This window comes from Apium graveolens, chromosome 4, assembly GCF_009905375.1.
Source record: "Apium graveolens cultivar Ventura chromosome 4, ASM990537v1, whole genome shotgun sequence".
Lineage (NCBI taxonomy): Eukaryota > Viridiplantae > Streptophyta > Magnoliopsida > Apiales > Apiaceae > Apium > Apium graveolens.
This window is the reverse complement of record NC_133650.1, coordinates 181,216,917-181,289,005: the sequence shown is the minus strand read 5'-3', so window position 1 is coordinate 181,289,005 and position 72,089 is coordinate 181,216,917. Positions and strand designations below refer to the sequence as shown.

Sequence of the window (72,089 nt, the reverse complement as noted above, 5' to 3'; positions counted from 1 at the left end):
GTCAGCACGTCTACTGCTCTGGTAGCTGATGAACAACAACAACAACAACCACTATATCAACAACAATCTCAACAGTCAGATAGAATGGTACAGTCTTCCAAGGTTGAAGATAATGTGATAGTAGCAGAATTTGATTCACCTACTACAAATCAATCAGGAGATGATTATTATTCCTTGGAAGAACTGGAGCAATTGGAGGATGAGTCAATGGCCCTGATTGTCAAGAGATTCTCAAATGTCAGATTCAAAAGGAATCCCAAGTTCAAGTACAAGTCCAACTACAACAGATTCCAGAAAGGTGGATCTTCATCCTCTAACACCAGCAGTGGTGGGTATAAAACAGGGATGGTTGATCGAAGCACCATTCGATGCTTCAACTGTAATGAGTTGGGACACTTTGCCACAGAATGCAGGAAGCCAAAACAAGCAAGGAAGAACTCTTACAATTCTAATCAGAAGAGTAAATCTGAAAGGGCGTACCTGGCAAAGGGAAGAAGCTGGGATGATACTGACAGTGAAGATGAAGAAGTTGGGAATCTTGCTCTCATGGCTAGTGATGCAAGCACCTCATCGTCAAGAAAAGAGGTAAAACTTTCTGATGCTGAAATGGTTTATCATCTAAGAGGTAACTTAGATTGTGCTCGTCGTGATAATGAATTGTTAAATCAACAAATCAAAGACCTTGAGAAAGAGGTCAATGAATTAAGACTTGTGCACATTAATCAAGATAAACTTAAAGACCAAGTATCTTTTCTAGAGAATAGAGTTGACTGTTATAGACAACTCGAAACTATTCTCAAAGACAAGATCACCGGTCTTGAGGCTAAGGTTAAAGCTTACTTTAATTCTTGTTCGAAGTCCAAAGAGTTTTACAATAAGCAAGCTGTTAATCAAACACATGGAATAGGTTATGATTACAATGCTGCTATTGGAAAATTAGGCATAAACTCCCCTCCTCATGTATGTGCTAAAGGCAGGGAAGTACCACATGTGCTTAAGGGTGTTGATGAACCCCTCTATAAGGAATCAATTGCTGAACCATTTGATGAGACCTCTTTTATTATTCAAGAAGAAATCCGTGCTGAAGATAATGCTAATGGGAAAGCTGTCTCCAAGTCAAGTGTGTCAAAAGTTCCAGTCAAGGCTGTGAAAGCAACTGAGACTAACTCAGACACACATGAGTTGGATAGCACAAATGCCATGTCTACCATGCATAAGTTGCCTATTGTTAATCCTTCTCATAAAGCATGTGGTGTTCCTGATTGTATGTCTTGTGCTTTTAATCTGTTGTTTGCTTATTTTAATGGTAAGCATGCTTCTAATGATAAGACTACTCCTCGTCAGCATGTGAATAATAGAAAGCATGATAGGTCTAAGACTGCTAGTCCTCCTAAAGCTAGAAAGGAGACATTTGTGCCTAAGCCTAAACATAAATCTGATAAGGCTATTTTAAAGGTCAAATGTTCAGTCATTGAGAATGTTGAGAATAGTGAAATTAAGAATGTTGTTTTGCCTGATAAGGGCCAATTTTACAAGTATGCCGGACCCAGCCAAGCTTGGGTTCCGAAGAAGTTCTAATCCATTTGTATTGCAGGGCATTAAACAGGTACAACCGGTAGTGTGGATTCTTGACAGTGGATCGTCAAGACATATGACCGGAGATAGAGCCCTGCTATCAAATGTGGTTGAGAAAGCTGGCCCAGTAGTTACCTTTGGAGATAACAGCAAAGGTTTAACGGAGGGATATGGCTGTTTGCAAGCTGGAAATGTTATCATTGAAAATGTATATCTTGTGCAAGGACTTGAACACAATCTGCTTAGCATTAGTCAGTTCTGTGACAACGGCTACAATGTTTTATTCGACAAGCTGAAGTGTCAGATTCTGTACAAGAAAAGTGAAAAACCCTCCTTAATGGGAATACGGAAAGGAAATCTGTTCGTAGCTGACATGAACTCTGGAAGCAATCTTGAAGTCAATTGTTTCTATGCAAAAGCATCGTCAAATGAGAGTTGGCTATGGCACAAGAGACTTTCCCATCTCAATTTCAAGACAATGAATTCTCTTGTCAAAAGAGAATTGGTAAGAGGTCTGCCTCAGCTGGAATTCTCTCCAGAAGGACTATGTGAGGCTTGCCAGAAAGGAAAGTCAAAGAAAGCAAGTCACAAAGGCACTGACACATCTTCCATAACTGGTGTTCTGTAATTATTGCACATGGATTTATTTGGTCCAGTTAATATCCTTTCTATGTCAAAGAAGTGTTACTGTCTTGTGATAGTTGATGACTATTCCAAGTATACGTGGGTTTTATTTCTTCACTCTAAGGATGAAACACCACAAGTTGTGATTGATCATATCAAGATGATTGAGTTAGATTCTAACGTCCCTGTTAGAGCAATAAGGTCAGATAATGGAACAGAATTCAAGAATGCACTTCTAAATGGATTTTGTACAGACAAAGGGATTACCAGACAATTTTCAGCTCCTAGAACCCCTCAGCAAAATGGAGTGGTAGAAAGGAAGAATCGTACATTGATTGAAGCTGCAAGAACGATGTTAAATGAATCAGGTCTTCCAATGTACTTTTGGGCTGAAGCTGTCAATACTGCATGTTATACTCAGAATCGAACTCTAATCAACAAAGACTTCATGAAAACTCCTTATGAGATTTTGAATGAACAGAAACCTTCTATCAAATACTTTCATGTATTTGGTGCCAGATGCTTCGTGCTCAAGGATGGAGATGATCGTCGTGGTAAGTTCGAGGCAAAGGCATATGAGGGTATTTTTGTTGGATATGGAAGAAGATCATATAGAGTGTATATCATTGATCAACACAAAGTAACTGAAAGTGTCAATGTTACATTTGATGACACTAAACTCCCTAGTATCCAAACTGAAGATCCTTCTGAGAAACTGAAGTTTGATGATACGTCAGATTCAGAGTCAGAACATGGTCAAGAACCTGAGGTTGTTACTGTTGAAGAACCTGTTAATCCTGATAATACTCAAGGTAATAGTGATGGAAACTCTGGAAACAATGGAGATACCACTGCTACTGACGGAGAATCTTCAAGTCAACATGGCAACAACTCAGGGGGAGATGCTGAAGGATCATCTAGTAGGACACAACATCACAATGAATTTCAAGGCGAATCATCAAGATCAAATCTTCCAAGACAGACTGTCTGGAATAAAGCTCACCCTTTTGAGTTGATTATTGGTGATCCAGATGTTGGAGTCAGAACTAGACGTGCTACTCAAAATGAGTGTCTGTTCTCAGGATTTCTTTCTGAGATGGAACCTAAGAAAATTGAAGAAGCACTAACTGATCCAGATTGGGTGATTGCTATGCAAGATGAACTCAATCAGTTTGAAAGTCAACAAGTCTGGAAACTGGTACCTAGGCCTGTACACAAGAAAGCTGTTGGTACAAGGTGGGTATTCAGGAATAAACTAGATGAAGATGGTGTGGTTACAAGAAACAAGGCAAGACTGGTAGCTAAAGGGTATTCTCAAGCTGAAGGTATTGATTATGATGAAACCTATGCTCCAGTGGCTAGACTTGAGGCCATCAGGATATTTCTGGCATTCGCAGCATTTTCAAACTTTAAAGTTTATCAAATGGATGTCAAGAGCGCCTTTCTGAATGGAAAGCTGGATGAAGAGGTATATGTAGAGCAACCTCCTGGTTTTGAAGATCCAGATCATATGGATTTTGTCTTCTTTCTTTTCAAGGCTATCTATGGGCTAAAACAGTCACCAAGAAAATGGTATGACACTCTCTCTGAATTTCTTATTGAAAATAGCTTTATTAGAGGTGTCATAGACAAAACTCTCTTTTCTAAAAAACATAAGAATGATACTATATTAGTCCAAGTCTATGTGGATGATATAATATTTGGGTCTACTAATGATAATCTCTGTAAGAGATTTGCTAAGTTAATGCACAGCAAGTTTGAAATGAGCATGATAGGAGAGCTGAAGTTCTTTCTTGGATTACAAGTAAATCAAAGGTTAGATGGAACATTTATTTGTCAATCCAAGTATCTCAAGGAACTCCTCAAAAAATACAATCTAGAGGATTCTGCATCAGCAAGGACTCCATCAACTACAGCTGTCAAGCTTGGACCATGTGAAAACTCTATTAAGGTAGATGTCACAAGCTACAGAGGTATGATTGGCTCGTTACTCTATCTTACTGCAAGTAGACCAGATATTATGTATGCTACATGCCTATGTGCAAGGTTCCAAGCGGATCCTAGAGATATTCATCTCGTTGCTGTTAAACGAATCTTAAGATATCTTAAGGGAACACCAAATCTAGGTATTTGGTACCCTAAAGAATCTGGTTTTAACCTTATCGGATATACAGATTCAGATTATGCAGGAAGTGTTGTTGATAGGAAAAGCACCTCAGGAAGTTGTCAATTCTTAGGAAGCAGGCTAGTCTCATGGTACAGCAAGAAACAGCAAACAGTTTCCAACTCAACGGCCGAGGCTGAATATATTGCTGCTGGAAGCTGCTGTGCTCAGATCTTGTGGATTAGGAACCAACTACGAGACTATGGCTCTGTATTGAACAAGATTCCTATTTTATGTGACAACACAAGTGCAATAGCCATCATCAACAACCCTGTGCAGCACTCGAGGACAAAGCACATTGACATCAGGTATCATTTTATTAGAGAGCACGTCATGAATGGTACTGTTGAACTATTTTTTGTTCCAACAGAAGAACAAATAGCAGATATTTTCACTAAACCACTTGACGAATCCACATTTACCAGATTAGTTGGTAAATTGGGCATGTTAAATAGTTTTTGTGATTAATTTAATTAATATCTGGAATCTGTTCTTGAATGAATTTACAAATGAATTTTTCATAAATGAAAAATTCATTTGCAAATTTATTTTATCATTTTATCATATTTCTTGCTTATTTCTATGTAATATACATTATCTTATCTATGTTATTTACTCTACTTGTTAATTTAAAATATCTCAGAATATTTTATTTCCTCTAAAAATATTTTTCTATGAATTTTATTTGCTAAAATTCAACAGAAATCTATTTTTGGAATAAAAATAATTAATTCTGAAATATTGTCTTTATTTTCTGTAAAAATTATAAGTTTTTATTTCAGTTTTACTATTTTGAAATGAAGTTTCAGTACATTAATAGTTGTCTGTACATATTCATTTTGTTTTTCTACTGCAAAGACAATCGGCAAGACAATTAAAATTGTCTTGCTGAAAATCATTTCAGTAAACATGAAAATATAAATCTGTTATGCTTATTTTATCTTATTCTAGAAAGACAATCGGCAAGACAATTGAAATTGTCTTGCTGAAAGTCATTTTAGTAAATAATGACTGCTTATTTTAAAATCAGATTAATTTTATAACTGGCAAGACAATCGGTATGACTATTGATTGTCATGCCAGTAATAAAATTAATATCAGAATTATATTGTTTTATTTTGTACTGGTATGACAATCGGTATGACTATCAGATTGTCATATCAGTTATAATGTTAATACTCATTCAGTTATTTATTTTTATTTGTATTTGTTTTATTTTCCTTCTTTTGCCTGGTATGACAATCGGTATGACAATCCCGGATTGTCATACCAGCTGTTATATAAGGCTTTTGCTGTGTTGTGTTAAATCATTTTCATCATAACAGTTCATTTTCAAGAATTTTGAACAGTTTTTCACTCTCTTTTTTTTCTCTCTTCTCTCTCCTCGAACAAGAACCAAACCAAAAACCTGCTATTTCCTTGCTCGAGTTTTTACTCAGCAAACTTAATCATCATTTTAGTGATATATACATATAAGTATATACATAAAGAAGTGCTGTTGAATTTTCTGAAAAATAAAAGTTATTATAAAAAACGCAAAAATCAAATTAAAATCAGTTTGCCCCTTCAAATTCCTTTTTAATTTTAATTTCTTATTTGTGTCTTTTGGTGTGTCAAAACTGTGTTAGTGAATTAAGAATTTTAACGAGATACATTTCTGTCTAAATTTTTCGATTATAATTAATTTAATTCGAATTATTAAATTAATTTAATTAATTCGAATTTTCTTAATATTATTCTTAAAATTCTGAAAAGCTTGTGTCTTATTATTATTTTATAAAAAAAATGGCTCTCCATTTCCAAATTGTCGCGCATAATCAAGTTGGTTATTTCAATCCGGAAAAATGTGATGTTGAAAAATTTAAGCCTTGGATTAGATTTTTAAATGATCATTCGATTGTTAGCTCTGCTATTAAATCAAATGTGATTTTAAACGTCGATCTACTTAGACTGATTTGCACAACCTCTACTGTGGCTGATGATTCAAAATCTTTTTCATTCACCGTGGCAAACACACAGTATGTAGTTGATGAAACAGTCGTCAATCGTGCGCTAAATTTTCCACTTGACAATTTCTGTAATTTACCCTCTGAAAATGATATCACAAATTTTTTCAATGCTATTCACTATCAGGGGGTGATCAATTTAACCAAACTTTCTAAATCAAATTTGGTGTCTGAATGGGATATATTCTTCGATACACTTTCCAAAGTATTTGCCAACTGCACAAAATCTAATTTTCATAACATTACTTCCACCCTGCAGTATATTGGTCTTGCGGTTGTTTTCAATCAAAGAATCAATTTTGGCAAACTACTTTTTCCCATTCTCTTGAGACGTCTAACTTCTGCTTTACGTGATCATTCTACAAATCGTAGGGTATCATGTTACTATGCTCGTTTTCTTATGCTTATAGCAGATCATCTACTCACCCCTGAACACAAAGCACTTTTTGCTAACTCTGCTGTAACCGAACCCCCACCAGTTAGCAAAAAGATTTACACTCGCCAAGACACAACCTTCAAATTTATGCAAGTACCAGTACTTGTATCTGCTTTCATGGCCAATTATATTCCCTTACCTATTTTTAATCTTCCCGGCCATGAACAGCAACCTCAACCTCCAGTGGTTCAAGCCACCCAGGCTCTTCCATTACAGGTAGTAACTCCTCACTCTCACTCTCTTCCTACTTCTGTTAACAGACCCTCAGTGGTTGATAGGGCTGACCATGAAGTTGTAGAACCACAGCTTCAATCCCAGGTCATAGAGCCAAACACAGAGTCTCATTCTATCTCACCCTCTCCCCCACTGTCTAAAATGTTACCCAGAAGATTACTAGGAAGTAGTGTTGGGTTCCGAAGGCATAAAACGCAGCGGATAAACGTAAATAAAACAAAAATTCGAAACCCAAAAACAGGATCCATGTATAATTATGGGCAGATTATGGAGATAACGAATCATACCTTTCAAGAGATTAACTTTTACGAACTCAACGGAGATCCTAGCTATCACGCTTTGTGTCTACCTCTCGGAGAAACACCTCTATGGTATCCACACGAGCACCTTCAAGAACGTCTCACGAACTTGACTACGGAATGGATGTACTAGCCTCCTTCTTGATGATCTGAATTGCCTCTGCCTCTCTTTGCTGCTAGGGTTTTCTTAAAAAAACGTTCAAGCCTCTTTAACCTCTCATTATCTATTTATAATGACTGATTAAAAAGGCCCATAATAGCAAAGCCCAACCCTAGTAGGTATTGGATTAAATAATAAAAACGAATTTCTATTATTTAATTAATAACTAAGTCATACTTAATTATTATGGGCAAAAACATTCCTTTTAATTCGAATTTATATTATCTCAATTAAGTCTTACTTAATTATAATAAAATTCAAATAATCATCAATTAATTTAAATCCATAATTTAAATTAACTATTCCATTAAGTGCTCTATTTGTGCGACCCTATAGGCTATTATTTAATTGGCAATAATTTTATTCTCTAATAAAATTATAAACAATGAGCGGTATCTAGTAATACATCATTGTTACCCAATTAAACAATAATTAAATCGTGATTAGATAAAACCTTTCGTGATTAATGTTTTTCCGTGTAATATAATCCCTTTAACCATACATATTATAGATTAAACTCGAGGCATGTATTTAGTCATCCTCTTCAACATTTAATCTGGGTTTACTTGATGCATGAGTAGATTATTGAAACAAATCATTATTTGAGCATGGCCATGCTTTTATAATCTCACTCAATCAAGAGGCCAATAATATCTCTCCTAATTATAGGAGGGTTAAATCCTTTATCTATCATTCATATTTCTCATACGACTCATGATATACCCGATGTCCACTTTTATCATCACCCGATCAAAAGTAACTTTTAATGTAGTCAAAGTATATTAATCCTCGTATAGAAATATAATGATTTCAAGTCAAAGGATCGTTACACCATTATCACTGTGAGTCTTTCTTATGACTTTATTAAACATGAAGAATCTCACTGTGGGTCTGTCCAGTACCATGTACTCTCACATGTACCTATGTATTGACTTCAGTATCCCCATACTTATAACCAATGAGATGTGGTTATCTTGTCAAACAACATACTAGTCTATCTATGTATTATTATTGTCCTATATAATAATACTCGACTAGGGACCTTTAAGAATATGATATATTATATAATCTCAAGTTCAAGTCATGTACTTAAACTATACAATTTGTATCATGATTCTAAGGACATTTATTATGCTAACAAAATATCGCAGTAATTAAGGTCATAATAAATACATTTATTGAATGATCAACTGACATAAAGATAAAAGAATAATGTATTGCCTCTAGGGCACCTACACTAACAATCTCCCACTTGCACTAGAGCCAATCACCCATATATCTAATACCCATGGAACTAGTGTGACCATCGTGCTTCTGCTGCGACAAGCCTTTGGTCAGTGGGTCTGCAATGTTATCATTTGTGTGCACTTTACATATGTGTATATCACCCCTTTCATTAATCTCTCGAATAAGGTGAAATCTCCTGAGTATATGTTTAGCCCGGGAGTGTGATCTAGGTTCTTTAGCCTGTGCAATGGCTCCATTATTATCGCAGTATAGATCAATGGGATCTGCGATCGATGGAACCACTCCCAAAACAGAAATGAACTTTCGAATCCAAACGGCCTCCTTAGCTGCTTCACAAGCTGCAATGTACTCAGCCTCCATTGTAGAATCAGCTACTGTTTCTTGCTTTGAACTCTTCCAGCTTACAGCACCTCCGTTTAGACAAAACACAAAACCAGACTGTGATACAGTATCATCTCTGTCTGTTTGGAAACTTGCATCGGTGTAACCTTTTACAACGAGTTTCTCTTCTCCTCCATACACCAAGAATGAATCTTTAGTTCTTTTCAGGTACTTAAGAATATTCTTAACTGCCGTCCAGTGACCTTCACCCGGATTAGACTGGTATCTGCTCGTCATGCTCAAAGCATACGAGACATCTGGGCGAGTACATACCATTGCATACATGATAGATCCAATTGCTGAAGCATATGGAACTTTATTCATGTGGTCCTTCTCATCCAATGATTTCGGACATTGGTCCTTAGAGATCGTTATCCCTTGAGACACAGGGACATATCCCCTTTTTGCATTTTGCATTCCAAAACGATGCAAAACCTTATCAATGTATGTGCTCTGACTTAGACCGATCATCCTTCTAGATCTTTCTCTATAGATCCTCATTCCTAGAATGTAGGATGCCTCTCCTAAGTCTTTAATGGAGAAATTGCTCCCTAACCACGTCTTAACAGCCTTTAGAGAAGGTATGTCATTCCCCATTAGTAGTATATCATCAACATATAGTACTATGAATGCCACATAGCTCCCATTAACCTTCTTGTAAACACACGGTTCATCTTCGTTTTGAACAAAGCCATACTCTATGACTATTTCATCAAAACGGATATTCCATCTCCTAGAGGATTGCTTCAATCCATAAATGGATCGACGCAATTTACATACCTTGCCAGCATTCCTTGGATCGACAAAACCCTCAGGTTGTGTCATGTACACATCCTCTTCAAGGCTTCCATTAAGGAAGGCTGTTTTGACATCCATTTGCCAGATTTCATAATCATGGAATGCTGCAATGGCAAGTAAAATCCTTATAGACTTGACCATAGCCACTGGTGAGAAAGTTTCATCATAGTCAATACCATGAATTTGTTTGAAACCTTTTGCAACCAGCCTAGCTTTATAGGTCTGAACATTTCCATCCATGCCCTTTTTCTTCTTAAAAACCCATTTGCACCCTATGGGTTTTACCCCTTCAGGTGGATCAACCAAAGTCCATACTTGGTTTTCGTACATGGAATCTATCTCGGATTTCATGGCTTCAAGCCATCTCTTAGAGTCTGGACTGTTCATAGCATCTTGGTATGTGAGAGGCTCATCTTCATCTATGAGCATCAAATCACCACACTGAGTCATGAGAAATCCATATCTCTCTGGCTCATGGCGAAATCTACCAGATCTACGAACAACCTGTGTTTGTTGAGCATTATCATTATTCTGCTCTTGTTCCACTTCAGGTTCAATGCTATTTTGCGGTTCTCGATCTTCATCGAGATCTATAGTTCTCCCACTGTTTCTTTTGGAAACAAAATCTCTTTCCATGAAGACAGCATCTCGAGCAATAAACACTTTCTGCTCAGAAGGACTATAAAAATAATACGCCTTTGTTTCATTAGGGTATCCTACAAAAATGCACTCTTCGGATTTAGGTCCAAGCTTGTCAGATTCTTGACGTTTCACAAATGCCTTACATCCCCAAACTTTCATAAAGTTCATGCCTGACCGTTTCTCTTTCCATATCTCATATGGAGTCTTTTGAACCTTCTTAGTAGGAACACGGTTAAGTGTGAAAGCCGCTGTTTCTAGAGCGTAACCCCAGAAACTAATTGGAAGATCTGCATGACTCATCATCAATCGCACCATGTCCAACAAGGTGCGATTTCTCCTCTCTGAAACTCCATTCCATTGAGGTGTTCCTGGCGGAGTGAGTTGCGATACAATACCACACTCTTTCAAATACTCTCTAAATTCGGTGCTTAAGTATTCACCCCCACGATCGGATCGTAAGATCTTAATACTTGCATCTCCGCCAATTTGCTTCTCTACTTCAACCTTGTATTCTTTAAATTTTTCAAAAGAATCGGATTTGTTCTTCATAAGATATACATATCCATATCTACTGAAATCATCAGTAAATGTTATGAAGTAGTAGTAGCCTCCTCTAGCCATTACACGCATTGGGCCACATACATCACTATGTATTAGCTCCAGACGTTTAGTGGCCCTTTGACCCTTACCAGTGAAAGGGGCTTTAGTCATCTTACCAAGCAAACAAGATTCGCATTCTTGGTATGATTCAAAATCAAACTTATCCAAGTATCCATCCTTATGTAATTTGGATATGCGTTTCTCATTTATGTGGCCTAGACGACAATGCCAGAGGTATGTTTGATTTGAGTCATTTATTTTAAGTCGTTTGTTTTCTATATTACAGACAGGGTTATCTAAATCAAGAACATATAAACCATTAAATAAACGCGCAACACCATAGGTTAAATCATTCAAAGCAAAAGAGCAACTGTTGTTCTTTATTGTAAACGAAAAACCTTTCTTGTCCAAACAAGAAACAGAAATAATGTTTCTGCGAATCGCAGGCACGTAAAAACAGTCTTCTAGTTCTAAAACAAGCCCAGAGGGCATAGATAAATAATAAGTCCCTACAGCTAAAGCAGCAACTTTTGCTCCATTGCCTACTCTTAGGTCCACTTCTCCCTTAGCCAGAGTTCTACTTCTCTGCAGGCCCTGCACATTTATACAAATGTGAGAAGCACATCCAGTATCAAATACCCAGGATGTAGAAATAGACAAATTGACTTCTATAACATAAATACCTGATCCAGAAATCTGAACTGCTTTCTTTTTCTTCAGATCCTCCAAGTAAATTGGACAGTTTCTCTTCCAGTGACCATCTTTCTTACAGTAGTGACATTCACCCTTGGCCACACCACCTTTAGGCTTTAAAGCCTGTTTGGGACCTGACTTTGGCTTGGTTGTAGAATCAGATCCAATCTTCTTCTTACCCTTCCATTTTCCCTTCCCTTTGGCCTTACCTTTATTTCCCACCATCAGTATGGGAGCAGGTTCAGCTGTCTTCATGTTGGTCTCATATGTTCTCAACATATGCAACAATTCAGTAGGTGTTTTGTCAAATTCATTCATATTGTAGTTCACAACAAACTGAGTGAATTTGTTGTTCAAAGAATTCATGATTAGGTCAATACCAGTTTCCGGACCAATCGGGAAACCCAAAGTTTCAAGGTACTCAATGTAACCAATCATCTTCAGAACATGTGGGCCAACTGGTTCACTCGCCCCTTGTTTGCAATTAAAAAGTGACTTACTCGTGTTGAACCTTTCTTGACGAGTTTGGCTTGCAAACATGCTTTGCAAGTGCTCATTGATAGTATATGCATCCATATGCACATGTTGTCTTTGAAGCTCAGCACTCATAGTTGCCAACATAAGACATGCAACATCATTTGCATCATTCTCATCCTTTGTGCGTGCTGCTCGTTCATCAGCAGTAGCACCCTCAGGAAGGGGGCCTGGAGGAGGAATATCAATGACATGAAGCTTGCGCTCCTGCCTGAGGACAATCCTCAAATTCCTCTGCCAGTCTAGGAAGTTGTTTCCTCCTGTCAGCTTGTCCTTCTCAAGGACTGAACGTACGGATAGTGTGTTTGTGTTGTTTGCCATTACTCAGTATCTACAATAATAAAAGCGCAAAATAAACATTAGATTGTCTGAGTTAAAATTTTATGTTCATATGATTATGATATATTCGTAATATATCTCCCACTATTTTTTTTATCAAATTAATAGCCCTAACTATTAATTCGGAAAGTATATCCCATAAATCTTTCTAGTGAGCCAAGATCCATATTTCGTCATGTTCTAAGTCAACCACTGGTATCCTTAAAACATGATTATTTAGGTAGACAACAGTTGTCAATTATATCATATATAATTCTTGGATAATTTGGTGAACAACAATTGATCTTATCTATCTAATAGATTTTTAACCAAACTCTATGCTTCTAAGTTCATAATAGTTGAATATAACCGTTTATATTCACCTTATTATGATGACTCAGTTAAGTTAGACCCAATGATACAACGTCCGAATATAACCGTTTATATTCGTCGCATTTCACCATGATAGATAGGAGTCCCCTGCCACTGACAGCCCTTCCCCTTATCGATCTAGGATTTAATGAGTGTTCATTCATTGGAAAGCATCTGATTAAAACTTAATATTTTTACTTAGGGATTTTAATTTAGAACGATCATGATCCCATCATAAAGAGATTCCCAATTTTTCCTTGAATAAAATACTTCAAATCAATACTCGTCAATGGTTTGATTTCCAGGTAGTGGAGGAGTCACATCGGTCTCGCTTAAAACCCACAGCCTTACAAGTTCTATGAACCCGTTGTTGACAAAATCGCCCCATGTCAGAAATAAAGAAAATTCGTATTTTATTCCGTGTTTCATAAACACGAGAATCTCATGATCGTTTGTTAATTTTAAATCTTGAGTCGTTACAGATTTTATCTTGTTTAAAGGCATGGCATGGGTGATGTATCTAATACATACATACATCATTAATCTAATTAAAACATGCATTTTTCTACTCTACACATACTATTTATACATCATATGAAAAGTACGTAAAGTAAACGTGCAATAGTTATGGCCCAATCCTATGTGATCTTTTCAGGCTAATGAAAAGATCAAGGTCAATCTATGGTGTAAAAATAACTATTACATATGTCTTCTCTATTGCTTCCATTGTCTCCTTGGCCTCCATAGGATGCCTCCTCTTTCCCTTGTCCTTCTAGGATGTTACATTAAGAATTATACTAATGAACTTACAAAAGAACTCGAGTTACATTCGAGATAAAACAACTACAAATAGAAAACGACATGCAAGTCGTATTTATTACAAACCAAAAGAATAAACCATTACAACTAAGGTCTTAAGGCCATAACTATGCACCATGCTCAGTAACCATTAAAGAACATGATAGATCATATAAAGATGACATACTATTTATCACTTATCATGATCCAATCAAGAATAATAAATAAGTAAAGCATATGTCATAAGCACAAATTAAAAACGAAACCCTAACCACGCGGTTCGACCTCCGCGGTGAGGTCGCTGGGGGGGTTCGGGGGGGCAGCGAGCCCCCCGATGGCGGAAATTTTTGCAAAATCAAGTATCAGAATACTAGAAAAACATGTATCAGAATACTATTCCAGAAGCATGTATCAGTATACACACGATCCATATCCCAGTTACCAAAAACGTGTATCAGTATACATATTTTAAGAGATCGCATACATATGAGTTATGGCAGATCTTAAACATACTAGTATCATCATATAGATCATTAACAGATTCATCATATCATTCATATAACATAACTGTTATCATGGCAGACTCATATAACATAACTGTTATCATGGCAGACTCATCACACATGCATACTTGTAAAAATACAGTAAACACGTAACCAAATCAGCCCCTTATACACGTAGCTCTGATGCCATTGTTGGGTTCCGAAGGCATAAAACGCAGCGGATAAACGTAAATAAAACAAAAATTCGAAACCCAAAAACAGGATCCATGTATAATTATGGGCAGATTATGGAGATAACGAATCATACCTTTCAAGAGATTAACTTTTACGAACTCAACGGAGATCCTAGCTATCACGCTTTGTGTCTACCTCTCGGAGAAACACCTCTATGGTATCCACACGAGCACCTTCAAGAACGTCTCACGAACTTGACTACGGAATGGATGTACTAGCCTCCTTCTTGACGATCTGAATTGCCTCTGCCTCTCTTTGCTGCTAGGGTTTTCTTAAAAAAACGTTCAAGCCTCTTTAACCTCTCATTATCTATTTATAATGACTGATTAAAAAGGCCCATAATAGCAAAGCCCAACCCTAGTAGGTATTGGATTAAATAATAAAAACGAATTTCTATTATTTAATTAATAACTAAGTCATACTTAATTATTATGGGCAAAAACATTCCTTTTAATTCGAATTTATATTATCTCAATTAAGTCTTACTTAATTATAATAAAATTCAAATAATCATCAATTAATTTAAATCCATAATTTAAATTAACTATTCCATTAAGTGCTCTATTTGTGCGACCCTATAGGCTATTATTTAATTGGCAATAATTTTATTCTCTAATAAAATTATAAACAATGAGCGGTATCTAGTAATACATCATTGTTACCCAATTAAACAATAATTAAATCGTGATTAGATAAAACCTTTCGTGATTAATGTTTTTCCGTGTAATATAATCCCTTTAACCATACATATTATAGATTAAACTCGAGGCATGTATTTAGTCATCCTCTTCAACATTTAATCTGGGTTTACTTGATGCATGAGTAGATTATTGAAACAAATCATTATTTGAGCATGGCCATGCTTTTATAATCTCACTCAATCAAGAGGCCAATAATATCTCTCCTAATTATAGGAGGGTTAAATCCTTTATCTATCATTCATATTTCTCATACGACTCATGATATACCCGATGTCCACTTTTATCATCACCCGATCAAAAGTAACTTTTAATGTAGTCAAAGTATATTAATCCTCGTATAGAAATATAATGATTTCAAGTCAAAGGATCGTTACACCATTATCACTGTGAGTCTTTCTTATGACTTTATTAAACATGAAGAATCTCACTGTGGGTCTGTCCAGTACCATGTACTCTCACATGTACCTATGTATTGACTTCAGTACCCCCATACTTATAACCAATGAGATGTGGTTATCTTGTCAAACAACATACTAGTCTATCTATGTATTATTATTGTCCTATATAATAATACTCGACTAGGGACCTTTAAGAATATGATATATTATATAATCTCAAGTTCAAGTCATGTACTTAAACTATACAATTTGTATCATGATTCTAAGGACATTTATTATGCTAACAAAATATCGCAGTAATTAAGGTCATAATAAATACATTTATTGAATGATCAACTGACATAAAGATAAAAGAATAATGTATTGCCTCTAGGGCACCTACACTAACAAGTAGTACAATGTCAAATATGAGTGAACCCTCAGCTCTGCCTCCTCCTAAGAAAAGAAAAACCTATTCTGAGGCATCTGAAAGCCCATCCTTGTCCTCCCAACAGGACATGGACTTTGAAATGGCCAATGAACAGTTACTAGAGGCATTCTCTCAACAGGATGCATCTATTGAAATTCGCCATCGGGCCATGGCATCTTGTACTGAGTCAAGCACAATTCCATTACTCACAATGGAACCATACACTTCCCCAAATAATACTCAGGACACCCAGCGAGGAGTGCACGTCGAGTCGGTCACAGTGCCTGCCATAGTTACGGCAGAAGAGCAGTCACATGCTTCAGAGGGAAAATCTGACTCTCCGCCATCTTTAATAGAGTCATTTTCTCCCCTCCCAGATCCAACAACTCTGGCTCCCTTATGGGATTCTCCACTCGCAGATTTATCTGGAGAAAGTGGAGGGCAACTCGGTCAATCTATCCCTGAAGCAATTCAGACATCTATTCCAAAAGATTTGATAGCATTGACTGAGGATCGGGACTCGCGAATTCCCATTGCACCACCACTGACCTCTCTTGAAGAGGCTAGGGTGATTTTTAATGCAGGTACAAAAGAACAGCAATTGGAAGACTCCTCACGAGCAATCATATTGAGAGAAACACATGCACGTGAGATGAGTGAACCAAACACGAGTGAACTTCAGGTGAGAGCACACACAGACACTGATACTGTCAACCTGTTAGCTCAGATTGCTGCCCTGAAAGAAGAACTTGCTAAAAGTCAAGCTGAAGCTCAAGCATTCAAAGCACAAGTGGTTGAACGGTCTTCTTCTTCCACCTCTGTCGACAATCAGCTTGCAATCATAAGGAATGACATCTCAGATTTAAAGACTACTGTAATACCAAAGCTCAATTCTATTCAGGACACTCCAAATTTATCAGCTGATGACATATCCAACTTCTGCTCCCTACATACAAGAATGACTTCTCTTGAAGACCTCGTTGAGATGAATCATTCACTGGACAACTCAAGATTTGTAAAGATAGAGACGGGCATGGAACATCTAAATGAAGGCATGAAGCACTTATATTACATGATCAAGAATTCTCATTGCCCTAATGAAGATCAAAGAGCTTATTTTGAAGGACCGTCTGGTGGAGGATCAGGCTCTGGAGGTGGTGGAGGTTTCAGAGGAAAGTCAGCAGAGGATCCCTCAACTAAGGGGGAGAAGAAAGGGAGTAGTTCCAAAGGGAAAGAAAAAGATACTTCTGCTGGAGATAAAGGAAAGGCTGATGATGCCTACTACAGTGGAGAACAGGATGACTTCGATATTTTTGACATTCCCACTGAACCAGTTCAGGAAGATAAAGATGGGTTATTTGAAGCTGAAGAAGAAAGTGATTTTGAAGATTGGGAAGAAGAAGATACAGTGGATCCTAGGTTTGAGAAAGAATTTCAGAAAGAGCAGTCAGAGATGCAAAGAAAAGAAGCTGAACTCAAGAAGGTATCACAGATCATTGATAGGAGAAAAGACATACAAAGAACAGAAACTCTTCAAAAGCAACGTCTTCATGACATTAAAGCTCAAGAAAGGAGAAGAGATGTCAGACTGAAGATTGGTGGAAAGTGGGATGAAGCTAGGAGAGTACTCGATATGCCTCAGCTATGCACTAACAATGATAGGCAGTTCTTACATCTTCTTGACAAGCTGGAAATCTCAAATCCTAACAATGACATGTACATGAATGCTATCAAGACTGAAGTCTCAAGGATCACAGCTGCTTTTGATAGATCCCTAAATGAGATGAGCATTTTTGTATATTGTCAGAGTGAAGGATCATTCAAGGTGTCACTTCATCTATTTGAGAATCGTTCGTTGTCAGAGATTTGGGTTCTTTTAAACAAAGTGAAAAGAAGCTCAGAGTTGAATGAAGTTCTTCGGGAAAGGCTTAAAGAGTTTGCCAGCAGGGCTAGTCCTCAAGTGGTCAACAATCCTCATCAGGTGAGATTCTTTAAGTCTGATTGTCTTCAAATCTGTCAGCTAGATGTACAATCTCTTAAAGACTACTCAGCTAAGCATCTGGTCTGGATGGAACATCATTTGAGAACTGCTGGATATTCATCCATGTTGAAGACTCAAGCTGCTGACTTGATTCAAGCTTATTGTGAGAAGAATGTTAAAAGGTACAATCAACTCAAGAATAAGTTGAAGACAGTTGGAGTTCAACCAGTCAGACCAGCAAGCTTCACTTCAGAAAAGGATCGTGTTTTTGACAAGGAATTGCTTCAAGATTTAGAAGAAGGTGAAGTCAGAAGAGAAGACAACTAAAGTCAATTAGCTCAAAACTCAATGTAATATGATTAGAGCGTTATGAATCAAGATAGTCTAATGTAGTTATATGTTCAGGCTAGAGGAACATCTATCTTGTATTCACTTGTAAATTTCATTTGGAATCTGGAAAATGTTAAATATAATCCAGAACTTTTCTGCTATTTACTTTACATTACTGTTTATATCTTTTTCTTATTTGTTAGTTGAGTTATCCTCTAGGTATTTGTTGTTATTGTCTAACAAGCAAATAGGGGGAGATTGAAAGGCATATGTCATAGCCTACTCGTTTATTCGAGTATTTAACTCAACTCAAATAAGAATGTAATAAGTAAATAGTGGATCAAGCATCAGAGAGATCTCACAAAGTAACATCTGTCAAAGAATAAAGAAACATTGTTCATCTGCAGACTTGAAGATTCACTGGAAGAAGTTCAAGAATTTGATCATGCCTCAGTGATATTAATCAAGATCGTGGATTTAATCAAGTGACAGAGATCTCGTCAAGGTATCATTTATTACAAGGATTCAATCAGAACAACAAAGTCAAGACATGAAGAAACGTCACAAAAGTTAGTCACTCATGAACCAGACAGTACATCGAGTGTCAGCATTGAAGTGACGGAATTGATTCATAAGTCTCAGAGACTTTCAGAAGATTGTCAGAAGAATGGATGCTGCTCAGGGATAGTATTAATTCACTATTAATTAATTAAGTCATATAATTTAATTAACAGAATAAATTATATCTGCAAGGATTAATTTATTGATTAATTGAATTAAATTGATTAATTAATTTAGAATTAATATTAAGGATTTTCAGAATGTTAATTGATTAAAATCTGTGATAATTCTAAAAAGACAACTGATTGTACTAGTATGACAATCGGTATGACAATTGATAGTCATACCGAATGTCATGCTAATTCAGTTGATTGTATTGATAGAATTATTATTTAGATTAAAATCAATTATTAATTCAGTAAAACAATTTCATTTGAACTAATATGACAATCGGTATGACAATCAATAGTCATACCGAAAGTCTTGCTAGTTCATTTTAATTGTCTTGCTAGCTCTAATAGATTGTCTCACCGAAAGTCTTTCAAGCTAAAAAGGATTGTCATTCCAGTTCTTTTCCTCTCGGTTGGATTGTTAAATAGAAGCAGAAGCAGCAATTCATGATAATCATTCAATCATTCATTCATACAGAACAAGAGAACTCAGCAGAGAACAAAAGAAAAATATTTCATCATCCATCTGCTTATTCAAGATCAAATATTCTAGTTTGTTAATGTTAAATCCAAACCACTAGAATTACTTATCTTGTTCTTGTATATCTATCTAGCGGATTAAAATCCCTAGAACTTAATCTCAAATCGCTTTTAGCATTTGATCTTTTAATTACAAAAATAGAAAAAGTTCATGTCGAATTTATTCTAAATTTGTAATAATTGATTTGAGATTAATCCCTTGTAACCGATACCGTAGTTGTAACACCTTTCAAGTTTAATAAAAGTTTTATTTAACTTGAATTTTGTTTCACAATTTTATTCCGCATTTTATTCGACGAAACGGTATTGTTTGCATTCAACCCCCCCTTCTACAAACAAATTGGGACCTAACAGCTACTGTCCTTATCTGATTGTCCTTCAGCACCTAAGTTCTGATATCTATCTTCTGATGATTATCTCCTGATAACATAAGTACTGATATCCTTAAGTCCTGACTTCCAGTATAAGTACTGATCAACAGTTAAGTACTGATTTATCCCGTTCAAATAAGATCTGAAAGCTAAACATAAAATATATTAGCCATGACATTATCAAATATATCTAACAATCTCCCCCAACTTGTAAATTAACATAATATACAAGCTTAACAGATATTTGATGATGTCAAAAACATTAAGTACAAATGCATGAGAATTAGACTAGATAACTACAACTTACAGTCCTTAAAGCTTTTACCAATTTCAACTTCTGATAACAACTTCAGTCTGTATAAATATCAGTATTTAAGCAGTTTTAGATCTTCGACTTGGCTTCATCATTTTCTGATCTCTCTGATGTCAGGAGTTGTTCTGAGATAGTTCTTCAACAAACATTTCTCAGCATATCTTAGTTCATCAATCATTCTCCTTTTAACATCTTTAAGCTCTGCAGTATGTTCACCAGTTTGAAAGATTGCAGCTCTGAGATCATTGATCTTTGCTTTTCTCAACTCCTAATCTAGTCTTATGACATAAGCTTTGTCAGACTCCAGATTGAATTCAAGTCCCTTAATACCAAGATATGTTCTGATCTGTGCAGTATTAGGCTTCATATCAACAATATCACCATTGTGATCTCTGTACTTTGGAACATATATGCTGTCAGACTTAACAGAATAAAGCCTTTTCTGTCTCTGAATTTGTTCTTTTAAGTAGTTTGCAGCAGTCTCTGTTATTCTGTCATCCACTTGAAGTAAGAAAAGTACATGCTCCAATTCTTCAAAATACTTCAATGGAATGGCATTTTGTCTTATATGATAAACCCTACCATCTGTCATGAAATACAACATGATGTATTCTTTCAAGTAGGTATGGTAAACCATCTGTACAGATTCCAGTTGATTCAATCTCTCAGGAGTTGCTCCAATACCTGGTTCACTCAAGGAAGTTGGATCATTGGTAGTGTTGTGTACTCTTCTTTCATCAGCACTTCCCATTCCAGTTTTATCTCTAGCTTCCTTTCCAGTAACTACTCTTGCTTCAAAACCACTTGCAGTAGTCTTCAAAGATTGAGTCTGTTTTGCTTTAGTGAATCCTGGTAGGAGTGTCTTTGATCTATTTTCTGATATCAAGTTAACTTGAGCTCTGTCAGAGGTTACTTGCTTCTTCTGAATATCAGAACTTACAATTTCTTGACTCTGAACAACTTGAGCCATGTCAGAGGTTGTTTTAAGAACTTTTCTTGAAGTCAGAGCAAGATCATCCTTTTCATCAGTAATTTCTTCTTCCTCAGGAGGTACATAAACCTTGATAGGTTCACCAACCTTTTCTTTACCCTTGGATCTTGGATCTATCTGTGGTTGTGATCTAGCCAACGTTGCTTCAGTATGTGTCCTTTCTTTGACCACAATGCCCTTGAGTTTTGGAAGTGATTTTTTACCAGAAGCTTCAGATTTAGATGTGACTTTCTCTGATTTAAGTCTAGCTTCTTCTTCCTTTAAACTTTCCAAGTCCATTCCTGGATTTTCTTGAAGAAATAACTGTCTTGATATTTCCTCATCAAGATCTAGAAGTTCATCAAAACTTATCCTTTTACCAGCAGCAGAACTTATTCTTTTCCCAGTATCAGAACTTGTCCTGTGACTAGCTTGTCTTGATGTAAACCTTCTATCTTGACTATGACCGCTACCCATTCCAAAGTATCCTTGATCATCATTTCCATCATCCTTTCCTTGCAGTGTCTTGTTAGTGTTACATTTGGACTTAATTACCTTCTCCCCCTTTTTGGCATCAGCAGGTAGTAAAAGAGAGATAAGTAATTCCACTGAGGATTGGATTTCAGTAAGTTGCGATTGCTGAGAAGCTTGATTTGTAAGAATGTCATCAATCTGAGCTTGTTGTTTCTCTTGAGTTTTCTCAATATAAGCAATCCTGTCAATGGTAGGTTGAAAGAATTTTTTCTTATCAATTTTCCAAACTTGTTCTTGTTTGAGAAAGTTCTCCTGAATCTTGTGTAGCTCTGCATGAGTAGTTGAATGAAGACCTTGTAGATGATTAAAACTCAATGCAGTGACTCTAAGCTGGGTTTTTAAATCATCAGAATTTAACATTTCATCAGCTTTAGTCAAGTGCTCAGCAAGATGTATTGCAGTTGGAACACATGAAACTGAGTTCCATTCCTTAGTCCACTCCTGACCTGCAGGAGTTTCACTCCAAGGTACTGGTGCAGCCCCGGTAACAAACTTCTTTACCAGTTCAGACTTAGGAAGAGTCTGTTGAGAAGTATATCGTGAAGGACCTACTTCATCAGCATCTACAGTTGGGGCAACATCACCAGTATCTCCAGCATTTGCAGCATCAGAACTTAAAGAATCAGTATCTTCTGATAAGACAACAGTGTAAGTAGCAATGGAGGCTTCAGCATCCTCTAATTGCTGATCTGATACTAAGTTCTGATCAATAGCCATATCCTGATGCTCACCTAAAGTCTGATCATCAGCATCTTGATGCAGAGAAGGTGTTGTTAATAACTCTGGAGTTTGAACAGCATCAGTAACAGGTGTTGTGGAAGGATTATTTGCTGTTGGAGCTTCTAAGAGAAATACTTCAGACACAACCAAGTGTTGAACATCAATATCAGCACTTGTGCCTGGATCAACAAGAGACACAGATGGTGAGTTAGCCTTGTCAGATATAGCTTCCTGAGATGGAGTTGATGGAGAAGAAGTGACTGGAGCAAATTCCTTGTCTTGTGAGATCAGAGATTCCTGATCCCCTTCCTTAGCTGCTTCCTCTTCATCATCTAAAACTGGCCTTTGTGCCCTCTGTTTCTTGTCCTTCCTTGTTTATTTGGATTCCTTGGGAGTTTCAGGAACTGTCATTCGTCTAAGCCTCTTGAGAAGCCTAGAACCCCCAATTTCAGAATCCTTCTGAGAAATCTCTTTCTCAGCTTCAGTTACAACAGGTTCTCTAAAAGAAACCTGTTCCTCAGAATCAGATTCATCTCTCAATGCAATCCTCCTTCTCTTTTGAGATGTTTGAGGAACATTCTTTGTCCTCTTTGGCTTGGAAGATGAAGGCTTCACAGTAGGTGTTGAAGATGAAGGTTGAGCTGTCTGTGAAGTGGAGAGATAGGATTTGAGATATGTTCTGAGGGTAGGTTGAGTAGAATGAGAGGTAGGTACTGAGGTTGATGGATTTTGGGTGTTTGGAGTTGGTTGGACATCAGAGTAAACAGATCTATAAGTATCAAGATCAGCATTTACCAGGATCTGTTTTACAGACTTAGGAATCTGTAATGGTCTAACCACTTTTTTCTTAGTATCAGCATTTACCAGGTCATTAAAGTATCGTTTTACAACCTTAAAAGGTGGGGTTTGAGTGCTGACTAAATGAGGTTCATCAGTACAATAAGTGTAAATAAGTTGACAGAATCTAGCAAAATAAACAACATCTCGATCCTCTGTCATCCTATCCCCAATAAAACCAATTAAAGCAGTTGCAAAATCAAAATGAGTTTGATGGATAATTGCATACCCGATGTGCTGACTCAGAATTGGGATAGCATCAAAATTTGAACATTTGTTCCCAAAAGCTTTGGTGATGCAATCAAAGAAGAAACTCCATTCTCTTCTGATATTAGCCCGTTTCAACTGTCCAAGTTTCGACAGACTCTTTTCATATCCCAATTCAGCCATTAACTCCCGAAGGGCTGAGTCCTCTGGAATTGAGAAAGTACAATCTTCTGGAAGATGTAAAGCCCTGCGTACTGTACCAGGAGTGACTACAAAGGATGAATCACCCACTTGGAAGATAATACTGGGAGTTCCACGTTTACCACCATCATCAAAAAGTCCAGTCCTCCAAAGCCTCAGAACTTGTTGGCTTGAAAAGAATTCAGGCTGTGTTAATGCATACCCAACCTCACTATGTGCAAGAAGATCTTGCACAAAGTGCAATTCAGATGGAGCTTCAGTGTGATCAAGAACTGCAACATAGTTGTTGGGGACAAACTTAGCTCCATCAATGATTAAATCCTTTGGTGCCATGTGAAAAAAAATGAGAGTCAAGTATGCCTGTTAGGTGTTTAAGATAATGTCTGTATGAAAAACCAACGTGAGAAATAAAGAGAAAGAGAGTAAAAGTAAGGAGAGAGATAAAATATTAAGAAAATAAAAGATTAAAGAAATCTTCTCTCTGTTGTACTTATACTCTGAACAAAAATGTTACCGTTGGACACCTGTCAGACATGCAGTAATAACGGACAGTTACTGGGCTCGAGAAAACAGGAATCATTACTTACCCATTTGCCTAGTTTCAAGAAAAAACCGTTCCATTTATCAAGAGAAACAGTTTTAATTCAAAATTTAAACCGTTATCACTGATTGAATTATTTTTCACTGCATCATTGATATTCTGAAAATACATCACATGAAAATGACCAAGAAAAATTAGATAAGTAAGTGCTGAATATGAATCAGAACTTAATATAAATCAAAATTTAAATGGTCATCAGAATATCAATCAGGATTTATCAATACAAGATAAAATAACTCAGAGACAAAATCTTGAAGAAAAAAAACTTTCATTAATATATCAAGACAATACATTTATGAAATGGAAAGTACATCAATACTTATACAAGATTTTCCCTAAGCTTTTAAACCTAACATCAACAGCCTTAGTCCTAGCTAAGAAGCCTGACAAAGCTGATGATGAAGAAAAACAGGAAGAAGACGAGATTAAGTCATCTTCTTCTTCCTACTCTCGACAAACAGAATGGCGAGTCGGATGATTCGCTCTTGCTGGCGGAGAGCTTCCAGCCTTTCCTCCTCCAATCGCTCCAGATGGCGATGGTAGTCCATATAGAGGAACAGAAAGTGTGTCAGTACCTCCTGTGGGATAGAATCCCATATCTCCTCAGGAATGGCTGTGACATGCCATTCCTGCTGCCACTCGGCACAGCTTAGCTCCATATTGAAGTTTTGGTAGTTCAAAAACATGTTGTATCTGACCATTGTGTTTTTGAAAGAAGAAGTATGAAGATAAGTGTGTGAGAAGAATTTGATGGAAAGACTGATGTGAAGTGGCTGCTTATATAGGCAAGAGAATGCCAGGAGACGCAAAGAAATTGAATGCTAACAGGTAGAATTAATTCTACCTCGTCTCCCTAGATTTTGAAAAAGAATAACATTCATTGGAAAGAGGAATCATGGTTTAAACCGCACAAGAAACAAGAAACAGTGGACTGTTCAAGTACGAATACCATTAATCCTAATCATAGTGACTATTAATCTTCCACTTCAACATATTCTAGTTCGAATTGAGACTGGTACCAAATTTTATTCACAGATAAGCCAAGTAAAGGATTAGACTGAGAAATCAGAACTTAGACCTATACCAGAACTTAACAGTCATCAGAACATAATTTCTTAACTCGAAAAAGGAATGCCCATCTTAGTAAATCCTCATACAAGTTCTGAGTTATAGACTTCAGAACTTAATCATCAGAACGTGTAACTAGAACTTGTCCTCAGAACTTGTGCAACAATGACACAATGACTGTTTATCTACAATAACATAGACCACCACAGAAATTTTCATCATTCAGATGGAGTGATTAGTGTGTGCATTAAGCTAAATAACAGACAAAGAGTAAAGTCTGATTCACGTCAGTACATCTTAGAAATAAGGCATAACTAAAATTTTGCTAAAGAGCTGTCATTGTCCTGAAACCTACTGATGAATGAGTTCATGCTTGAGTCCACCTCAACTGTTTTGTGCTAATTTTATGCATCTTTTGAAATTCTATTTTACAGTGGCTTCTCAGTGTAAGTGAGTCACGACTGTTTATCAGAATTTATGCTATTATCAGAGTATTTCTCCAATAATCATAGAGTGTGAAAAGTCACCAAGAAAATATTTTGCTTTTCTAATGCATATCTACTTAATACCAGCAATGCACTTGGGTCGTCCCTTCCACATTTTTACTCTAGATCTCAAAGGAGTACCAGATTTTATTCTTTGATCTTTTTGCTTTTTCTTTTGATAAGTGAGGTTTATCAGTACTTAGTACATTCAGCAGTTTTACTAGTATCAGAACTTAACAGATGAGTAGCATTATTCTAATTTGTGACTTAGTAATAAGATATATAAAGTAAACTTAACTAAGCTCAATTATCAAAATTTGCTTGTGTCATAGGGTTTCCACTGAAATAATTACTTCTTATATGGAATCATTTGTTTATTGAAGACTACTAGGTCAATATCTAGCACAGTTATCCTCATAGGATTGAATAGGTACTTGAACAGACATATCACTTATTAGAGTTTAGAAACATATATCAGACAACAGTCAGTACTTAAAGACATTTATCAATTAAGCACAGAATACACAATGAGATTAATTCTGTAAATACTGAGCATAAAGTCTGATAACACAGAACAAGACTAAGCAGATTTAGAGAAAGAACCTGAAACCATTCCAAGTTCATTTACCAATCTTGTAAAAGTAGCTTCACACAGTGGTTTTGTGAAGATATCTTCTAGTTGTTGATCTGTGGGAACAAAATGCAATTCCACTGTACCTTCATCCACATGTTCCCTGATGAAGTGGTACCTGATGCTGATGTGCTTTGTCATTGAGTGTTGAACTGGATTACCTATCATAGCAATAGCACTTTGATTATCACAGTAAATAGGGATTTTGAAATATGTTAACCCATAATCCAGTAACTGATTCTTCATCCATAGAATCTGTGCACAACAGCTTCCTGCAGCAATATACTCTGCTTCTGCAGTTGATGTGGAAATTAACTTTTGTTTCTTGCTGTACCAAGAAACCAATCTGCCTCCAAGAAATTGGCAGCTTCCACTTGTGCTTTTCCTGTCAATTTTGCAACCTGCAAAATCTGCATCTGAGTAACCTATTAGTTTAAAATCTGATTCTCTAGGATACCATAATCCAAGAGCAGTTGTTCCTTTAAGATACTTAAAGATTCTTTTTACAGCTGTTAAGTGAGGTTCTCTTGGATCTGCTTGAAATCTTGCACAAAGACAGGTAGCATACATGATATCAGGTCTACTAGCAGTTAGATAGAGTAGAGAGCCAATCATACCTCTGTAGTCAGTAATATCTACTGATTTACCGGTATCCTTATCCAGTTTTGAAGTGGCCATTGGAGTGGATGCACTTGAACAATCTTGCATTCCAAATTTCTTCAGCAAGTTTCTGGTGTACTTGGTTTGACAAATAAAAGTGCCTTCCTCATTCTCCTTGACTTGAAGGCCCAGAAAATAGCTAAGTTCCCCCATCATACTCATCTGATATCTTGACTGCATTAGCTTGGCAAACTTTTTGCAAAGTTTGTCATTTGTAGATCCAAAAATGATATCATCAACATAAATCTGGACCAGAAGTAAGTCATTTCCATGGTTGAGGTAGAACAGTGTTTTGTCTATTGTCCCTCTGTTGAATCCACTTTCCAGAAGAAACTGAGCTAAAGTCTCATACCATGCTCTAGGAGCTTGCTTAAGTCCATAAAGTGCTTTATCAAGCCTGTAGACATAATCTGGATGTTTGGTATCTACAAAACCTGGAGGTTGTTCAACATATACCTCCTCCTCCAATTCTCCATTGAGAAAAGCACTTTTCACATCCATTTGAAAGACAGTAAACTTTTTGTGAGCAGCATAAGCCAAGAATATCCTTATGGCTTCTAACCTAGCAACTGGTGCAAATGTTTCATCATAATCAATTCCCTCCTGTTGAGAATATCCTTTTGCAGCCAGCCTTGCCTTATTCCTTGTAATTATGCCATCACTGTCAGTTTTGTTTCTGAATACCCACTTTGTACCAACAACAGATCTATTCTTTGGTCTTGGCACTAGGGTCCAGACTTTGTTTCTTTCAAATTCATTCAACTCTTCCTGCATTGCTTGCACCCAATCAGCATCTTGAAGAGCTTCTTCCACTTTCTTTGGCTCAGTCTGAGAGAGAAAATAATTGTAAAGACATTCATTTGAAATACCTGTTCTAGTTCTGACACCTGCATCAGGATTTCCAATTATCAAATCAGGTGTATGTGATTTTGTCCACTTCCTTGCAGATGGAAGGTTTTCTCTAGAACTGGATGCTCCCCCATGATCCATGCTATTTTCATTTTCATTTTCTGATGCTCCCCCTGAAACTATGCTCTCTGAGTTGGATTCTTCAGTATTTAGATTTTCAGCACTATCAGAACTTGGCTTATCAGAACTTGACGAATCAGAACTTGAAGAGCCGGATGCATGTTCTGATGTTTCTTGAGATATGGTAGGATCTTGAGTATGCTCCCCCTGCATAGGTGCATCTTCCTTTGACGTAGTCTCCACAGTTTCAATAACATCAGAGTTTAATCCATCAGAGTTTACAGTATCAAGACTTAGACTATCAGGATTTTCTGTATCAGAATTTGAGTCTTCATTTTCAAATCTCAGTTGATCATGGTCAATGAAATCTTCAAGACCAGTAATCTTTTTGTCATCAAAAGAGACATTGATAGATTCCATGACCACTTTTGTTCTCAAATTATAGACTCTAAAGGCTTTTGTGGAAAGTGGATATCCAATAAAGATTCCTTCATCAGCTTTTAGATCAAACTTTGATAGCTGTTCAGGATGAGTCTTGAGAACAAAACACTTGCATCCAAATACATGAAAATATTTCAGATTTGGCTTCTTTTTCTTCACCATCTTATATGGTGTTTTTCCATGCTTGTTAATGAGTGTTGCATTTTGAGTAAAACAAGCAGTCTGCACAGCTTCAGCCCAGAAATAGGTAGGAAGCTTTGCTTCTTCAAGCATTGTACGTGCAGCTTCAATGAGAGTTCTATTCTTCCTTTCAACAACTCCATTTTACTGTGGAGTTCCAGGAGCAGAAAATTCCTGCTTTATTTCATGGCTTTTGCAGAACTCTTCCATTATCAAATTCTTGAACTCAGTGCCATTATCACTCCTTAAAACTTTCACAGAATCTTTGACCATTTTATCCAGATGTTTGATATGATCAATCAAGGTTGATGCAGTTTCACTTTTTGTATGCAAGAAATACACCCATGTGTATCTGGTGAACTCATCCACTATGACCAACGCATACTTCTTCTTTGCAATAGACATGACATTTACTGGACCAAATAGATCAACATGTAGTAGATGATAAGGCTCAAGAATTGATGATTCAGTCTTGCTCTTGAATGAAGATTTTCTTTGTTTGGCTTTCTGACATGAATCACAAAGACCATCAGGAGCAAATACTGTGTTTGGCAATCCTCTCACAAGATCTTTCTTGACCAGTTCATTTATATTGTTGAAATTTAAATGAGAGAGTTTCTTATGCCAATTCCAGCTTTCTTCAATTGATGCTCTACTCATCAGACAGATTGCAAAACCATCAGTACTTGTTGAAAGCTTAGCTTCATAAATGTTACCACGCCTGTATCCTTTCAGAACAACTTTGCCTTTAGATTTACTCATAATTTCACAGTGTTCTTCAAAGAAATCAACATGATAACCTCTGTCACAGATTTGACTTATACTCAGTAGGTTGTGTTTAAGTCCTGAAACTAGAGCTACTTGTTTAATTATGACACTTCCAAGATTGATATTGCCATATCCCAATGTTTTTCCAATGTTGCCATCTCCATAAGAAACACTTGGGCCAGCTTTCTCCACAAAGTCTGATAGCAGGGCCTTATTTCCAGTCATATGTTCTGAACATCCACTGTCCAGAACTAGAATATTTTTCCTATTGCCCTGCAATCACAAAGACCACTAATTAGTAATTTTAAGGACCCATACTTGCTTGGATCCTTTGGCCTTATTAAGTTTATTAACATTTGCAGCGGATTTAGCATCAGAGTTTATGTTAACAATTTTCTTATCAGAACTTACATTATCAGACTTTGAATCAGAATTTACACTAGAAGGAACAATGGAAACTTTCTTCAAAGAAGGTTTTATTTGATAATAATCATAGTACAAACTATGATATTCCTTACAAGTATAAATGGAATGCCATAAACTACCATAATGAAAACAAGGATTTTGTGGTTTGTATCTAACAAACTGACTCTTAACTCCTGATTTTGAAGGTAAGGAGTTAATATTCTTATTCTTCCTGCAAAAAGAAGCCAGATGGTTAGAACTTCCACAGTTATGACATGTTTTCCTAGGAGCATCAGGAACAGGTTTATAATCATTGCTTTTATTCACACCTTCCTTTCCATTCCTATATTTCCTAGGTGATTTTACCTTGTTTGCATTCTTAACATCTTTCAGCTTATGCTTAAGCTGCTTTTTTGTCATTAAGCCTATGTTCACTTCAGCTGTCTTTTCCTGTTTTAGTTTGTCAGAAGTTAATTTCTTTGTAACTTCTGATTTTTCATTTTCAGACTTTACAGTTACAAACTTAACAGGTTTTAACTTTGGCTTTTGCTTATCAACAGACTTAATTTCTTCAGTTCCTTTATCTTTCTTATCTTCTCCATAACCTAAGCCCTCTTTCCAGTTTCCACTACTTAGCAAATTTTGAGTTGTTTTGCCAGAGTTAGTCCAAGTCCTGATAATCTCTCTTTCCTTTTCTAACTCAGTTTTTAGAGATTCATTTAATTTTAGCACTTCATTCCTAACATAAAAAGCATCATCTCTATCCTTCTGAGTTTGATGGAACATGACTAACTCTTTTTCTAAGAAATCATTTCTTTTCTTAAATGCAAGATTTTCAGAAGTTAATCTTTCACATGTTAAAGTTTGATCTCTATAACTAACAAACATGATTTTAAGATATCTTCTCAACTCATTAATATCATCAGTATAAAAAGCATAAGTAGTCTGAGGTACCTTTGTTTCAGCAGCTTCAGAACTGCTCTCAGCACTTTCTTTATCAGCATTTGCCATCAATGCATAGTTTTCCTCACTTTCAGAGTCTGAGGTGTCTGTCCAGCTTTTCTGCTTTGTGACAAGAGCCTTGCCTTTGTCACCCTTTACCTTCTTGCAGTCAGGAGATATGTGGCCTTTCTCACCACAGTTATAGCATTTAACATTGGTGTAATCTCCTCTGTCAGACTTTCCTCCTCTGCCTTCAGATCTTCTGAAATTCTTCTTATCAGAACTTATGCCTTTCCTGGAAAACTTCTTTGCCTTCCTAAACTTCCTGTATGCAATCTTTGTGATTCCTTTCACCATAAGAGCACACAGCTTCATCATCTCCTCATCAGCATCAGTCTCAGGCAAGCTTTCATAATCTGAGTCATCATCACTCTCAGAACTTGATGACTCAGTATCAGACTTTATGAAAAGAGCTTTACCCTTGTCTTTCTTTGAGGAAGCTGCTTTGGGGAATTCTTCTTCAGCCTTAAGAGCAACTGTCCTTGACTTTCCTCCTTTCCTCTTGCTTCTTTGTTCCATCTCCAGCTCATGAGTCTTGAGCATTCCATAGATTTCGTCAAGAGTTGTTTCATCAAGATTGTAGTTGTCTCTTATTGTCGTTGCCTTCAAATCCCAGCATTCAGGAAGAGCTAACAGGAACTTAAGGTTTGAATCTTCAAGATAATACTCTTTATCAACCAATGACAAATCATTCAAAAGTTTGACAAATCTATCATATAAATCATTCAATGACTCATTAGTCTTTGAGTCAAAGTGTTCATACTCTTGAGTGAGTATTGTCTTCCTGTTCTTCTTAATTGTGTCAGTTCCCCGACACCTTATTTTCAGAGCATCCCATATTTCCTTAGCAGTCTTGCAGTTGATTACCCTGTTTGACATTACATTATCAATGGCACTATGCAGTAAGTGTCGTACCTTAGCATCCTTAGCAATTGATGCTATGTCTTCAACAGTATAATCACTCTTATCTTTTGGTACGGTCTTTGCTGCTTCACCTGCAACTGCAACAGCAAGCTTGGTTGGTTTGTGAGGGCCTTCCTTGATTCTATCAAGGTATTCTGGATCTGTTGCTTCCAGGAACATGGTCATCCTTACCTTCCATATGGGATATTCAGATGGTCTCAGTATGGGAACTCTGATGGTCTCATACCGACTCTGAATTTGTGTCTTTGGTGATTCCTCAGTTTTGGTAGGCTTAGTTGGAGTTTCTGTGTCCGACATGATTGTGTTTGGATCTTTAACTGTATGTATGTTAACAGATAGGCTCTGATACCAATTGTTAGGTCACACACACACTGTAGAGGGGGTGAATACAGTGTATAGTACACTCAAATCGAACTTTAAGAACTTAAGTAACAGAAAACAAACTTTATTGAAACATTAAACTCTGTTACAGTATGGAACTGTTACCTCTCAGTGATGAACAAATATCACGAGAGCTGCTAGGGTTACAATGAATAATCTTGTTTAATAATGATAACACTTATAGTGTAAACCCTATGTCTGTGTTTATATACTACACAGTTACAAGATAATCGCTAATTGATATGGAATATAATTCTGCTTCCTAAAATATATCAATCAGATATCTTTTCTTCCAAGTATTCCATTCTTTACGGAATTCCTTCTTCATGCATATCTCTTCTTATGTTTATCTTGATCTTCTTTCCTTTAATCAGCTACTGTCATTATCTGATTGTCCTTCAGCACCTAAGTTCTGATATCTATCTTCTGATGATTATCTCCTGATAACATAAGTACGGATATCCTTAAGTCCTGACTTCCGGTATAAGTACTGATCAACAGTTAAGTACTGATTTATCCTGTTCAAATAAGATCTGAAAGCTAAACATAAAACATATTAGCCATGACATTATCAAATATATCTAACACTATATGTCTATAGAATTTGACAACATAAAGGCTTAATAAACAAGTTATCTATCGTGATTACATAGGGCAAGTAAGATGGTTAAAATTACCTACGAATCATGCATAATAAATACATGAACCTATGCTAGCATGGAAAGTTCTAAATCTCTATATTCACTTTCGCATCAATAGAGATTAACACGCTATCTTATATGTTAGCTACGCACATAAGATGAATAAGCACAACCAATACTAGAATATCAATCAATCACCACACACCAAGATATTGAAACAAATTAACTATAGAAATCCATAAGTAAATCCGTTCGAACCCCACGATAACGATTAGTTCATAATCGAACTCATCGTCACCATGGGTTCCAATGAAAACATGATAATAAATAATATAAGAGTGATAGGGTTCAAAGACAAATCGAAAATAAGCATCGAAGTATCAACTATATTAAAGAAAATAAAAGTCTTTTTCTCCGTAGTCATCTCGTGCTCTCTAGGTCTTCTTATGGCTCTCGCTGATCTCCTTGTTGTTGAAAACGTCTTTTTATTGATATATATAGGCTCCAAGATGACCAGGACTCTCAAAATCTTCAATTTCGACTAAAATCAGGATTCTGGTGTGAAAGAAGGCGCGGGCGCGCTACTTTCGGGCGCGGGCGCTCTAGAATAGTGATTTCTAGCACGCGGGCGCGCTGATTCTGAAGCGGCCGCGCTGACCTTCTGAAAATTTTCTGACAATTCTTCTTTTGGCCGTATCTTGAGTTCTACTCGTCAGAATTAGGCGATTAAACTGCCCACGCGAAGCTAACGAGATTCTCTACAACTTGATAATGACTTAGGATTCCAATTCTGATCTCTTTTCAGCATAATTCCTTGAAAATCACCTTTCTTCATTTAATTGATGCCTGAAATGCCATAACACAAAAATATATCACAAATACCATTAACTTGAGTCCAAAACACCAACTTAAACTTGTAATAAAGCGTTCCAAGTAGATATAAAATCCACTTATCAAAAATCTCTAAGCTCTTATAATATTATGAGTTGTTTAAAAGACAAAAAAGAGAAGTACATTGAGACATATCACTAATCCAAATGGTAGACTCCATTTGATCATGTAAAGTAAATATTGTAACTCGAGTAGGATTGTAATGATGTTATAGACATGTCATGTACCTAACAATAAATATGGGCAAAAAAGATAAGAGATGAAGAGCCACCCAGAAAGAGGTCGTTAGTGATGGTTATGATAAACAAATAAGGAAGAGGATGAGGTTGAGGGGATAGATGAGTACATATCATTGCGTATATTAATAAAAAATGCACTATTGTGGTTAGCGCATTAAGTGGCTATTTATAGCCAACAAACTGTCAGTATGTTTACTGGGTAACGGTATACCAAAAATTGGATATATCAGTTATTTTCTTTTATTATAAATAAGTGGCAATATATTTAACTTATTATATACAGTTTAATTATTACAAAAATATTGTCGTTTGTCATCAATCTCAATACTCTACTTCACAACCTATGAATAATAATATTGAATCACACGATTTCCAGAAAGATCCCATATATCATATTGGTACCAATATTTAGGTCACCTATAAATATCATAAATTAAATATTAGAAAATGTTTGAACTAAAAAATGTATGGATTAAGCATGCATGTGTATTGTAACTATTTATACCTCTTATTAAATAAATTATATACATTCCCGTCATACTTTAATTATTATTTTAATATGGTACAAAAATGTTCAAATTCACAAAAATATAATAAGTTAAGGAATTCTACAATATAATTATGAACAAATCAATACTTTATATATATATAAGTAAATAAATATATATATATATATAGACTTATATATATATATTAGTTAAATTCTATGGAGACCACATTTTGGTTAGAGACCTTGGAGGCCACTTATGTTCTGCAAGTAAAATATTGCATGAAAACATTGCAAAACTTATTATTTTGTGAATCATGTCCTGTACAAATCATTATTTTATTCAAAATCTTGAATATCGTATATTTACTGCATGTAGAACATTACAAAATATTTTATTCTACGAAACATGTCTAATTTTGCAGAATATTTGTTCAGCTTGCAGAACATACACATTCTACTTATCAAACTTAAAAGATCTTCAACAATTTTAATGAATTAGTGATATTTGTAAAATATACTTCACAAAATAATGTATTTTATAGTGTTTTGATTGTAGAATATAGGTGGTCTCCGATAAAATAGTGGTCTCCGTAGAATTTAACTAATGTATATATAAAGTATGCTCATCTACTGCATTAGCTAAAGATTATATTATGTCTAAGTATTGGATCAATAAGTATATCTGATTTTACTCTATTTCCTAGACCAATTAATATACCATTCTCTTTCTGAAGTGATGTTGTTTATTTATTTTGAAATATTTATAAGTTTTAGCTTATAGTATTTATAAAACAATCATGATCATGTTAGTTTATATGGTGTTTGTCCCTACACGCCACAATGTGAAAGAATGATATTAACTAAAACGAATAATCTTTGTAAGGTTGTTGTATCAAATGCAACCAGAAGGCGCACAACATGTCTTAAAATGTATATTTGTAAATATTAAACGAGAGAGGGGTAAGAATTATTACGTCAAAAATAAAATTCAAGAAAACTTAAGCAGTGGCAAGGAATATCTCTACATATGTTTTTTTTGCTTAATGTTAAATATCGAACAACATTTCTTATACCAATGCCACCATACCCCAAAAAATACCCCTCATATAGATAAACAAATAAATCATTCATCCACCGAGCAACCAAATGAATATATACAGTTAAAAACGGGAGCTAAAACAACATCAATTCAAATAATCTAGTGTATACTCGTGCTTTGCACGGGTAATAGAGTCAGTTCTACATAATTCCAGGAACATAAATAACGTCACCGAAAAAAACCGCAGTTAACACTTTTAAAAATGCATTTAAATAATTATACACCAAACCTAAAGGTCTTTATATATAACCACATAAAACCATAATTATTATTAGAAAATTATAAAACTTCCTCCTGAAAGTTTTAGAACCTTTTCAAGTAAATTATTAAAAAAATTATTAAAAAAAATTTGATTTTCAAATTTATTTTTACACTTATTTTCACAATTAACAAATCTTTTATAAAATAAAAAAACTTCCACAAAAAATTTCCGAAATATTCAAACTAAAGTATTATCTAATAAATTAATATTGAATATCTAATAAATGATAAAAAAAAAACAAATTCACGAATTTTAGATGTTTGGAAGCGGCCCTCGTCTTGAACTGTCTTGAACGGTAGGGAAATGAATGATAATTAAAGAGTTAGCCCTGAGATCCACGAAAAAGCAACGCTCTTGGTCCTTCTAATTGGTCGAGGTCAGTTATTCAGAATGGGGCATAATTCTCTTTCATAATTGTTTATTTTTAGGTTAGGTATTTGGAAAAACCCATGCTTACTCCTTTGAGCCCCTTTTGGGGGAGAATATTTTTGATAGTGGACATTTTTAGTAAAAAAACTCCTTTTATAGATGATATATTTGATGAAATATCTATAAAATAGCACAACTTTAGTAAAGAACATACACATTTTGTAGTCAGCGTCTTTAATAAAAAATATATTGATAGTAAACGTGTTTGATAAAGAATATACCGATAGTAGACGTCTTTAATATATCATGTATTGAGAGATATATTAGACTGGACAGTCCGAATCTTTTGCATATCAAACATGACAATCCAAATATTCCCTTATTATCATTAATAGTGTTCAAAGTTACGACCCGAAACTCTTATATTTGAACGATATTTTCTGACATCTAAGAAGGTTGATTATCAAGGCCGAGACAACGCCGTAAGACCCATTTTTGGACATAACATAATAATATTATATATTATAAAAATCATTTATCAAGCTGAAACCGCCCTGATTTTATAATTGAATAAAAATAAAGGGGCCATGGGGATCTTTTGTCGTACACAAAGAAAATAGGAGTAGGTTTGTTTAAAGAAATGGTAGTGGGTGAGGTACTTGATATTAAAGCCGACCTCGAGGTCCCTCAATTATGAATTTCGCACCTCTGTTTTGTGCACTACGTACTTTTTCAAATTTATACTTTCGTTTCTTATCTCTTCTTTTACTCCCTTCCAAAAAATGTTAATTATGAAAAACACAAATACTTATGTATCTCAAATATTAATATTAAAAATAATTATTATCATATAATTTTGACAGTTATTATTATATATAACTAAAATAAATGATTTAATATAATATTAACTAATATTTTAAATAATAAAATAAAAGAAATTCGTATCGTATTGTATCATATCGTGTTAATTAAAAATCTAAAGTGAATTTTTATGTTAACAAAAAAAGAAGGAATAGTTAGAACTTAAAGAATCCAAGGCCTTGTATTTGTACAGTCGTAGATATATTACATAGACTACACTGCTCATGTCTTGTGAATAAACAAGCACTGTGACACTCTTCTAAACTCCATTAGTCCATACATTGTACTTTACTCAATTTGCTTTCATCAACACAACAAGGAAAAAAAACATCTCTCACTTAAACTCTGTACTCCTTTTTTTTTTTTACCTCTTCTTTTGTTTGTTTAGTTCAGGTGTGAGCCTACTAGTGTCTGTGATATAAAGAAAAAAGAGTCATCTTTTTTACCAGCTGAAACCCAGATTTTCATGGGATTGTTCTTTTGTACACTTCTTTTTATTTTTGGTAACTGCTGTTTTAAGTTTTGACCCATGATATAGGAGTACTAAAGACAACCCAGCTCTCTTCCCCAAATCAAGGCTTGTTTTTTTGCTGTGTTTGCTTCATTTTCAAGAATTTCTTGAATGTGCCATTTTTGGTTATAATAAGAATGATATTTAATTGGGTTTTTCATCATTAGGACAAGGTATTTATATATAGGGGGAGAGAGGGAGGGAGGGAGAGGGAAACGGAAGGGGAGAGAGAGGGGGGGGGGAGGGAGGGAGCACAGGGAAACAGAGAGAGAGAGAGGGGGGGGGGGGAGGGAAGAGGGAGAGAGAGAGGGGGGGGGGGAGGGAAGGGGGGCTTAAGGGTAACCCTATATGGATTTTTTTATAGTTATGCTAATTAGTTTGCTATCAATGTCTACATTTGTGGTTTCTCAAGATGATGAGACTACATTGCTTGCAATTAGCAAAGAGTTGGGTTTGTCTAAATGGGGTTTCAAGAACTCAGACAATTACTGTTCATGGCCTGGAATTGGCTGTGGATTAAACAATTCCAAAGTGGAAAGGCTTGATCTTTCTCATCAAGGGCTTCAAGGTAATGTCTCTATAATCTTTGAGCTGAAAGAGTTAAAGTGGCTTGACCTTTCTTATAATAACTTTCATGGGTCAATACCATCAAAAGTTGGACTTTTGTCTGAGCTTGAGTTTCTTGATTTATCTTTTAACAAGTTTGAAAGTTCAGTTCCTACAGAGTTGGGTAGGCTTAGAAATTTGAAGTCTTTGAATCTTTCTAATAATTTGCTTACTGGAGATATACCTGATGAGCTTGAGGGGCTAGTGCAGTTGCATGATCTGCAGTTGTTTATAAATAAGTTTATTGGTTCTATACCTGATTGGGTGGGAAACTTGACTAATCTTAGACTTTTTACTGCATATGAGAATCTGTTAGTTGGTCGGATTCCAGAAAGGTTAGGATCTGTTTCGGGACTTACTGTGTTGAACCTTCACTCAAACCAGCTTGAAGGCCCTATACCTGAGAGCATTTTTGTTATGGGGAAACTTGAAATATTGGTTCTGACCCAAAACAAGTTGACTGGTAATGTTCCTGAATTGATAGGCAAGTGCAAGGACCTTTCTAGTATTAGGATCGGAAACAATCTATTAATTGGGAGTATTCCTGCTTCAATTGGAAACATTAGTGGCTTGACTTACTTTGAAGCAGATAACAACAATTTGTCTGGGGAGATTGTCCCGGAGTTTTCTCAATGTCCTAATCTCACTCTATTAAATCTAGCTTCAAACGGGCTTACTGGAAGAATTCCTCCAGGGCTGGGCAGGCTTACTAATCTGCAGGAATTGATAGTTTCTGGAAATAGTTTGTTCGGAGAGATTCCAGTATCAATTCTTTGGTCAAGGAATCTTAATAAGCTCGATCTGAGCAGCAACAGAATCAATGGCACTATACCGGACGATATTTGCATCTCATCAAGATTGCAGTACTTGCTGTTAAGTCAAAATTCGATACGAGGGGAGATACCGCATGAGATAGGAAATTGCACAAAGCTGCTTGAATTGCAGTTTGGTGGTAATTATCTCAGTGGAAACATTCCTCCAGAGATTGGTCATATCAAGAACCTGCAGATAGCAATGAATTTAAGTTTTAATCATCTCCGTGGTCAGTTGCCTTCTGACTTGGGAAGACTAGATAAGCTAGTTTCTTTAGATGTTTCTAATAACCAACTTTCAGGCAGTATACCTGCTTTGCTTAAGGGTATGATAAGTTTGATAGAAGTTAATTTCTCCAACAATCAATTCAGTGGTCCAATACCTACATTTGTGCCATTTCAGAAAAGCGACAGTTCAAGCTTTTCTGGCAATAAAGGTCTTTGTGGTGAGCCACTAAATTCTCCCTGCGGCAACTCGAATGGTGCTAACCAGAGCTACTACCATCATAGTGTTTCTTACAGGACTGTATTAACCGTTATTGGTTCAGGTTTGGCAGTTTTTGTATCAGTAAGTGTTGTTGTTATGCTGTTTATGATGAGGGAGAGACAAGAAAAGGCAGCCAAAGATGCTGGAATTTCTGATGATATTATAAAAAATCCGCCACAAATTTTAGCAGGACAAGTTTTTGTTGAAAATCTACAACAAGCAATAGACTTTGATGCTGTAGTTAAAGCAACCATGAAAGAAGAAAATATGGTCAGCAGTGGGACATTCAGCACCATTTACAAGGCAGACATGCCTTCTGGGATGACCTTATCGGTAAAGAGACTAAACTCTGTTGATAGGACTATAATTCAATACCAGAACAAAATGATTAGAGAGCTTGAAAGGTTAAGTCGGCTCGTTCATGATAATTTGATCAGACCCATTGGTTATGTAATATATGAAGATGTTGCTCTTCTGTTGCACGAGTACTTTCCAAATGGGACATTGGCTCGGTATCTTCATGATTCATCAAAGCAACCAGAGTACAAACCAGATTGGCCAGCAAGACTACGAATTGCCACTGGAGTGGCTGAAGGGTTAGCATTCCTTCATCACGTGGCAGTTATTCACCTAGATATCTCCTCAGGTAATGTACTTTTAGATTCCAGCTCAAAGGCTATGGTTGGCGAGGTTGAAATATCAAAGCTCTTAGACCCTTCAAGAGGTACTGCAAGTATTAGTGCTGTTGCAGGTTCATTTGGCTATATCCCTCCAGGTATTGTTAAGTTATACCTTGCCTGCTTCATTGGTTCTTTCTGTATCTGAATTTTTTTGTTTCCTGCTAATTAGTTTACTCAGTGTTTGCTTTTCAGAATATGCGTATACAATGCAAGTAACAGCTCCTGGAAATGTATATAGCTATGGAGTAATATTGCTTGAGATTCTTACGACCCGACTACCAGTTGATGAGGAATTTGGTGATGGTATGGATTTGGTGAAGTGGGTTCAAAATGCAGCAGCAAGAGGGGAAACTCCAGAACAGATACTTGATTCAAGGCTTAGCACAGTTTCGTTTGCGTGGAGAAAAGAAATGCTTGCAGCCTTGAAGATTGCTCTACTCTGTACTGACATCACACCAGCCAAGAGGCCAAAAATGAAAAAGGTAGTTGAATTGCTTAAAGAGGTCACTGATAACTAATTGATGTGTGTATCAGTGTATGAGGTCAACTTCACTACAAATCATCCTGTAAGCTTTCTTGTGGTTGCTTCATGAAGACACGCAATCTACAATGCAATTTTTCCCATTTAATACCGTCACCAACATGAGATTGATTGTGTTTTGTATATTGGGTCAGTAGTATCAGATGAGTTCAAATGGTGGCATTTGGTATATGTTCCTGTTGAAAAGAGATGAAGAATGAGACTGGAGAGAATGCAAATCTGGTTCTCCATTAAAGGTTTTTACTCTTTCTTACTACTGTATGTTCGTAGTCCGAGTGTTGCAACTGTGATCTTTAATGATAGAAAATTTGTACCTTTGTTAAAATAGTAGCAATGGTATTTACTTTTTTTCTATAAGTTTGCCAAAGCACCCTATGAACATATCATGAATACTTGCTCATCATATACACAAGCAAGCATAAAAACTGTATGAAACAATGTTTTTGATGATTTGTTAATAATCTACGATCTGTTTTAATTGTATTAGTTTTTTCAATACTTGATTAAAAGTAATTATTTTACACAAGTGCTAAAACATTTTGTATGCAATCTTTCAGTCTCTTGAATCAAAATCTTGCACAGAAGAGAAAGTAGTTGATGATGAGACCTCAATAAGTGAATTAAGGTTACAAGTTATAACCATTCAGAACTTGCTCTTTTTATTTATGGAAATATAAGAGATCTAAAAATGTCAAAACACCAGCAAAGCAGATGATCATGCATGAAAAATCCGAAAAACTTATTCTGATTTTTTTTTTGTATGAAAATCTTAAAAATTCTGAACGGCGAGTACTATTAACTAGACCCCTGGAACAATCCAAGCAACAAGTTATATCTGAAGTCAGGAATATAACCTGATAGTGCATGCCTGTTCTCTTTCTCAACCGCCAAAGTTATCAATATTGCAGCAAATATTGTAAGTTTGTAGCAATAGAATCTTCAGCTATAGAGTCCTAGATTATATATCGACCTTTGTATTGATAATTTACAAGCTGGTTGTTGTGACTAGAATCGAACTTATATTAGTATACACCTAACATATACACTCAAAAGTTCTTAAAACAATAATATAGTACTATCACTTATAACTTTCCAAAAATAAATTTGATGCGACAAATGCCTGCTGTGCAAAGTCCAGAACAGATTCTGCATAAAGAATGGACGAATTTGTTCAGAGACTAGAACCTAGCCATTGAACTCCCCGAGAATTGTACATATCAGATCTTCAAATTTCGGAATCATGAAGCAAAGTGTAGAAGCCGGCAGTCCATTATACAAGGTCATGAAATTATGTGACATTTTGTTGTGTGTCAACACCCAGCAGCTTTTAGAAAGTTGTCATATGGGCTTGAAGAAGGTAGCCTGAATGACTGAGGATTATGCTGATAGTCAGTCGAACTAGAAACAGTAGCTTCATTTTGACTGATGGAAGGGTTACCAACCTGAGGAACAACAGAGTGAGATAGAAATTTTATAATGATTAATGAATATGTGGGATGCAACGTGTTCAAAAAATCTGGTCAACTTTATGTAACTTTAACTGTCAAGGTAATTATCAACAAGGATTATATAATAGACATGGCTCAACATGTTACTAATCATAGATTACTTTACAGAGCTATATAAGTTTCAAAAACTGAAGCAAGAACAATGCCATGAATCCCTCCATGAACTAGAAAACACACTGGAGCTTAAACCCACATAGATGTGGGAAATTAGAAGACACGTGTATGCACACTATTTTGGAATTTGTACAGCCAATGACTTCAAATTATATATAATAGTATGTGATAGATACTTTTGGAAGGCCCGTAGAAGTGAAGATATACTAAAAAGAAATGTTGATACCGTTTGATGGCCCCTGTCACTTTGTAAGTAAGAAGCCATTGGCTTATCCTCTTCATAGCCATTTTCTGAAATTGTTCTTAGCAAATTTTCCTGTTTTCTTTGGTTGTTCAACAAGTGGGACATCTTCTCCTGCTTCTCATTTGAAAGTTCCTGGCAGTAATGGGCCATTTCCCCAAAAGGGACATCAGATCTCGTGCTCACAGATAATCTAGCAACTTGATGGGCTGTCTCTAAAACCTGGTACATCGGTTACACGAGGTTTTAGAATAAGGAAGTTCATTGTAAATAAGGTAGATCAGTGCCTGACGTGTGTTTATATAGCATTTTTCACCAGCATTTGAATTCGCATGGTAATTTAGGTAATATTGAAGATGTTGTTAGTGATAAATGATTTATACATCTTCTAAAGACACTTATCACTGAACCTACTCCCACCTAAGCTAATTCATTTACGTGGTATGCCGAGAAGCTACACATATATACCATACTAGTTGTTCTGAGCCTTTCAGCATGTCTTCCTAATTAATTCTGATAATGGTCAACTTTCATTGTGATAAAATGGCCAAATTGGGCAGAGAATGGTATTAATGTCAAAAATGGTATAGTTTACCAGTTAATAAGGTCAAGAATAATGTTTCATGTCAGCTCATTACTCCAACAAAAGGAAAGTATTTCACGATATGTCAGTTAATCTAGGTCTCTTTACATCTTGTGTGTTGTTAAATGTATAAGTTTTATCTAGTGGTTTCCCCAACACCTTGAAGTGTTGGGATGGTTGGTCATCTAACATAGTATCAATGCGAGCTATGTTTAGGAGATGTCTCGCTTTCAAACCTTCTACCCACAATATTCTCGCAGATATTATGATCACCTTTATATGGCTCCTGATTGAGTTTGTACCCCTTGGTGAATTTGGAATATGGTGATCCCCTCTTTACCCTTAATGGGCTTTCAAGTCAGGAGAGTGTTTAGTGTATAAGATCCATTTAGTGGCTTTCCTCAACACCTTAATATTTAGGGAGAGTGGTCATCTAACATGTGTCAATTTTGAGAATGAAATAAATTCTACAATTGTTAGGGTTTTACAGCATGTTTTTTCCTCAGGGTCAATTTTACTAGTTTCTTAGTGGTTTCCATTGAGAAATTATTTATCTTCGAACTAGTGCATTGAGAGAGCATGCTACGGTTGTTTATCGGGTACTATGTATAAAACTGAAAAACAGCCACTTGCACAGTCCCAATCTTGCAGGTGGACACTTGGACACAGCTAATTTAAGGCATGAAAGAACATACAGAATCTAGAAGTTGATTGGCACTCAAAAGGTTAGGCAACTCGATGTCCACTTCTGTAGCATATGTATCATGACTTCCGAAGGAATTCTGAAGAGAATCATCCAGTTCTTGAGAAGCCTGCATGATGGACGGAGTCAATGTAAAAGAATGCAGAAACAGCTATTATGAAAATTTGAAATATTATATTTATCACCTCTTCCAAAGATCTGTTATTGTCAGAACCAAACTGATATAGTTTTTGTTGCATATCAGTGAATGCTCCTTGAGGGCACATATCATCAGGTACGAATCTATTTAACAACTGTTCTTTCATGGCGGATACTTCAGACTGCAACAGAAAGAAAGAAAAAATTGAAAAGCCTTAGGTCACATTATATTAGAACAGAAGTTCCACTCTTATAAATAAATTTGAAAGAAGATCTAATCAATATTCCTAAAGCTTGATAGCCATAGGAGGTTTACATCTGATAATTCCAAACTCTTCGCCAACAGAGAAGCTAAGGATTCCTTAGACTGGGACTCGGTCAAATCTAGTTCAGAAAGTAACTTCAAAGCAGTATTATCATCTTCCTTCGATCCATATGTAATACTGTGACGGCCAGATTCAGTGTCAACAGCCTTCAACTTGCAATCTTCAACCAAAGACACAAATGGATCAACCTGAAAATATAATAATGAACAGAGTGAGGAAATGAGATTATATTTAGGCTATTGAGGGTTCAAAATGCAAAAAAGAAGAAGTTCGTGCTTTTTTATTAAGTTATTTGCCAACAAATCATATATACGACCATAGAATGAGAAAAAGTAGAGTTGTGATTCTAAAAGAACAACAATTAAGTATAGTTACAGATAAATTAGACATAATGGTAGACTATTAATGGATAACAATCTTACGCAAACGGAGTGCATACCACTTTATTTGTAATTGTAGCCTTAACACAGGGAACAAGACGAGGAATATTGTATGCTTTTGATGAAAAGATTATCATAGAAGTTGCCAACATAAAGAGAGATCTACGACGTGATGGTGGAAGTTGCCCTGCAGAATGAGAGGGAATAGACCTTGAGCAAAATAATTGATGCCGCTATAGTCAGAAGGTGATTTCAAACATTCCCCAATAAATCATTATCAATTTAAACTTTCAAGCAGAAGCAATATTCAAGCAACTTCATACATTTTTTTATATTATGTATAAATGTAACAGCATACTAGAACATCTAGGTCTACCATTAGCACTTATAAGTTGGGGTGAACCGGTGAAAACAACGTTATTACCTGACAGTCTAATGTATTTGCAACATCCTTTGGACCATCTGATTCGATGTCCAAAAGGGGATTTAGTGATAAATTATGACATAGATAGAAGACGAGATTTAGGCGATAAATTAGTACCTATCATATTAAAGATTGTTAATAGTTAACTACGACAAGCTGGAGTAAACTCATAGTTCTGGCAAGAAGCAATATTAAGTTATTTACATTCAATAGATCAATGTCCAGTGAGCAACAAGTTTCTCACCAGAAGTTTGCATAGCGAAGTCTGCATAGTATTCATGTGATGAAAGCATGTTGACTGACTGAACAAACTAAAGAAACTTGACAAAACTTTCTACTAAATCTAAAAGTAAGTCCACGGGATTTAGCTACCAATATGTTTTTAGAAATTAAACAAGCTTAAGGACATGCGCAACCACTCAGATTTATGATCACCTTAAGATAAAATGACTTCAAAGATATCTTGTTGTGAAGTCTTTTTCTAGATAAACTACCACTATCTTTTAATTTTTCTACTTCAGGAAAGTAACATATAAATAGTTCCACAAAATTGTTGGCTTGGCCAAGGGTATAGGAATATTTTATTAATTATTAATTCTAAACAGTATCTTGAAACCAATCTCGCTATGCGCCTATGCCCTCCTTACTCATTCAGTAGAAAGAGATAACTTTACAATTCTGCTAAAAAAATTAAGTACAATCAGAGGTTGCAGGGACCTTCTTCAGCAAGAGCAACGCTGCGCAAGGAAAATGCAAGCTGAAAACTGCGCACTAGAACCTCACGGCTGGAGTTCTGCAATATATGATGGTATATACTATTAGAACTATAATTTGTTTACTCGCAAAAGCAAATAAACCATATTTTCGCATTCAGCTGACAAACTTTCCTGGTTACTGGTAGCATTTTAGTTGGCAGTACAAATTTTGAAACAATTAATAATTGTGATTTAATCATTGGAAAGAACTATGTCGGAAGTACCAAATATCTTTGTGGGTACTGTTTTTTCCTTGCTGGTCATGCTTAAAAGCATCATAAAAGAAGAAAGATTGACTTATGTCGAGTGGACCTAGTATATTCCAAAGTTAAACAGAAAATAATGAGATGGAGATGCTATCTATCCTTTGTAACACTGTATGTAAGATGGAAATGTTGCACTGGTATATTTCTCTAAAATGGCCGAAAACAACTGATGCTGGTGGAACAAGTAGCTCGCTCTTGGGTGGCATATATTTACTGTTCTGCCTTGTTACCATTTAAGTTTCTCTTTCTCAGTATACTGAAGTGCTATTATTAACTCACAAAAAACAGCTACACAAGATATACTATTCTCATCCACTCTTGTATTGACAGTGACAAATCCAGCACTTACCTTGGTCCGAGAAAACAACAAGATCAAGCTGTATGTGTGAGCAATGGCTTCAAAATTTTCAGGTATATTTGCAGGTGAAATTGACTGTATCCATAATGATGAAAAAAGGAGAATAATTTGGTGACTGCTCAGCCTTAAAGTGGTGGCTTCCTGATTTTAAAAAACAGGTCAAAGAAAACAATTACACATCTTAATAACCTCATCTCCCAGCTAAAGCAAAGATATAATTTAAAATGTGATTATTAAATAAAAGAATATACTACTTATTATTAAAAATAGGACAAGCGATATAGGACAAAACTCTAGGATTAAGTCTCCCTAGATAATAGACAGGTTAGTTATATGATTTTTGATTTGCAAGTCCCGTAATCATGTCTACACAGACGTTCCTTGGCATTAATGAGGACTGCTTCAAGATGTTAAGAAAAATTCAGTGACCTACCACTGCTTTAAAAATATTATCTGTCGAATCTTCATCTTGTGTCGGAGGAACATCTGGTTCGTTTGAGCTAGAGGCACGACTATATGTTGATCTAATTCTCTCCAGAAACCCGCTGTTGTTTTTCTGTTCCCCCTCACCAGAAAAATTTTCTTTGTTTTCCAAAACAAGATATTTCCTGGAAGAAGGCTTATCCTTCCTCAGCTTCTCAAAAAGGGCAGCAGAAGAAGAAAATACTGAGACGGTTCTTGAGAGTGTTCTAGAAAAAGTTGCAAGATTATCTGTTTCTTTTACTGAGACTGGTGGATGAGGGCATACTGAAGATGGCACAAGGACAACTGAAAAGACACGATGAGCTCCTACTCGTGTTTCATGATCCGGATGAACCATAGCTATGAGTAATTGATGAAATAAGGCCTCAGGGAATGCCTAATAAAAATTATAAATAGGTGAGATTTGAGTACTGGTAAATACAATGAAGAATATAAGATATAATCATAATAAAATTAATAATACGAGCTTTTGCCTTGTTTTGATATGACCTATTCGGCAGAGGGGCTATGATTTGAGCTGTACGATAAACTGCAGAAAGAGCTGCTCGTGCTCCAATTGTAACAGGTGATATGTTCTCCAAAGTCCCTGCCATAATGTCATATATCGGGCCTGCATCTCCAACCTGTAATTATTTACAACGTAGCCATCACAATTTAAACAAAACAAACAGGTAAAAGGTCAACAAGTGATTTTAAATTTATTTTCATTACTGCACAAGTACCGGACTCGTTGAGACACTAAAGTTATTAAATAAATTTAGTTCCTAGTAGCCCTCTACTGGAAAATAACTTTTTTAAACTAAAGGTAACTGTTCAAAGCTCCAAGGGTGTCTTATCAGTTTGGGTTAACTCCAGTTGGCAAAAACCACTTCATTTACTTTGGATTTTGAAATTAAATTAAGAGAATTTCAGTCACTTCAAATTTTCTTCAAAAGAAAACTATACTAATCCACATCTACTTTATTTAGCAAAAAGAATAAATTAATATCTACAAGCTCCACTTCAGGAAGTCTACTAACCAGTTTTATGTAGCCTTATGAAACATTTCCCGTCCCGCGTCAAAATTTAATTCTGGTGGTATAACATGCAAAATATACAATGTAAAATATTGAAGTAAACTAGAGTTGAAGAATGACACGGCCACCCCTCGGCCTTATATTGCAACTCAAAAAAGAAAATGATGAACTTTTCATTGATATGCATGTTAAAGAGAAAGCTGATTTGGCCGTTGTTAGGGTTAGGCCCCTCTTGCAAATTTTCTCTCTTTTAAGAGAAGAGAAACGAAGTAGCAGATGTAGAAGATTATTCAACATCTCTAAACCTCTTATTCTTTGTTTGTTGACCATTATTGTTTACCTCTTCCATAAGGTTGTAGTTTAATACTTCCATTCCCACACGAGAAAAAGATAACCTTCTACCTCAATAAACCTAGACAATCATATCGACATTGTTGACCGTGTAGTTTACGGCTATTGTTGTGCAAGTCAGAGAAGAATGCATGAGTTCAGTTCTTCGATGTAAATATAAACTTCTATTTCAAGCACCTCACATGCCCGGTCTTAATACTATGTTTTCGTTTTCTTTCTAAACTTTCTGTATCACTCTTTCCAGTTGCATATCAGCATGGGTTGTGTATCCTTGGCCATGAACACAAATAATCACATAAGTTATTTATATTCCATGGTTTGATAAAAGATTAAACTGTACAACAGTTATTGTGAATATTTAAATTGGTATTTTTGTTTGTCAAAACAGGTGACACTTGGGAAGTTGATTACCGTCATACTCTCTAAATATAACTTAAATCCAAAAAGAACAACTACAAAGACCAAAGTGGGCCAAATAAACAATGAACTTGAATACTTGAACATCATATTGGAAAACATAAAGTATGTTGACTTAAAAAAAAGATTGAACTCATGTAACCTTTAATGATAACTCCACCAGGCACTTGTCCAATTCTTCTCCAAAACTTATGTTCTGTTTGGTGACATTAGCATCCGCGTTTGCATCATCTGATGAATATTGAATACTTTTACGCAGATGCCTCATTATGTCACCTACAGCACCAAGTAGAGCCACAGATGGCTGCACCTTTGTAATTTGAGCGAGGGAATTGGTAATTTTGACAATATCAAGCTGCATATCAGGTTGTTTCTGTACATTCTTGTTATCAAGATGCTTGACTAATATTGAAAGCAGAAGATGTATATTGTCCCCTGAAACCATTAATAACATAGGCATCAGGATAAATCATGTATTTGCAAAAGATTGATAGGATTATTCATGCTATTAAAGGATTGGGATTTCAAAAATAGCAAAAAATATATAAAAATGATAACATTAGTACCAGAATCATCCATAAGAAACTGCAAGTCTTTAAGGACTGGGAAAGCAAGCCCATCTGCATCAGACCAGTGACTGCTATCGCCGAAGTAGCGGAATAAGGACTCTAGAATGCGACGCATGGTGGTGGCTTCCTTGGCTAGCTTGGCCATGTTGTTTAGGCATACCCTAGCCCAAAAACAGGGGTTCTTGGCATCTTCCCTGTAAAATAAAACTGTTTCTTTATGATGAAAACCACACATAAAACAAAGTCTTCATGTAATTTTTCGCTTTGATGAGATGATAGAAAATATAATTACTCAATAATTTTGGGAAAAAAATTACTCTGTCACATTTGTTTCGCCTTTATCACTCACAATCACTGTCCAAGAAGGAACCTTTGTCAAGACCTTTGGTGATGGAGAAGTACGGCTTTCAGCTTTACTCATTTCCAACCGGTCCTGGTTGGGATCTTGCAACTCCTTATTTGGACTGCCATAATTCTCTAAGACTACTGAGACAATCTGAATATGAAAATATGGTAAATCAGGAGATAGTCTGATATAACCCTAACATAGAGAGGAAATTTGTGAGATTTATTAGGTGTTCTATTTTACAATCAAAATTTACCATAACTGAATGAAGTAAACTAGTACTCCTATATCTGTATAAATTTTACTGGCGGACTATTTTAAGCTATGATGCATGAAGAGTATTTCACAAGACAGATGACACTTGTTAATTTTGTACAAGCACAATCTGCTAAAAGGTAAACTTAGCACCTCAATTATATTTTCATTTTTTCTTGGTTTTGGTTGTCTCATTTTTATTAGTTCTACAGCATTTAGTTTGATCATTGTGACACTGATAACCACCAAATCATTTTATAATAGAGAATGCTTATTTCTATTTACATCAGAACTATGTTGTATGTACAAATTACAGAGGAAAAGATGAAATGCAGTTAAGCATCAGTATATATACTGAAAGAGAAAAACTAGAAACATTATAAGGCTTTACTAATTAAAAGAAAAATTATTGAAAGTGCACCCAGCTTACATTATCAAAATCCACGGATATATTAGAATATTTACCCATGAGACAGACCTACACACAAAGAACACACAGAAGTTTAAACAATCAAGCCTAGAATGATACTTATACATAAAAGCTAAGAAGAACATAATTTATTTTAAAAAAAATATATTGCTGAGATGTTTAGGAGACAAAAGTAATATTGGATCTTTTGTCATGATATTGATGGTTTTTAAAGAGTAGATACATTATAGTAGCCAACTCCTAGAAATTAACTCAAAATAATCTACTTCAGGGAGAACCGAGAATGTGTCTTCTTATCCACGGCATGATTTGACTAAAAAATGCCATTAAGGTCTCTGTAAGCAGGCTTTTTTCATCTCTTACAAGGAAGCTTGTCTTCTGTGCAACTTCATCGGCATCTAAAGTCTCGACGTTCATGGACGGCTTGTAAGAATCATACAGGAAACGTGATAAAGGTTGAGTTATTGATGTGAGATGGATCCAGAAGTGGGAGGTTAAATAATGCAATAAATTAGTGAAAATGGTCCTTTCAAAGTTTCTTTAGAATCTTAGATAGAGTAGTACTCATGCTTGAACCTTCTAAATGGCATTTGATCGCCCTAGCTATGGTATAATCTGATTTGTAGAATACAACAAAGGTTCCCAAAACCTGATCTCTCTCTGTTGTTCATAATACTGCTGGATCTTGTCAGTCTTGAGCCATGAACTGTATGGACTGTATGGCCAGGGCCTCGGGGGAAATTGGATTACAGGTTATTTCAATTGTAAAATATTGATGTTTCTATTTCTGAATTACAGTTACATGTAATGTGATAATGTATTAGCATGATAATAGAATGAAGTTGCATGTCTTATCACCTGAAATAAGAGGAATATATAGGTGTGCATTTGTTTAAGGTTGAATAGTTGTTTCCCAATAATTCTGGAGATCCTTTTGTGTTTGTGACTTATCTCATTAGCACAGTGAGATACGAAAAACCAGAGAATCCCCGGATAGAGTAATCAGACTATATATCAAGTATAACTGATTTCCTTTTTTTTGTTTTACATATTAGATTAAAGAACCAGTACAGGGTTCTCTGAAAAATGTACCATTGAAGAAAGGGCTTGAAGTCCAGCAGCCCGAAGATGTTTTGCCCTCTCATCATCCCCAACTTCTTGAGCTAGCTGGCAGAGCCTTGTAATAAATACTTCTAAGTTAAACATATAAGTTCCATCTTTCTGCATTATGAACATTATTTATAAAAGATGTTGAATTTGCTTATACGGAGTGGAAACAAAATCTACAAGCTTGGGAATTAAGCACGGTACCTGATTATTTACAAAGTCAAAAAGAGTTTGACATCCTAATATTAAGATCTCATCCTGGTCTGTCTGTTCCAGAAGAGTGTGCATAATGCTTAGTAAGCTATTTGCAAATAAAGGCCTGTAGTAAATGCAAAGATCCGTACACAAGGGTTAGAATCAAAAGATTTAGCAGTAATTAGAGAATGCACATCCTGATACAACTTCTAATTCTATTCGAATAGTAGTGGGGGTTATAGGTTAATTTCACTTATGCAGCATTGTATCTTTTGCTGATATGTTCCAATAATTTTTTATAGGTTTGTGATTTATAATGATTGTCATTGCTTCGTGTAACTTACTTTATGCTGACATTTGCTCCAAGAGTGAGTTATTATTTTTAATTACATCAAACTTCCAACACAGAATTGAATGTATAATATTCTAATTAGTTTTGAAAGGCTACTAATGTAAAGAAGCGGCAAAATTAGAATGTTGTTACTCGGGGGTTGGCACGCACATGGTGGGGGCATTAAATAATTGTCTAACTATAGGTGATGACTACTTGACTTGTTCCTCAATAGTAACAACTCTATATAAGTTAAATAGGCATACGAGGAAACATAGATACAAATGAGACTTACAGTTGCTCGCTACAAGAAATTAACAACTTCCTGTATATACACATGACAGTTTTCGTAGAGCGAAAATTTTCTGATCTCAAATCCTTGTAAAACCGTTCTTCCAGCAAGCTTGAGATCTGGAAGTCAGATAATAAACTTTGGGTTAGTTAAGAATTTAATGATGAACAATGATGCTCATAGGCTTTTTCTGTAAATGTCGGATAACTGGTGAAAATCTTATATTTCCACAAGAGACAAAAACTTAATATATTCGTAAAATGATCTTTGCTTTGAACTCTTAACCTTGTTTAACAAGTTATTTATTTAGCATAAAAATTCATTAGTGATATTATGATGAATCTTAATGAAAGACTTGGAGTTCACTTTTTATCCAAAAAGAAGATTCTAATATTATATATATGAGAATTACCTTGGGAATGTGTAAAGGGTTTTTTGAAGCATAATCGCACAGCTTCCCAATCATCCGTACATTCGGCTCTTGATCCTATAAACTTATATAATTAAAAACATTCATCGAAAAAAAAAATAACAAAAAAGCGTGTTAAAAATGATAAATATGTTTTCAGTACTAGATAAAACAAGTTATCTGACCAATATACAAACCACAATAGTACACAGTTCAAGTATATATTCATGGTTTATTATTGTCAACGCCTTAAGAAGCTCCTATTTTATTTTTGGATAATAACCATGTCATAAGTTGTTGTAAAGCAAAAACACGATTTGCAGCAAAACATATATGCTAACTATGGTCTATGGACCCATGGTAATCAAGAGGAAAGGTGAACCAGACATCATTACTGGATTTGAAAAGACCATGATCCGTCACTACTTCCGAGAAGACACGAAGGATAATCAAGATCATAAGTTAGAACAATAAGATTGGCCTAAAAACACAGATGACGAAAGATGTAAACCGAACAAAAAATTGCAACTCCAAGTAACACATAACAAGTACATAAATTTACCATTTCATTATCAAAAATGAACTAAACAAGGTTAGTATGTGTAAAATCACTTGAAAATACTGTTAAAAACAATATTGTAAAATTACTTTAGCAATGCATTTTTAAAAGTTCTTAAAAGATTAAGAAGCAGCAGTGAGCTAAATAGTGGGATTCTGTAATGAAAAAATAGCACAAAAAGACATGCAGCAAGAACATTATAGCAGGAATCATTGTTATCACGAAGACGACTAGTCGACGACTAGTCAGCGACTAGTCGACACGAAGGTACTCAGGCGCCAAGAGTCTTCAAGCCCGACTTGTCGTCGACTAGTTGACGTGAAGGTCACCCAAGAGTCTCGTAGCCCGACTTGGGGCTTCATAACCATAATTGTGATGTACCATGCTTATTTTGAACTAATTATTCTATTACTTTTGATCTAAATTATAAAATTAACGTGTTCAAATATATTATATATTAAATCTAGTAATTATAAGTATAATGAACACTTTGTCGACTTTTTACGATTAGTCGGACGACTTGTCGACTAGTCTTCACGAAGGTACTCAGGCTTCGAGGGTCGACTTGGCGCCGTGATAACCTTGGCAGGAATATATATAGTTATAAAAAATCTGTAAAGAATATCTTGCACTGGCAAACTGCATTATCATTCAAATATATTGACAAGTCTTTCGTTGCCTAAATAACTGAAACAGAAATTTCTAGCCTAATAATGATATACTATGTTTCTTAAGATACTTGGAAACTAAAATTAGTTACAAAGGGTAAAATCTTATCAATTTTTGGCATCCCAGATGCTAAAAATCTAGACCTGTAAACAGAATTGACAAAAATCAACATCACTTCACCATGATTCTGAAACTACATTTACTATCCAAAATCAGCAAAGTCTCATTTGTGCCGTAGTATCTCTGCTGAAGGACATTGGCAGTGCATTTTGACTATATCGCTTCACATAAATTTAATTTACCGAACAGCTTCCATAAGTTTTCCAAATACAGCTTTGTACTTTATCTGTATTAGATCTATGTGCTTTGTACTTTATCTATTTACATAAGATTAATGAATATGAGAAGTCTTACGCCAACCAAATTTTTTGCTTTACTTACATGCATAGAAACTCTAGATAGGAAAATAAGCAAAGCATCATGCCCCCAACATAACTAAGTGATACACAAGGTGGATATAATATTTTTGATAAGAACATTTAAAGTTACCAGCTGAAAGGTAAAATGTGACTGAATAAAACTAGGACTCGGACATGTATGGTATATTAGGCTATAATTCTCATCTAAATTTTGCAATCACTTGAAATATAATAAATAACTTAGCCTTATTAATACTGGAAAGATGAAAGCAATAAGACTCAAATGCATATAGCCCGCATCAAGTACATAGTAATCAAGCTAACCTGTGAAGAAAGGAAAATATCCGAAATCATCTTCTTGTACCTTTTCACGGGCTGCCTGGACCTTGGTCGCAATTCTGGACAGAATACACAAAGGTTGCCACATACTGGCAGAAGTTGCCTTGAAACAACTCCCGAAACAACACTCATGTCTATACAATATAATCAAAAGAAATTCTCTAATCCGGAATATGTTGCCTGCTTTTCACTTCTTGATCATCAGAAAATACTAATTTTTTGAAACCCCAACATACAAAGAAAATCTGAATCCCTCAAAATCCATGGGCAGCTTTCTTATTCCATCACCAGCCTACAAATGGTAATTTAGAAATATAAAAGCAGCATAATGCATGAATTATGTAGGCATACAAACATATGGATCTGGTATAAAAATATGTAATTATGACACACTACATGATATAGATATAAAAAAAGAAGAAGAGGGAATTGTAAAGAAATAGACCTTCGGATCGATGCATGCAATAGCAGACCGGAAGGCTGGTAGCTTATCAGAAATTTTCAAAAAAATCCAGAATGGTTATTTTATGGCATTTCACAACAGATTCACATTTTCTCTAATGATCAATATGGTTTATATACAGGAAACATGCAAGAAGACGCATACATAATTACTTGGGTTTGCCCTTGGCCTGTGTTCTTGAATCCTGCTACTATGTGATTTGAATATATGACAATAGCTGATATGTACATGTACAGATCAGATGATACTATTCTGTTTGTTCATTAAATTAATTTACTACTTGCTCTCATGACGCTGGGGGAATATATTCTTATTTTATTTTTGACAATATATTGTAGTTATATAAGTAAAAAATTGTCCTTAAATGTTACAAAAAAAAAAGAATTATAAAAAATATTAACATCAAAGATAGTAGAATTTTGGTACTGATTGATAAACACATTTAAACATATCATCATAAATTAAACCCGGATTATATTGTCTAGGGTCCTTGGGGGGGGGGGGGTCTTGGAATTTGAAGTATAATAAAAATTAAAATTAATTTATAATAACGATTAGATATATGAATATTAAAATTTGCATTTGCAGAATTTGGATGTGAAGCTTCCTCCATTTTTCATTACAAAACAAAACAAATTTGTTGTCCAACTTCCAAACAATAATAAGGAATTGACATTCAAAATGTCAAATGAAGATATGTGCATTTGGAGTACACCTTTAAACAATTAAATCAATGACAGCCAAAACAGAAAAAAAAACTTTTTTGTTTATTGAATCCCCTATTTCCAGTCATCAACTATGCTTTTGAATAGCCAGCATGATCTTTCTCGACATGCTCTACAAGAGCTACTGGATCACGGAAACCTCTACTACACCTGGGGCAGATATCAAGAGTTGTATTCATTACACTAGGACGAGTGCCATCCTTTTCATGGGTTTTCTTCACATGATCAACCAAACTTGTAGCTGATGCAAATCTAACATGGCATATAGGACACGCTTCTACTTGCCCATTGCTAGAAGTTGCATTTCCATTGTTGCTGCTAGTTTCACCTGTCTGGAATGCTTGGCTGAACTCATTGCCCAATTTTGTCATTCCAGCTTCAGCTGAGGCTCGCACGGATGAAGCCGCTTTTAACAAAGTGGATGTCCATTTGGATGAAGATGATACAGGGGCTTTGTTTCGCCTCGTATCTTCTTTTGTACTTGTATTTATGAAGCTCATAAAATGAAAACCTGTATCTCGTTTCTTTGGTCCAGGACAACTGTGATCAGGTCCAAACCGGTGCTTCAAACAGTGTTCAACAGTACAGTCCCGACACTTAATAGTGTTTGAAAATGTCAAGGTCTCCCTACAGCCGCGGACTGGGCATTTCTTCTTCTTTGTGACTTTTTCGTAGTTTGAAGGATCACAATCGGTGTTAACATGCGACTCCCAAGTAATATTAGGGTCTTCTTCCGGATTTAGTTGGACTCCTTTTGCACATAGGGGACAGATGACAATAGTGACATCATGTTTGTTGCCTTTCGGGCACTGGTGTTTACTGTAACTCCGATGCTCTAGACAGAAGACCTATAAAAAAATTCGAACATCAACTTCACAATAGACAAAGAAAGGTTGCATATATAAAGATTAAATGTGTTCTTCATATATGAAGTTGGTGAGAGGGAGAGTATATATAATAACTAAATACTCCAGGCCAAGTTAACCTAAACAGCTAATTCCTGCTCAATATCCCAAAACTTACCAGACTGACACTCTGAATTCACTCATACAATTCATAGCCATATAGTTCGTCAAAACTTTTGTTACCACGATTCTGTGATTTCAGCTGTACCCAATGACACCTCTGACACTTATCAGGTCTTTTGACTTAAAATTGCACAACATTTTAACAAACTTTAAGACCAACCACATACAAGTCTTACAATTGAATCTGAGCTGCATCCCCCATCTTTAGTCCAAACAATAAGGATCAGAACATAGAATCCTAAACAAAGATTTTTAAGAACAGAACTTTCTCTACTATTAATAACATTATATAAAAACAACTAGAGAACCGTATCCAGCACCAATGATGCGTCAAAATTTTGCAAAACAATGATAAAACAAGCTCAAACAGTCAATGTAGCTTCTGAATTGGGGCTGGTCATCAAACTGAAGGCCTTCGGCTTTTCACTGTTCCAGTCTTTACTAATCCCTTTGCAAGAAACAGCAATCTAAGGAAAGATTCACATAATCTATTAATTGTCCTCACTATTAAGGAGATAAGTAGACACCAAGGTAGGCCTTGGCTAATCCTGACATTTGATGTACATTCTAGTATCCCACATTTCAAAAGCCATGTAGTTGGTCGTAGGGCCTAGGTTCGACCCACCCCCCACGTTTAATGCACTTGTTTCCTAACAAAAGTATTAATTTGATAGTATTTTTGAGTGTCCTCAAAAAATGTCCTAGCTCTACCACATCTCAAGAGCTTACATAGAACAAATGATCATCAGTTTTCTATTAAAACTAAATTACCAATAACCAATTATCTAACGAACTGTTATCCTCTCTTTCAGAAAGCTTTATCACTCAAACAAAAGAAACTACAAATGATAAGAGGGAGCTCAGAATAAACAATGAGCATTCAGATTGGGTCGTACCCTATTTCAAATATTAGAAATCATAATAATTTATCTAATGCAATCACATCTAATTTATTTCCTTTTTACCAATGCTAGTATGAATTATAACTTAATCATATACACTACAGAACGCCCAATGAAAATTATTATTGGAAAGTGCATCTCAATTAACAGCTTAATTTTAACAAACAGTGTTTTCTTGAATTCAGAAGACAGAAAGAGAGGGGGAGAGAGAGAGAGAGGGAGGAGGGGGGAGAGAGAGAGAGAGAGGGAGGAGGGGGGGAGAGAGAGAAAGAGAGGGAGGAGGGGGGGGAGAGAGAGAGAGGGGAGAGAGAGAGAGGGGGGAGAGAGAGAGAGAGTTAGGGGATCCAGAGAGAGGAGGGGTTAAATACCTTGTTGCAACAATCGCAAGTGAAAGGCAAGAAATCAATGAGTTTGCAATCCTCAACAGAACAATGTTTACCAAGATCAGGAAATGCAGGGGTGCCCATTTCAATTAAACCAGATATTCAATTAAGGATTGAAATATCAAATATGTTTGTATATATATATATATAAACAGAAGATTGATTAGATAAGATGTCCCTGAAGCCTTCGATATCCGCGTGGGGGGGGGGGGGGTTGAATTGAATAACCGCGGAATCGAAAGTTCCAGAATTTTTGATGAAGAATAAGTCGTATAAAGTCTCCCCCTCCACCTTCGTGGTGTATGTATTTTCTTGGTATCTTGCCCGCTGTCTGTTCATTTTTTTAATTTGTAAGATTGTGAACAAGGAGTTATTGTGTACGACGACACTCACCCAGCTCCGTGAACTTGTCTTTTGATATAAGCCGTTTGATTTTAGTCAAATCCACGGAGAATGAATCTACAAAACTCTACATATTATATATGCAGTGCTGTGAAAAGCGCATTAAGCTAACGCTTAAGCGTAAGCGGAGGTAAAAGTGTCTGAATTAGTGCAAAATCGGGAAGTTAAGCGTTTCGTAAAGTTTAAGCGGGTTTAATCGGTTTTAAGCGGAATTAAACGGATTTCAACCGTTTTAGCGGTTTTTGACCAAATTAAATGGGGATTAAAAAATAATTATGAAAAGAAAAATATTATTTTTTAAAGATGTGTAATTTGATATTTTTAAATATTACTTGTATTTTTTTAGTTAATTATGGCTTTGTGAAAGATCATTTTATTGGTTTATTATAATACGTGGATGTTATCTCTTTATTCAAAAAAATATTCAATATTTTTAATATATATACATATATTTATTTATTTATAATCCTATTAATGGTCCGCTTTTAAAACCGCTTAAGCGTCCGATTTAGCGCTTAAGCGCTAGAAGGTGACATTACCGCTTATATCCGATTTACGCTTTTTACAACACTGATTTTTTGTTATTGTTGTGTTGTGTTCTCTCTTATAAAAAACAAAAACGGGGATGGCCCTTAATCGCCGGAGATTCGTCGAATAATTGAGGATTAATCGAAATAAATAATCGAATTATAATCAAAATTAATTTAATATTATTTTATTTATAAGTAATAATAAATGTAATTATTTTACTATTTTGACTCGATATATATAATTATTATATAAATATACAAATTAATTTAAAATATGTAATATTTATTAAAGTAAGTATAATTCATAAGATCTAATTTATCATTTAAGGTCAATTTGAAATGAAAATATAATAAATTTTATTATGTAAATAATATTTTTCTTAATTTTTTTACAAATTATTATATTTTAATTTTTTTATATATTTTTTAAATTTTTTACTATGAGACCGATTTTGATTAATCCAATTTTGACTGAATTTTATTAAAAATAATTTTCAGTTCAATTTCTTACCGAACAACCATTAATCACCGATTAATCGCCGACTTTTAGAATACTGTGTTTTATCAGTTATGTTATTTCTTTCTCCTTTTTGTTTTGGTTCGGTTGTGTTAGAACTACGGGAGATTTTCGGTCGAGTTGGTCGGGTTACAGATATTTTTGCAACTTGACCCAATTAAATAGGTTTGGAAACTTTATTGTTAAAAAAAATTGGTTTGAAATTTTTTTAACCCGATCCATTAAAATTAATTCGTAAGTTAACCTTACTCGTCATATGTTAGAGTGGGCTGAGTTGGATTGGTTTAAATGGGTTAAATATATAAAGGGTGTTTAATATTTTACGATAACGGGCATTTCATAAATCTAAGCAAAATTTATTATATATATAATATTGCAACATGATTTTTTGGGGAAACATTTAATTCAAAATTATTATTTTATCCTCGTATTTAAATAAATATGGAAAAATATAGTTGACATGGGGAATTGAACCATGACACACTTATAACAAACATTTAACATCAACTAAATGAGGTAGAACATTTAACATCAACTAAATGAGGTAGAGGCTGATTTGATAATATTTTGATAATATTTTGATAACATCAAGTATTGACTTACATACTTCTTTTTTATTTTGGGTGACTAAACCTATATAATTTAATATTTATATAGAATAAATTTATTTTAAGAATGGGAAATTAGCTGATTACAATATAATAACTTTATACTCATGTGCACAACGGGATTATAATTTTTTTTAATTCATATATTATATACTCCCTCCGTCCCAATTTATCTGTCTTATTTGACTTTTAATAGTCAAATTGACTCAACTTTAACCGTAAATAAAAATTTAGTTTTTAATTATTTTGAAAAACTGAAAAATACATATTAAAGTAGATTAAACATACTTTCTAATGATGTAATTTTTATAAATATTTTCGATAACGTACTATGTGAAATTGTTGGTCAAAGTTCGGTCAATTTGACCGCAAAAAGTCAAACAAGACAGATAAATTGAGACGGAGGGAGTAAATAACTTCTTGCTTTCGGGGGAAACATTTAATTCGAAATTACTATTTTGCACTAGTATTTGAATAAATATGAAAAAATATTGTTTGCATGGAGAATGGAACCCATGACACACTTATAACAAACATATGACTTCAACCAACCAAGCCAGAGGCTCATTTGATTACATATTTTTTTCTTTATTTTGGGTGACTAAACCTATATAATTCAATATTTATACAAAATAAATTATTCTAAGATTTGGGTAATTAGCTGATTACAATTTAATAATTTTATACTCATGTGCAACAACGGGATTATAATTATTTTTTTAATTTGTAAATTAAATAAATAACTTCTTGTTCATAATATATTATCATATTAACTTGTTGATAATATCTTACTATATAATAATAATTTAATAATTATCGAGACTCCGGTAATTAACTCACTTCGAGATACTAACTTTATACTCATGTAACAACTAAGGATATAATCAATCCGAGTCGATTCGAAAACTCTCAGGCTCGAACTCGATTAAAAATGTTCCGGTTCGAGCACGAGCTCGAGTTCAGCCGAACCTTAAATTTCAAACTCGAAACTCGGTTCGTAAAAAATTCGATAGGCTCAAATATTTTAGGGGAAACATGTAATTCGAAATTACTATTTTGCGCCCGTATTTGAATAAATATAAAAAAATATTGTTGGCTTGCAGAATTGAACCGTGACACCTATAACCAAATATGTGACTTCAATCAATTGAGCTAGAGATCCATTTGATTATATTATATTTTGATAACATCAAGTACTGAGTTATATTTTTTTTTATTGGATGACTAAACCTATATAATTTAATATTGATATAGAACAAAATTCTTCTAAGGATTGGCTAATTAGCTCGCTATAATATACTAATTTTATACTCACGTACAATCATGAGATTATAATTATTATTTTTTATAAAAATTTTACAAACAGTAAATAAATAACTTGTTGATATTATATTAGCATATTAACTTGTTGATAATATATTAACATATAATAATAATTTATTAATTATCAAGACTTGTGTAATTAACTCATTTCGAAATACTAACTTTATACTTGTGTACAACAACTAAGGCTAGAATCAAGATGCGCCGAGTCGAAAACTTTCAGATTCGAACTCGATTAAAAATGTTCGCGTCTGAGCACGAGCTCGGTTTCAACCGAATCTTAAATCAAGCTTGAAACTCTGGTCGTAAATAGTCCGGTAGCCTCAAGTTCCGCTCGAAAGCTTAAATTAATTTCATCAAATATTGACAAAAACTCGAAATATGGTAGGTTATGCTCGAAATCAATTCTATTAAATATATATAATATTAAATATTTATATACAAATATATTTATATTATATAAATAGTAACGGCTCGATAAGACTTGTGAACCTTATGAGCCAAGTGATTTGAACTTTGAGCTCGACCGTGTAAAAAAAATTACTATTTGCCCCCATATTTTGATAAATATGACACATAAATATTATAGTATTTATTTATTTTTTATCATAGGTAACCCGTAGCCGCTACTGGTGCGCACTGGGTAAACCTAACGGGCTCACGCAATAGACTGCAACATTATAGTATTTTTGGTATCTCCAATTGAAAAAATTATTGAGAATTACTAGAAAACCATTATTTTCAATGGTAAGAGTACACTCTAAAGTTTATATTCGTCATACAATATAAATTTAAGGATATTCGTCGTAACATTAGTCTTTCTAACATGAACCACACAATATTGTATGAAACAACAAGCAAATATCATAAAAGTACATAAAAATAGCAATATTTTTTTAAATAAAGATACCCCGTGCCTTGCACGGGTAATAAAGCTAGGTAAAATACGTATAACTCACAACCTATTGCTAATGTATATGTCATTTTGACTAGCATTATAATTTTAGTAACGTAAATTATGGGGTAAGTCATATGTCTACACATAAAATGTAACCGGACGTCTATAAATAAAAGTATAATAGATTGTATAATTTAATTGTATATAATATGTTGACATATATTTAAATTATTGAGAAAATTTGTAACTTAAACCGGGTTGAGTTGGCTCTAAAATATATGAAACATATACTTAAATCATTTAGGGGTCGTTTGATTCAAGATGTGGTATCAGATTGGAATCGGGAATCGGGTTAGAGTGGATGGGGATCCGGTATCATATCTGATATTATGTGTTTGGTTGAGTGCTGAAATCAATATTTTTAATTTAAAATATTTTAAGTCAATAAGTTTAATTTTATTATAAATAATAATTTTATTATTATTTTAATATATTTTTGGTTCATAGATTTATTTTAGTATTAAATAAATATATTTTATTGCTTAAATATAAATTATAATAATTAAATCAAAGTTGATACTCATACCAATCCTACATATCCACCTCCCCACTTGGGTATGAAAAACCCATATCTTGGGGTTTAAGAAATGAGTATCAAGTTCATTTTTTCTGAACCAAATGTTAGGTATGGGTTGAAATGGTTGAAACCTATACCTGATTCTAGAATTCGGTAAACCAAACGACCTCTTAGGTTGTTTTGAAACTTTTTTAATCCAATAAAGTGTTAGATTTTTTAATATCGGTTTATCAGCCGAAAAGAGAGGCGCGTTGGTTCGGTTTGGTCGGGTTGGCAAACCCATAAACACCCCAAATAAGAGCATTTCGAACCTGCTAGATTTTATGGTTGGTGTATTTATTTGGTTTTAATAGTTAGACTTACGTGCCTTATAAAAAATATATAATCTAATAAATCTCGAAAATGAGTGAAAATTGACCTGGAATATTAATTAACAAGATATAAGTCCCTTAACACTTAAGTTAAGTAGTCGCGCTCGGTTGGTTGGTGTATTTTAATATATCTCTAAATTACTTTTGATAACAAGTCACTGTTTATGCTAACTTATAATAGGATGAACGAGTCTTCAGTATAATTATATTGTAAGAGACAATTATTAAAATTATGTATTATCTAATTATCTTATGAGTGTATCTAATTTCTAACAATGATTAAATAGTATAATATAATATGTGTTGATGACATTTAAGCCATGTAACCTTATTCATAGTTTTAGAAATATAAATAAGTGTTATGTTTAATATGTTACTAGTATTGGTTTCGTTTATTCCAACCTCATACCAGATGTTCGGTTGGCATTTTTTTCTTTTAAAATCATTCATCAAACCCCCAAGGTATGAGTTTTTCATACCCTAGGGAGAGGTCGATATCAGAGACTAGTATGAGGGATCAACTTTTTATTTATTTTTTTATTTTTTTCATCAATGTTTGAGCATTTAAATTCAATTGTTTAATGTAAAAACAAATTAATTTTTTTAAAAAAATATTAATAATATAAATTGAATTAATACTTTTAATTAATTTAAATTACTGAATAAAAATTTTAAATCAAACATATTCATTCCAACACTCAACCAAACACATGATATCATAAATGATACATCAATTCATAACCCTTTAGTCCGATTCCTGATTCCAACCCGATTCCCGTTTCTGAGCCAATCAACCAATGGTTTAAAGTTTTTAGTATTTAGACATAACGGTTCTCATTATTTTATTGGGAATATATAATGGCTTTGATAGTGAGGGATAATCAAAAACCAAAAGAATGGGTGAACCAAATTAAAATTTTTATATATATATATATATATATATATATTCGAATATTATAGTTTATCATATTTTAATTTAAAAGTTTAATATCTCTGTTTCGTAATAATTAAAAATGTAATCATAATGTTAAATCTCGGTCGAATTTTAACATAAATTAACATTTTTTATAGAATACACATTTCTATATAATTAACGATTACAAATGTATATTTTATGATACTATTTCGGCAGAAATTTTTTTATTTAATACTCACTACGTCTATTTTCAGTTGTTACTTTTGAAACAAAACACATATATTAAGAAAAACTAAATTACATATTTGTTGGATATATTTGAGATGACATGTAATATGTTTCATGTTTAGTTTTCAGATCTTAACTAACAGGAAATATCAGTTCTCACTGGAATCAGGACTTACTGGAAGTCAGGACTTAAGGATATCAGGATTTAGATTATCAGAAGATAATATCAGAAGATGGATATCAGAACTTAAGTACTGGAGGACTAATAGTTAAGGAAGAAAACTGATTTACAGGAAAGAAGATCAAGACTAATAAAAAAAGAAGATATGCATGGAGAAAGTAAGAGGACTAGAAGAATTGTATAAGATATCTGATTGATATATTTTAGGAGACAGAATTATATTCCATATCAATTAGAAGTTATCTTGTAACTGTGTGTCTATATAAACACAAACATAAGTTTACTCTATATGAGTTACGATCATTGAGAAGATCATACATTGTAACCTAGCAGCTCTCGTGATATTTGTTCATCACTGAGAGAGAACAGTTCCATTGTAACAGAGTTTATTATATCGAATACATTTATTTTCTATTACTTGTGCTTTAAATCGATTTGATTGTATTCTACACTGTATTCAACCCCCTTCTACAGTGTTGTGTGACCTAACAAGTGGTATCAGGGCTTATTAGTTAACACACATACAGTAAAGATCCAAAACAATCATGTCTGAAGAAGCAGAAAATCCAACCAAGCCCGCCAAAACTGAAAAAACTCCAAAGACTCAAACCCACAGTCGATATGAGACTATCAGGGTTCCCATGCTAAGACCTTCTGAGTATCCCATATGAAAAGTGAAGATGGCTATGTTTCTGGAAACTACAGATCCAGAATACCTTGACATAATTTATGAAGGACCGCATAAGCCAACCAAGCTCTTTGTTGTAGTTGCAGATCAGCCCTCAAAGACCATACCAAAGGAGAAAAGTGAATACATAGCTGAAGATATCTCATCTATTGCTAAGGATGCAAAGGTAAGGCATTTACTGCATAGTGCCATTGATAATGTCATGTCAAATAGGGTAATTCAATGCAAGACTGCAAAGGAGATATAGGATGCTTTGGAGACAAGGTGTTAGGGAACTGATGCAATCAAGAAAAACAGGAGGACTATACTCACTCAAGAGTATGAGCACTTTGTCTCAAAAAGTGATGAGTCATTAACTGACTTATATGACAGGTTTGTCAAACTCTTGAATGATCTGTCACTGGTGGACAAGGAATATGATATTGAAGATTCAAATCTAAAATTCCTTTTAGCTCTTCCTGAAAGTTGGGATTTGAAAGCTACTATTATAAAAGACAACTATGCTCTTGATGAAACTACTCTTGATGAAATTTATTGAATGCTCAAGACTTATGAACTTGGGATGGATCAAAGAAGCAAGAGACATGGGAGAAAGTCAAGGACAATTGCTTTTAATGCTGAGGAGGAATCCCCCAAAGTGGCTATCTCAAAGAAAGGAAAAGGAAAGGCTCTCATCATAAAGTCTGATTCAGAATCATCAAGTTCTGATGATGATGATTCAGAAACTGAAAGTCTACCTGAAGTAGATGCTGATGAAGATATGAAGAAGCTGTGTGCTCTTATGGTAAAGGGTATCACAAAGATAGCCTACAGGAAATTCAGAAGGGGAAAGAAGTTTTACAGGAAAGGTAGAAGTTCTGATAAGAAGGGCTTCAGAAAATCTGAAGGCAAAGGAGGAAAGTCTGACAGAGGAGATTACTCAAATGTCAAATGCTACAACTGTGGTGAGAAATACCACATATCTCCTGACTACAAGAAAGGAAAGAGTGATAAAGGCAAGGCTCTTGTCACAAAGAAGAAAAGCTGGACAGACACTTTAGAGTCTGAAGATGAGGAGAATTATGCCTTGATGGCAAATGCTGATAGCAGTTCTGATGCTGCTGAGTTAAAGGTACCTCAAACAACTTATGCCTTTCAAAGTTCTTTGCACCTCAACCGTTTTTTCAGAACAACATGAAGTTCATCTTGGTTACATCTTATCGTTGTGTGAATCTTGATTTTTACAAAACTCATGGTCGAGTTTTCTCCAACAAGGGGAGAATAATGAGAAACGGGAGTGGAAACTGTTTGTATATGTTATTTATGAGTTTATATGTATCTAGATTAGAGAGGATTAAAATTATTTGTTCGTGTTTTATGTGGGGATAGTAGTTTATTAATTAAATAAGTTATTTATAATAAAGCCCAATTGTTACGAATCTTAGTCCATTAGGTTTAGTACTAGGGTTTTATAGTCTATATAAGTGATGTAAACCCTCACATTATTACTTAACTTTGATTATACACTTTCTTGGGAATAATACCGATTAATTATTCTTGGGAATCGTAAAACTCATTGCTTTAATCATTTTGTTCTTGTTTTTATATTACAATTCATCTTTCTAAAAATCTGTCCTGTATCATTTCACATCTTCCGCGGTATATTAATTTTATAAAGCTTTTGTTTATACACGCCTTGAACTCTTATTTGACAGGTAGGTAAAGCAGCACATCTGCAAAAGTTTGAGTTGCCCGCGAAGATCAAGTTGCTTTCTGAACCTTGGACGCCTGAAACTGGTCTAGTAACTGCAGCTCTCAAGATAAAAAGAGATGCAATCAGGAAGGCGTTTTCTGTAGACCTTGCCCAGCTATATTCATAGAAAGGATTTATAGTCGGTCGAGAGATTGTGAAATCATGTTTAGAAGAGCCCACTAACATCCAAGCAGTTCTTTATTTGTGTGCGACTTCTTATGTAATATTTTTCTTTTCATTGTTTTTCTTGTGTACCTTTTTTTTGGTTAGTTTGTAGTGGCAATCGCTTTTTGTGGATTTGTAAAAGCAAAACAGCAAAAACTAGCAAGTCTTGATTTTTAAATTGTAAATTTTCAAGCATGAGATGCTAAACTGTGAATCTTTTGGTATAGCATTTAAATCCGAAAGAATGACATTTTTACCTCATTTTGCCGCATTTGTTACAAGACTACCATATTTCCGGAATGGTACCAAAAATACCCTTTTAACAAGCCTTTGGAGATGCGTAATATAAAAACCCAACAGTTGTCACATAACTTCATCACATACATATGTAGCAGACTGATTAACACTTTTACTCAAGTTTCACCTTCATGATATTTGTACACGTGACTTCTTAGTTTTTTAGTTTTGACACCATAAACAACACTTAATGTTATATTTTAACAATTAAATGTAACTTAAAAATGCTTGGCAAAAAAAATGTCACTTAAAATATGTTTTTTTAGTTTTTAATATTTTCATATATATATTTTAGGTTTAAAATATTAATTTAATTCTTTAAAATTCAAGTGTGAGCCCTAATTAAACAATTTTTAATATTTTAGGTTTCACAAATTCACCATTTGGATTTTAGACACTAAAAAAAACAAAAGGGTTTAGGCCCTAAATCTTGAAACGTAAGCCTAAATATAGGCTTAATTGCATAGTTCACCCCTTTAATTTCGGCCATTATCACTTTGGTACCAATAGTTTTAATAATTACACTTCGCACCCCATACAAGTTTGTGCGCTGCACTTTGCACCCTTTTCGTCAGTTTCCGCCATTACCGTTAAATAGGTCAGGGGTAAAAAAGTAATTTGACAATTTTTAATTGCATTTTTACCATTAAAGTTCCACGAATTTTCATATCAATCCCCAAACAATTTTTTTTTACAATTTTGACATTCAGCTATAAAAAAAATTGTTAGGGGGTTGATATGAAAAATCTATTGAACTTCAATAGTCAAAATGCAATTAAACATTGTCAAATTACTTTTTTACCCCTAACCTATTTAACGATAACGGCGGAAACTGACGGAAAGGGTCCAAAGTGCAGTGCACAAACTTGTCTGGGGTGCGAAGTGCAATTATTTTAACTATTGGTACCAAAGTGACAATGGTCCAAACCAAATGGGTGCACTATGAATTTAAATCCAAAATCATAAATAAAACCAAATGGTGCACTATACAATTTAACCCTTTAATCTAGGATTTATGGCTTAAATCTAAACCCCAGGAACCAAACTTCAAATTAAATTGGAACCTATTTTTAATATTTTATGATTCAATAATTGTTTATTTGGGTATTAAAATAAATAACATTATAAATATAATAATGAATTTTATTAAAAAATAAAAATACCTAGGAGCAAAATATTAAAATATTTTTAAAAAATATTACTGAATTTTTCTTAAAGTGGTGCTTAATAGTTGGTGCTCATTTTAAAAAAAGTGGTTACATGTAATACGCATTTTGCCAATGCATATTAACCATGCATTACCCATACTTGAAATGCGATTAAGATTCTGTTAATCATCTTATACAATGCGTAATATTTTAAAAAAGTTGATTCAAAATTGATACCACTTTAATATATGCGTATCATCCATCACCCACATACCGAATGTAAATGCGTAACACAGAAATAATTATGGCTATCATGCCGGCGGTGTCATAATCTATCATCTATCTATTATCTATTATATATATAATACTGCAACATGACATTTTTGGAAAAATATTTAATTTGAAATTATGATTTTGCCCCCATATTTTGATTAATATAAAATTTTATTATTCTACATTGAGAATTGAACCCATGATCCCCTTAATGCAAACATATGACTTCAATCAATTGAGTTAGGAGATTGTTTGTTTATGTTTGATAGCATTAACTATTGACTACATGCTTATTTCTTTATATTAGGTGGTTAAATTTCATAAATTAAATAAATAATTTGATGATAATATATCATCATATAATAATATTTTTTTAATTATCGAGACTTGGGCGATTAACTCACTTCGATATACTAACTTTATCCTCGTTCCCAACAACTATGAGTATAATCCAGACGAGTCGAGTCAAAAACTGTCATGCTCGATTTAAAATGTTCGAGCTTGAGCACGGGCTCGAGTTCAACCGAGCCCTAAATTTCAAGCTCGAAACTCAAGTCGTAAAAAGTTCGATAGGCTCAACTTGGGCTTGAAAGCTCGAATCAATTTCACCAAATATTGACAAAAACTCGAAATATGATAGGTTCAGCTGGAGTTCGATTCTATTATATATATATAATAAAATATTAAATATTAAATATTTATATTAAAATGTTTATATATTAAAAAGAATAAAAAATAGTAAAGGTCTGACAAGGCTCACGAATTTACGAGCCGAGTAATATGAAGTTTAAGCTTGACTCCATAAAGAATTTGAATAACTTGAGTTTGAGTTTGATTGCTTATTACCGAGCCGAATTTGAATATTTTATGGGCCAAACTCTAGTGGCTAACGAACAACTTGACTACTTTACACCCCCTAACAACAACATAATTGTAATTATTTTTTAATTTATTTGACTTTTTGGTAAATATTTAATTCAAAATTACTATTTTGATCCCGTATACTGATAAAAATAAAAAATTATTGTTGGCATGGAGAACTGAACCCATGAAACCTATATGCAAATTAATGACTTAAAACTAATTGAAATAATTCAATACTTGAGTAATTACCTCATTACAATATACTAAATTTATACTTATGTGCAATAACGAGATTATTATTATTTTTTTGATTTATGAAGAATTTTCGTACATTAAATAAATCATTTGTTGATGACATATTACCATATAATAACAATTTATTTATTATCGAGACTTGGGAATTAACTCAATTCGACATACTAACTTTATACTCGTACACAACAACTAGGGGTATCATCAGGCAGAGTCGAGTTGAAAACTGTCTGGCTTGATTAAAAATGTCTGGCTCGAGCACGAGCTCGAATTCAACCGAGCCTTAAATTTCAAGCTCGAAACTCGGGTCGTAAAAGTTCAACAGACTCAAGTTCGGCTTTAAAGCTCGAATTAATTTTACCAAATATTGAAAAAAAAAATCAAAATATGAAGGGTTCGGTTCGAGTTCGATTTTGTTAAATAAAATATAAATAAAATACTATATATATTTTTTTATAAAAATGTATATATTTAAAAAACATAAAAATAATAAAGACTCGATAAGGCTCGCAAATCTGACGACTCGAGTAATTTGAAATTTGAGCTTGACTACATAAAGAATTCGAATAGCTCGAGCTCGACCCATTATTACAGAGTTGAATTCAAATATTTTACGGGTCAAACTCTAGTGGCTAACGAACAATTTGACTAATTTACACCCCCTAATAGTAGCACAATTATAATTATCTTTTTAATTTATATGACTTTTGGGAAAATATTCAATTCGAAATTACTATTTTGATCCCGTATTATGAGAAATATGAAGGTTTACCGTTGGAATGAAGAACTGAACCCATAACACCTATTATCTATGTGCAAATTTGTTAAGTCCCATAAGAGGGCTATATTTAGCTAGAGGGGGGGGGTTGAATAGCTTAATTACCAATTTAAAAATTATTATGTTGTTTTAAAATTATTTATCCCTTTTAAAACTTTACCAAGTAGTTATGCAGTTTATATGTGTGGAAAATAAAGTGTAAGGAAAGAAAATACCACACGGTAATTTTATCCTGGTTCGCGATGACGTAACTTCCAATAGATTCGCTCACTCTTACGTCTAGTCCCCAAGCTCCTCTCCCAGACTCAGGATTTTCCCTTATGATAAACTCACTCCTTTAGTAGGCGGGGAAGCCTCTACAGCCTTACAAATATTTGTCTTGGTGCGTAACACCCAGATTACCACCTCAAAATAAATGTAATACCTACATAATGTAATAAACTCGCTCCTTTAGTAGGCAGAGAAGTCTTTACACCCTTACATTTATTTGTCTTGGTGCGTAACACCTCGATTACCACATCAAAATAAATGTAATACCAACACAACTTATCTTAGACAATAACTCCCCGCTATTTCTTCAAAGTTGATGTAGAGCCCTTGTGTAGTCTTTGCTTCCTTAGCTTTTGTCGGTCTTCGATCTTAGTGATTCGATCTTGGGTCTTTTTTCTTCTTCACGGTGCAAAGACTAGTAACTCTCCTTTAGTAAGTCTAGGACTTGGGTTTTAGAATGAGAATCACCTCATGTCACTTCATCTCACTAAAAAACTAATAAGACAATCTACAAAACAAACCAAGTGGATAAAAGATGGTGTGAACTAGTATGTTACTGTACTAGTCCACAAGATAGTATAATATTCAACTAAGAATGTTAAAAAACAAATACGTATAATTGACTTAAGATATCGAATAATATATCAAGTATACTTCTGATTACCCATTCTTTATAGATTATAACTTTTATCGGAGTAATATGAGAAGTATTTTATATAAA

General features: G+C 34.6%; 3 protein-coding genes across 4 annotated transcripts; 1 reads left to right on the top strand and 2 right to left on the bottom strand.

Moving 5' to 3' along the window:
* The first annotated feature begins 38,064 nt into the window (after positions 1–38,064).
* LOC141720460 (uncharacterized) lies at positions 38,065–41,193 on the top strand. Of its 2 annotated transcripts, none has more exons than XM_074522889.1 (2): positions 38,065–40,420; positions 40,518–41,193. In XM_074522889.1, exons 1-2 carry the CDS (start codon positions 38,089–38,091, stop codon positions 40,841–40,843), a joined length of 2,658 nt encoding a protein of 885 aa, XP_074378990.1. In that variant the 5' UTR covers positions 38,065–38,088; the 3' UTR covers positions 40,844–41,193. The 2 variants fall into 2 exon arrangements, with proteins under 2 accessions (XP_074378990.1, XP_074378991.1); XM_074522890.1 differs by having other exon boundaries at positions 40,504–40,688.
* Positions 41,194–41,611: 418 nt separating this feature from the next.
* On the bottom strand, positions 41,612–55,484 carry LOC141716967 (protein SEMI-ROLLED LEAF 2-like). The gene is made up of 20 exons (XM_074519106.1): positions 55,295–55,484; positions 54,835–55,141; positions 52,867–52,941; positions 52,458–52,573; positions 51,841–51,955; positions 51,622–51,750; positions 50,530–50,577; positions 49,816–49,994; positions 49,496–49,692; positions 49,072–49,364; positions 47,619–47,768; positions 47,096–47,521; positions 46,654–46,803; positions 46,001–46,076; positions 44,919–45,046; positions 44,470–44,667; positions 44,201–44,335; positions 44,008–44,124; positions 42,715–42,951; positions 41,612–42,308 (listed from the first exon to the last, which is right to left on the bottom strand). Exons 2-20 carry the CDS (start codon positions 54,979–54,981, stop codon positions 42,177–42,179), a joined length of 3,048 nt encoding a protein of 1,015 aa, XP_074375207.1. The 5' UTR covers positions 54,982–55,141; positions 55,295–55,484; the 3' UTR covers positions 41,612–42,176.
* Positions 55,485–55,893: 409 nt separating this feature from the next.
* Positions 55,894–58,658, bottom strand: LOC141720459 (zinc finger AN1 and C2H2 domain-containing stress-associated protein 13-like). The gene is made up of 2 exons (XM_074522888.1): positions 58,336–58,658; positions 55,894–56,885 (listed from the first exon to the last, which is right to left on the bottom strand). Exons 1-2 carry the CDS (start codon positions 58,432–58,434, stop codon positions 56,109–56,111), a joined length of 876 nt encoding a protein of 291 aa, XP_074378989.1. The 5' UTR covers positions 58,435–58,658; the 3' UTR covers positions 55,894–56,108.
* Positions 58,659–72,089: the final 13,431 nt, after the last annotated feature.

Coding starts and splice junctions, on each gene's coding strand:
- LOC141720460 (XM_074522889.1), top strand. CDS start 38,089: ATGGATTTTTTTATAGTTATGCTAATTAGTTTGCTATCAATGTCTACA. Junction 40,421..40,517: donor ATTTGGCTATATCCCTCCAG/GTATTGTTAAGT, acceptor TTTGCTTTTCAG/AATATGCGTATACAATGCAA.
- LOC141716967 (XM_074519106.1), bottom strand. CDS start 54,981: ATGAGTGTTGTTTCGGGAGTTGTTTCAAGGCAACTTCTGCCAGTATGT. Junction 49,365..49,495: donor GTTTCTTATGGATGATTCTG/GTACTAATGTTA, acceptor TAATGGTTTCAG/GGGACAATATACATCTTCTG. Junction 44,125..44,200: donor ATAACAGATCTTTGGAAGAG/GTGATAAATATA, acceptor TCCATCATGCAG/GCTTCTCAAGAACTGGATGA.
- LOC141720459 (XM_074522888.1), bottom strand. CDS start 58,434: ATGGGCACCCCTGCATTTCCTGATCTTGGTAAACATTGTTCTGTTGAG. Junction 56,886..58,335: donor CTTGCGATTGTTGCAACAAG/GTATTTAACCCC, acceptor ATTTTTTTATAG/GTCTTCTGTCTAGAGCATCG.